This window comes from Nothobranchius furzeri, chromosome 10 (assembly GCF_043380555.1).
Source record: "Nothobranchius furzeri strain GRZ-AD chromosome 10, NfurGRZ-RIMD1, whole genome shotgun sequence".
Taxonomy (NCBI): domain Eukaryota; kingdom Metazoa; phylum Chordata; class Actinopteri; order Cyprinodontiformes; family Nothobranchiidae; genus Nothobranchius; species Nothobranchius furzeri.
The window spans coordinates 15,669,205-15,741,293 of NC_091750.1; positions in this window are offsets into that span (position 1 = coordinate 15,669,205).

Genomic DNA, 72,089 nt, shown 5'->3' on the forward strand with positions numbered 1-72,089 from the left:
GCGCTTATGGTTTTTAAATGGCACCCAGAATTATGTTGCACGAAGCACAATTTCACATCATTCTGGGTTCATTTGTGTGAAAACAAGGTCCAATCAGGCTGAAACGTTACAAGAAGGTAGAAACTATTGAGTTGTAAGTGATCTGAACGTTTCATGATGATCGCACATTCCTAAGGGGGTCAAACCATGTCCCAAACATCACCGGATCTGGTGTCAATTTAAAGAAGTAGTCCAGTTACACATTTGTGGGCTTATAACTTGGCTTCTGAATGTCCTAGAGAGATCAGGTTTGGTTTAATGTACTCCAATCAACAGCCCCTACAACCACAAAAAGGAATGGAGTCATTAGCACTTATGGTTTTTAAATGGCACCCAGAATTATGTTGCACGAAGCACAATTTCACATCATTCTGGGTTCATTTGTGTGAAAACAAGGTCCAATCAGGCTGAAACGTTACAGGAAGGTAGACTCTATTGAGTTGTAAGTGATCTGAACGTTTCATGATGATCGCACATTCCTATAGGTGGTCAAACCATGTCCCAAAGGTCACCGGATCTGGTGTCAATTTAAAGAGGTAGTCCAGTTACACATTTGTGGGCTTATAACTTGGCTTCTGAATGTCCTAGAGACATCAGGTTTGTTTTAGTGTACTCCAATCAACAGCCCCTACAACCACAAAAAGGAATTGAGTAATTAGCACTTATGGTTTTTAAATGGCACCCAGAATTATGTTGCACGAAGCACAATTTCACATCATTCTGGGTTCATTTGTGTGAAAACAAGGTCCAATCAGGCTGAAACGTTACAGGAAGGTAGACTCTATTGAGTTGTAAGTGATCTGAACGTTTCATGATGATCGCACATTCCTATAGGGGGTCAAACCATGTCCCAAAGGTCACCAGGCCTGGTGTCACTTTAAAGAAGTAGTCCATTTACACATTTGTGGGCTTATAACTTGGCTTCTGAATGTCCTAGAGAGATCAGGTTTGTTTTAGTGTACTCCAATCAACAGCCCCTACAACCACAAAAAGGAATGGAGTCATTAGCACTTATGGTTTGTAAATGGCACCCAGAATTATGTTGCACGAAGCACAATTTCACATCATTCTGGGTCCATTTGTGTGAAAACAAGGTCCAATCAGGCTGTACCGTTACAAGAAGGTAGAATCTATTGAGTTGTAAGTGATCTGAACATTTCATGATGATCACACATTCCTATAGGGGGTAAAACCATGTCCCAAAGGTCACCAGGCCTGGTGTCACTTTAAAGAAGTTGTCCAGTTACACATTTGTGGGCTTATACCTTGGCTTCTGAATGTCCTAGAGAAATCAGGTTTGTTTTAGTGTACTCCAATCAACAGTCCCTACAACCACAAAAAGGAATGGAGTCATTAGCACTTATGGTTTGTAAATGGCACCCAGAATTATGTTGCACGAAGCACAATTTCACATCATTCTGGGTCCATTTGTGTGAAAACAAGGTCCAATCAGGCTGAAACGTTACAAGAAGGTAGAATCTATTGAGTTGTAAGTGATCTGAATGTTTCATGATGATAGCACTTAACTAAGCGGGTCAAACCATGTCCCAAAGGTCACCGGATCTGGTGTCAATTTAAAGAAGTAGTCCAGTTACACATTTGTGGGCTTATAACTTGGCTTCTGAATGTCCTAGAGAGATCAGGTTTGTTTTAGTGTACTCCAATCAACAGCCCCTACAACCACAAAAAGGAATGGAGTCATTAGCACTTATGGTTTTTAAATGGCACCCAGAATTATGTTGCACGAAGCACAATTTCACATCATTCTGGGTTCATTTGTGTGAAAACAAGGTCCAATCAGGCTGAAACGTTACAGGAAGGTAGAATCTATTGAGCTGAAAGTGATCTGAACGTTTCATGATGATAGCACTTTCCTAAGGGGGTCAAACCATGTCCCAAAGGTCACCGGATCTGGTGTCAATTTAAAGAAGTAGTCCACTTACACATTTGTGGGATTATAACTTGGCTTCTGAATATCCTAGAGAGGTCAGGTTTGTTTTAGAGTACTCCAATCAACAGCCCCCATTACCCCAAATAGGAATGGAGTCATTAGCACTTATGGTTTTTAAATGGCACCCAGAATTATGTTGCACGAAGCACAATTTCACATCATTCTGGGTTCATTTGTGTGAAAACAAGGTCCAATCAGGCTGAAACGTTACAGGAAGGTAGAATCTATTGAGTTGTAAGTGATCTGAATGTTTCATGATGATAGCACTTTCCTAAGGGGGTCAAACCATGTCCCAAAGGTCACCGGATCTGGTGTCAATTTAAAGTAGTCCAGTTACACATTTGTGGGCTTATAACTTGGCTTCTGAATGTCCTAGAGAGATCAGGTTTGTTTTATTGTACTCCAATCAACAGCCCCTACAACCACAAAAAGGAATGGAGTCATTAGCACTTATGGTTTGTAAATGGCACCCAGAATTATGTTGCACGAAGCACAATTTCACATCATTCTGGGTCCATTTGCGTGAAAACAAGGTCCAATCAGGCTGAAACGTTACAAGAAGGTAGAATCTATTGAGTTGTAAGTCATCTGAATGTTTCATGATGATCGCACATTCCTATAAGGGGTCAAACCATGTCCCAAAGGTCACCGGATCTGGTGTCAATTTAAAGAAGTAGTCCAGTTACACATTTGTGGGCTTATAACTTGGCTTCTGAATGTCCTAGAGAGATCAGGTTTGTTTTAGTGTACTCCAATCAACAGCCCCTACAACCACAAAAAGGAATGGAGTCATTAGCACTTATGGTTTGTAAATGGCACCCAGAGTTATGTTGCACGAAGCACAATTTCACATCATTCTGGGTTCATTTGTGTGAAAACAAGGTCCAATCAGGCAGAAACGTTACAGGAAGGTAGAATCTATTGAGTTGTAAGTGATCTGAACGTTTCATGATGATAGCACTTTCCTAAGGGGGTCAAACCATGTCCCAAAGATTACCGGATCTGGTGTCAATTTAAAGAAGTAGTCCAGTTACACATTTGTGGGCTTATAACCTGGCTTCTGAATTGTCTAGAGAGATCAGGTTTGTTTTAGTGTACTCCAATCAACAGCCCCTACAACCACAAAAAGGAATGAAGTCATTAGCGCTTATGGTTTTTAAATGGCACCCAGAATTATGTTGCACAAAGCACAATTTCACATCATTCTGGGTCCATTTGTGTGAAAACAAGGTCCAATCAGGCTGAAGCATTACAGGAAGGTAGAATCTATTGAGTTGTAAGTGATCTGAACGTTTCATGATGATCGCACATTCCTAAGGGGGTCAAACCATGTCCCAAACATCACCGGATCTGGTGTCAATTTAAAGAAGTATTTGTGGGCTTATAACTTGGCTTCTGAATGTCCTAGAGAGATCAGGTTTGTTTTAATGTACTCCAATCAACAGCCCCTACAACCACAAAAAGGAATGGAGTCATTAGCACTTATGGTTTTTAAATGGCACCCAGAATTATGTTGCACGAAGCACAATTTCACATCATTCTGGGTTCATTTGTGTGAAAACAAGGTCCAATCAGGCTGAAACGTTACAGGAAGGTAGACTCTATTGAGTTGTAAGTGATCTGAACGTTTCATGATGATCGCACATTCCTATAGGGGGTCAAACCATGTCCCAAAGGTCACCAGGCCTGGTGTCACTTTAAAGAAGTAGTCCATTTACACATTTGTGGGCTTATAACTTGGCTTCTGAATGTCCTAGAGAGATCAGGTTTGTTTTAGTGTACTCCAATCAACAGCCCCTACAACCACAAAAAGGAATGGAGTCATTAGCACTTATGGTTTGTAAATGGCACCCAGAATTATGTTGCACGAAGCACAATTTCACATCATTCTGGGTCCATTTGTGTGAAAACAAGGTCCAATCAGGCTGTACCGTTACAAGAAGGTAGAATCTATTGAGTTGTAAGTGATCTGAACATTTCATGATTATCACACATTCCTATAGGGGGTAAAACCATGTCCCAAAGGTCACCAGGCCTGGTGTCACTTTAAAGAAGTTGTCCAGTTACACATTTGTGGGCTTATAACTTGGCTTCTGAATGTCCTAGAGAAATCAGGTTTGTTTTACTGTACTCCAATCAACAGTCCCTACAACCACAAAAAGGAATGGAGTCATTAGCACTTATGGTTTGTAAATGGCACCCAGAATTATGTTGCACGAAGCACAATTTCACATCATTCTGGGTCCATTTGTGTGAAAACAAGGTCCAATCAGGCTGAAACGTTACAAGAAGGTAGAATCTATTGAGTTGTAAGTGATCTGAATGTTTCATGATGATAGCACTTAACTAAGCGGGTCAAACCATGTCCCAAAGGTCACCGGATCTGGTGTCAATTTAAAGAAGTAGTCCAGTTACACATTTGTGGGCTTATAACTTGGCTTCTGAATGTCCTAGAGAGATCAGGTTTGTTTTAGTGTACTCCAATCAACAGCCCCTACAACCACAAAAAGGAATGGAGTCATTAGCACTTATGGTTTTTAAATGGCACCCAGAATTATGTTGCACGAAGCACAATTTCACATCATTCTGGGTTCATTTGTGTGAAAACAAGGTCCAATCAGGCTGAAACGTTACAGGAAGGTAGAATCTATTGAGCTGAAAGTGATCTGAACGTTTCATGATGATAGCACTTTCCTAAGGGGGTCAAACCATGTCCCAAAGGTCACCGGATCTGGTGTCAATTTAAAGAAGTAGTCCACTTACACATTTGTGGGCTTATAACTTGGCTTCTGAATATCCTAGAGAGATCAGGTTTGTTTTAGTGTACTCCAATCAACAGCCCCTACAACCACAAAAAGGAATGGAGTCATTAGCGCTTATGGTTTTTAAATGGCACCCAGAATTATGTTGCACAAAGCACAATTTCACATCATTCTGGGTTCATTTGTGTGAAAACAAGGTCCAATCAGGCTGAAACATTACAAGAAGGTAGAATCTATTGAGTTGTAAGTGATCTGAACGTTTCATGATGATCGCACATTCCTATAGGGGGTCAAACCATGTCCCATAGGTCACCGGGCCTGGTGTCACTTTAAAGAAGTAGTCCAGTTACAACTTTGTGAGCTTATAACTTGGCTTCTGAATATCCTAGAGAGATCAGGTTTGTTTTAATGTACTCCAATCAACAGCCCCTACAACCACAAAAAAGGAATGGAGTCATTAGCACTTATGGTTTTTAAATGGCACCCAGAATTATGTTGCACAAAGCACAATTTCACATCATTCTGGGTTCATTTGTGTGAAAACAAGGTCCAATCAGGCTGAAACGTTACAGGAAGGTAGAATCTATTGAGTTGTAAGTGATCTGAACGTTTCATGATGATCGCACATTCCTATAGGGGGTCAAACAATGTCCCAAAGGTCACCGGGCCTGGTGTCACTTTAAAGAAGTAGTCCAGTTACACATTTGTGGGCTTATAACTTGGCTTCTGAATGTCCTAGAGAGATCAGGTTTGTTTTAGTGTACTACAATCAACAGCCCCTACAACCACAAAAAGGAATGGAGTCATTAGCACTTATGGTTTGTAAATGGCACCCAGAATTATGTTGCACAAAGCACAATTTCACATTATTCTGGGTTCATTTGTGTGAAAACAAGGTCCAATCAGGCTGAAACGTTACAGGAAGGTAGAATCTATTGAGTTGTAAGTGATCTGAACGTTTCATGATGATCGCACATTCCTATAGGGGGTCAAACAATGTCCCAAAGGTCACCGGGCCTGGTGTCACTTTAAAGAAGTAGTCCAGTTACACATTTGTGGGCTTATAACTTGGCTTCTGAATGTCCTAGAGAGATCAGGTTTGTTTTAGTGTACTCCAATCAACAGCCCCTACAACCACAAAAAGGAATGGAGTCATTAGCACTTATGGTTTGTAAATGGCACCCAGAATTATGTTGCACGAAGCACAATTTCACATCATTCTGGGTTCATTTGTGTGAAAACAAGGTCCAATCAGGCTGAAACGTTACAGGAAGGTAGACTCTATTGAGTTGTAAGTGATCTGAACGTTTCATGATGATCGCACATTCCTATAGGGGGTCAAACCATGTCCCAAAGGTCACCAGGCCTGGTGTCACTTTAAAGAAGTAGTCCATTTACACATTTGTGGGCTTATAACTTGGCTTCTGAATGTCCTAGAGAGATCAGGTTTGTTTTAGTGTACTCCAATCAACAGCCCCTACAACCACAAAAAGATATGGAGTCATTAGCACTTATGGTTTGTAAATGGCACCCAGAATTATGTTGCACGAAGCACAATTTCACATCATTCTGGGTCCATTTGTGTGAAAACAAGGTCCAATCAGGCTGTACCGTTACAAGAAGGTAGAATCTATTGAGTTGTAAGTGATCTGAACATTTCATGATGATCACACATTCCTATAGGGGGTAAAACCATGTCCCAAAGGTCACCAGGCCTGGTGTCACTTTAAAGAAGTTGTCCAGTTACACATTTGTGGGCTTATAACTTGGCTTCTGAATGTCCTAGAGAAATCAGGTTTGTTTTACTGTACTCCAATCAACAGTCCCTACAACCACAAAAAGGAATGGAGTCATTAGCACTTATGGTTTGTAAATGGCACCCAGAATTATGTTGCACGAAGCACAATTTCACATCATTCTGGGTCCATTTGTGTGAAAACAAGGTCCAATCAGGCTGAAACGTTACAAGAAGGTAGAATCTATTGAGTTGTAAGTGATCTGAATGTTTCATGATGATAGCACTTAACTAAGCGGGTCAAACCATGTCCCAAAGGTCACCGGATCTGGTGTCAATTTAAAGAAGTAGTCCAGTTACACATTTGTGGGCTTATAACTTGGCTTCTGAATGTCCTAGAGAGATCAGGTTTGTTTTAGTGTACTCCAATCAACAGCCCCTACAACCACAAAAAAGGAATGGAGTCATTAGCACTTATGGTTTTTAAATGGCACCCAGAATTATGTTGCACAAAGCACAATTTCACATCATTCTGGGTTCATTTGTGTGAAAACAAGGTCCAATCAGGCTGAAACGTTACAGGAAGGTAGAATCTATTGAGTTGTAAGTGATCTGAACGTTTCATGATGATCGCACATTCCTATAGGGGGTCAAACAATGTCCCAAAGGTCACCGGGCCTGGTGTCACTTTAAAGAAGTAGTCCAGTTACACATTTGTGGGCTTATAACTTGGCTTCTGAATGTCCTAGAGAGATCAGGTTTGTTTTAGTGTACTCCAATCAACAGCCCCTACAACCACAAAAAGGAATGGAGTCATTAGCACTTATGGTTTGTAAATGGCACCCAGAATTATGTTGCACAAAGCACAATTTCACATTATTCTGGGTTCATTTGTGTGAAAACAAGGTCCAATCAGGCTGAAACGTTACAGGAAGGTAGAATCTATTGAGTTGTAAGTGATCTGAACGTTTCATGATGATCGCACATTCCTATAGGGGGTCAAACAATGTCCCAAAGGTCACCGGGCCTGGTGTCACTTTAAAGAAGTAGTCCAGTTACACATTTGTGGGCTTATAACTTGGCTTCTGAATGTCCTAGAGAGATCAGGTTTGTTTTAGTGTACTCCAATCAACAGCCCCTACAACCACAAAAAGGAATGGAGTCATTAGCACTTATGGTTTGTAAATGGCACCCAGAATTATGTTGCACGAAGCACAATTTCACATCATTCTGGGTTCATTTGTGTGAAAACAAGGTCCAATCAGGCTGAAACGTTACAGGAAGGTAGAATCTATTGAGTTGTAAGTGATCTGAACGTTTCATGATGATAGCACTTTCCTAAGGGGGTCAACCATGTCCCAAAGGTCACCGGATCTGGTGTCAATTTAAAGAAGTAGTCCAGTTACACATTTGTGGGCTTATAACTTGGCTTCTGAATGTCCTAGAGAGATCAGGTTTGTTTTAGTGTACTCCAACCAACAGCCCCTACAACCACAAAAAGGAATGGAGTCATTAGCACTTATGGTTTGTAAATGGCACCCAGAATTATGTTGCACGAAGCACAATTTCACATCATTCTGGGTCCATTTGTGTGAAAACAAGGTCCAATCAGGCTGAAACGTTACAAGAAGGTAGAATCTATTGAGTTGTAAGTGATCTGAATGTTTCAAGATGATCGCACATTCCTATAAGGGGTCAAACCATGTCCCAAAGGTCACCGGATCTGGTGTCAATTTAAAGAGGTAGTCCAGTTACACATTTGTGGGCTTATAACTTGGTTTCTGAATGTCCTAGAGAGATCAGGTTTGTTTTAGTGTACTCCAATCAACAGCCCCTACAACCACAAAAAGGAATGGAGTCAATAGCACTTATGGTTTGTAAATGGCACCCAGAATTATGTTGCACGAAGCACAATTTCACATCATTCTGGGTTCATTTGTGTGAAAACAAGGTCCAATCAGGCTGAAACGTTACAGGAAGGTAGAATCTATTGAGTTGTAAGTGATCTGAACGTTTCATGATGATAGCACTTTCCTAAGGGGGTCAAACCATGTCCCAAAGGTCACCAGATCTGGTGTCAATTTAAAGAAGTAGTCCAGTTACACATTTGTGGGCTTATAACTTGGCTTCTGAATGTCCTAGAGAGATCAGGTTTGTTTTACTGTACTCCAATCAACAGCCCCTACAATCACAAAAAGGAATGGAGTCATTAGCACTTATGGTTTGTAAATGGCACCCAGAATTATGTTGCACGAAGCACAATTTCACATCATTCTGGGTCCATTTGTGTGAAAACAAGGTCCAATCAGGCTGTACCGTTACAAGAAGGTAGAATCTATTGAGTTGTAAGTGATCTGAACGTTTCATGATGATCGCACATTCCTATAGGGGGTCAAACAATGTCCCAAAGGTCACCAGGCATGGTTTCACTTTAAAGAAGTAGTCCAGTTACACATTTGTGGGCTTATAACTTGGCTTCTGAATGTCCTAGAGAGATCAGGTTTGTTTTAGTGTACTCCAATCAACAGCCCCTACAACTACAAAAAGGAATGGAGTCATTAGCACTTATGGTTTGTAAATGGCACCCAGAATTATGTTGCACAAAGCACAATTTCACATTATTCTGGGTTCATTTGTGTGAAAACAAGGTCCAATCAGGCTGAAACGTTACAGGAAGGTAGAATCTATTGAGTTGTAAGTGATCTGAACGTTTCATGATGATCGCACATTCCTATAGGGGGTCAAACAATGTCCCAAAGGTCACCGGGCCTGGTGTCACTTTAAAGAAGTAGTCCAGTTACACATTTGTGGGCTTATAACTTGGCTTCTGAATGTCCTAGAGAGATCAGGTTTGTTTTAGTGTACTCCAATCAACAGCCCCTACAACCACAAAAAGGAATGGAGTCATTAGCACTTATGGTTTGTAAATGGCACCCAGAATTATGTTGCACGAAGCACAATTTCACATCATTCTGGGTTCATTTGTGTGAAAACAAGGTCCAATCAGGCTGAAACGTTACAGGAAGGTAGAATCTATTGAGTTGTAAGTGATCTGAACGTTTCATGATGATAGCACTTTCCTAAGGGGGTCAACCATGTCCCAAAGGTCACCGGATCTGGTGTCAATTTAAAGAAGTAGTCCAGTTACACATTTGTGGGCTTATAACTTGGCTTCTGAATGTCCTAGAGAGATCAGGTTTGTTTTAGTGTACTCCAACCAACAGCCCCTACAACCACAAAAAGGAATGGAGTCATTAGCACTTATGGTTTGTAAATGGCACCCAGAATTATGTTGCACGAAGCACAATTTCACATCATTCTGGGTCCATTTGTGTGAAAACAAGGTCCAATCAGGCTGAAACGTTACAAGAAGGTAGAATCTATTGAGTTGTAAGTGATCTGAATGTTTCAAGATGATCGCACATTCCTATAAGGGGTCAAACCATGTCCCAAAGGTCACCGGATCTGGTGTCAATTTAAAGAGGTAGTCCAGTTACACATTTGTGGGCTTATAACTTGGTTTCTGAATGTCCTAGAGAGATCAGGTTTGTTTTAGTGTACTCCAATCAACAGCCCCTACAACCACAAAAAGGAATGGAGTCATTAGCACTTATGGTTTGTAAATGGCACCCAGAATTATGTTGCACAAAGCACAATTTCACATTATTCTGGGTTCATTTGTGTGAAAACAAGGTCCAATCAGGCTGAAACGTTACAGGAAGGTAGAATCTATTGAGTTGTAAGTGATCTGAACGTTTCATGATGATCGCACATTCCTATAGGGGGTCAAACAATGTCCCAAAGGTCACCGGGCCTGGTGTCACTTTAAAGAAGTAGTCCAGTTACACATTTGTGGGCTTATAACTTGGCTTCTGAATGTCCTAGAGAGATCAGGTTTGTTTTAGTGTACTCCAATCAACAGCCCCTACAACCACAAAAAGGAATGGAGTCATTAGCACTTATGGTTTGTAAATGGCACCCAGAATTATGTTGCACGAAGCACAATTTCACATCATTCTGGGTTCATTTGTGTGAAAACAAGGTCCAATCAGGCTGAAACGTTACAGGAAGGTAGAATCTATTGAGTTGTAAGTGATCTGAACGTTTCATGATGATAGCACTTTCCTAAGGGGGTCAACCATGTCCCAAAGGTCACCGGATCTGGTGTCAATTTAAAGAAGTAGTCCAGTTACACATTTGTGGGCTTATAACTTGGCTTCTGAATGTCCTAGAGAGATCAGGTTTGTTTTAGTGTACTCCAACCAACAGCCCCTACAACCACAAAAAGGAATGGAGTCATTAGCACTTATGGTTTGTAAATGGCACCCAGAATTATGTTGCACGAAGCACAATTTCACATCATTCTGGGTCCATTTGTGTGAAAACAAGGTCCAATCAGGCTGAAACGTTACAAGAAGGTAGAATCTATTGAGTTGTAAGTGATCTGAATGTTTCAAGATGATCGCACATTCCTATAAGGGGTCAAACCATGTCCCAAAGGTCACCGGATCTGGTGTCAATTTAAAGAGGTAGTCCAGTTACACATTTGTGGGCTTATAACTTGGTTTCTGAATGTCCTAGAGAGATCAGGTTTGTTTTAGTGTACTCCAATCAACAGCCCCTACAACCACAAAAAGGAATGGAGTCAATAGCACTTATGGTTTGTAAATGGCACCCAGAATTATGTTGCACGAAGCACAATTTCACATCATTCTGGGTTCATTTGTGTGAAAACAAGGTCCAATCAGGCTGAAACGTTACAGGAAGGTAGAATCTATTGAGTTGTAAGTGATCTGAACGTTTCATGATGATAGCACTTTCCTAAGGGGGTCAAACCATGTCCCAAAGGTCACCAGATCTGGTGTCAATTTAAAGAAGTAGTCCAGTTACACATTTGTGGGCTTATAACTTGGCTTCTGAATGTCCTAGAGAGATCAGGTTTGTTTTACTGTACTCCAATCAACAGCCCCTACAATCACAAAAAGGAATGGAGTCATTAGCACTTATGGTTTGTAAATGGCACCCAGAATTATGTTGCACGAAGCACAATTTCACATCATTCTGGGTCCATTTGTGTGAAAACAAGGTCCAATCAGGCTGTACCGTTACAAGAAGGTAGAATCTATTGAGTTGTAAGTGATCTGAACGTTTCATGATGATCGCACATTCCTATAGGGGGTAAAACCATGTCCCAAAGCTCACCAGGCATGGTTTCACTTTAAAGAAGTTGTCCAGTTACACATTTGTGGGCTTATAACTTGGCTTCTGAATGTCCTAGAGAGATCAGGTTTGTTTTAGTGTACTCCAATCAACAGCCCCTACAACCACAAAAAGGAATGGAGTCATTAGCACTTATGGTTTGTAAATGGCACCCAGAATTATGTTGCACGAAGCACAATTTCACATCATTCTGGGTCCATTTGTGTGAAAACAAGGTCCAATCAGGCTGAAACGTTACAAGAAGGTAGAATATATTGAGTTGTAATTGATCTGAATGTTTCATGATGATCGCACATTCCTATAAGGGGTCAAACCATGTCCCAAAGGTCACCGGATCTGGTGTCAATTTAAAGAAGTAGTCCACTTACACATTTGTGGGCTTATAACTTGGCTTCTGAATATCCTAGAGAGATCAGGTTTGTTTAAGTGTACTTCAACAAACAGCCCCTGCAACCACAAAAAGGAATGGAGTCATTAGCACTTATGGTTTTTAAATGGCACCCAGAATTACGTTGCACGAAGCACAATTTCACATCATTCTGGGTTCATTTGTGTGAAAACAAGGTCCAATCAGGCTGAAACGTTACAGGAAGGTAGAATCTATTGAGTTTTAAGTGATCTGAACGTTTCATGATGATAGCACTTTCCTAAGGGGGTCAAACCATGTCCCAAAGGTCACCGGATCTGCTGTCAATTTAAAGAAGTAGTCCAGTTACACATTTGTGGGCTTATAACTTGGCTTCTGAATATCCTAGAGAGATCAGGTTTGTTTAAGTGTACTTCAACAAACAGCCCCTGCAACCACAAAAAGGAATGGAGTCATTAGCACTTATGGTTTTTAAATGGCACCCAGAATTACGTTGCACGAAGCACAATTTCACATCATTCTGGGTTCATTTGTGTGAAAACAAGGTCCAATCAGGCTGAAACGTTACAAGAAGGTAGAATCTATTGAGTTGTAAGTGATCTGAACGTTTCATGATGATCGCACATTCCTATAGGGGGTCAAACCATGTCCCAAAGGTCACCGGGCCTGGTGTCACTTTAAAGAAGTAGTCCAGTTACACCTTTGTGGGCTTATAACTTGGCTTCTGAATGTCCTAGAGAGATCAGGTTTGTTTTAATGTACTCCAATAAACATCCCCTACATTCACAAAAAGGAATGGAGTCATTAGCACTTATGGTTTGTAAATGGCACCCAGAATTATGTTGCACAAAGCACAATTTCACATCATTCTGGGTCCATTTGTGTGAAAACAAGGTCCAATCAGGCTGAAACGTTACAAGAAGGTAGAATCTATTGAGTTGTAAGTGATCTGAATGTTTCATGATGACTGCACATTCCTATAGGGGTTAAAACCATGTCCCAAAGGTCACCAGGCCTGGTGTCACTTTAAAGAAGTTGTCCAGTTACACATTTGTGGGCTTATAACTTGGCTTCTGAATGTCCTAGAGAGATCAGGTTTGTTTTAGTGTACTCCAATCAACAGCCCCTACAACCACAAAAAGGAATGGAGTCATTAGCACTTATGGTTTGTAAATGGCACCCAGAATTATGTTGCACGAAGCACAATTTCACATCATTCTGGGTTCATTTGTGTGAAAACAAGGTCCAATCAGGCTGAAACGTTACAGGAAGGTAGAATCTATTGAGTTGTAAGTGATCTGAACGTTTCATGATGATAGCACTTTCCTATAAGGGGTCAAACCATGTCCCAAAGGTCACCGGATCTGGTGTCAATTTAAAGAAGTAGTCCAGTTACACATTTGTGGGCTTATAACTTGGCTTCTGAATGTCCTAGAGAGATCAGGTTTGTTTTAATGTACTCCAATCAACAGCCCCTACATTCAGAAAAAGGAATGGAGTCATTAGCACTTATGGTTTGTAAATGGCACCCAGAATTATGTTGCACGAAGCACAATTTCACATCATTCTGGGTCCATTTGTGTGAAAACAAGGTCCAATCAGGCTGAAACGTTACAAGAAGGTAGAATCTATTGAGTTGTAAGTGATCTGAACGTTTCATGATGATCGCACATTCCTATAGGGGGTAAAACCATGTCCCAAAGGTCACCAGGCCTGGTGTCACTTTAAAGAAGTTGTCAAGTTACACATTTGTGGGCTTATAACTTTGCTTCTGAATGTCCTAGAGAGATCAGGTTTGTTTTAGTGTACTCCAATCAACAGCCGCTACAACCACAAAAAGGAATGGAGTCATTAGCACTTATGGTTTTTAAATGGCACCCAGAATTATGTTGCACGAAGCACAATTTCACATCATTCTGGGTCCATTTGTGTGAAAACAAGGTCCAATCAGGCTGAAACGTTACAAGAAGGTAGAATGTATTGAGTTGTAAGTGATCTGAATGTTTCAAGATGATCGCACATTCCTATAAGGGGTCAAACCATTTCCCAAAGGTCACCGGATCTGGTGTCAATTTAAAGAAGTAGTCCAGTTACACATTTGTGGGCTTATAACTAGGCTTCTGAATGTCCTAGAGAGATCAGGTTTTTTTTACTGTACTCCAATCAACAGCCCCTACAACCACAAAAAGGAATGGAGTCATTAGCACTTATGGTTTTTAAATGGCACCCAGAATTATGTTGCACGAAGCACAATTTCACATCATTCTGGGTTCATTTGTGTGAAAACAAGGTCCAATCAGGCTGAAACATTACTGGAAGGTAGAATCTATTGAGCTGTAAGGGATCTGAATGTTTCATGATGATAGCACTTTCCTAAGGGGGTCAAACCATGTCCCAAAGGTCACCGGATCTGGTGTCAATTTAAAGAAGTAGTCCACTTACACATTTGTGGGCTTATAACTTGGCTTCTGAATGTCCTAGAGAGATCAGGTTTGTTTTAGTGTACTCCAATCAACAGCCCCTACAACCACAAAAAGGAATGGAGTCAATAGCACTTACGGTTTGTAAATGGCACCCAGAATTATGTTGCACGAAGCACAATTTCACATCATTCAGGGTTCATTTGTGTGAAAACAAGGTCCAATCAGGCTGAAACGTTACAGAAGGTAGAATCTATTGAGTTGTAAGTGATCTGAACGTTTCATGATGATAGCACTTTCCTAAGGGGGTCAAACCATGTCCCAAAGGTCACCGGATCTGGTGTCAATTTAAAGAAGTAGTCCAGTTACACATTTGTGGGCTTATAACTTGGCTTCTGAATGTCCTAGAGAGATCAGGTTTGTTTTAGTGTACTCGAACCAACAGCCCCTACAACCACAAAATGGAATAGAGTCATTAGCACTTATGGTTTTTAAATGGCACCCAGAATTATGTTGCACGAAGCACAATTTCACATCATTCTGGGTTCATTTGTGTGAAAACAAGGTCCAATCAGGCTGAAACGTTACAAGAAGGTAGAATCTATTGAGTTGTAAGTGATCTGAACGTTTCATGATGATCGCACATTTCTATAGGGGGTCAAACCATGTCCCAAAGGTCACCGGGCCTGGTGTCACTTTAAAGAAGTAGTCCAGTTACACATTTGTGGGCTTATAACTTGGCTTCTGAATGTCCTAGAGAGATCAGGTTTGTTTTACTGTACTCCAATCAACAGCCCCTACAATCACAAAAAGGAATGGAGTCATTAGCACTTATGGTTTGTAAATGGCACCCAGAATTATGTTGCACGAAGCACAATTTCACATCATTCTGGGTCCATTTGTGTGAAAACAAGGTCCAATCAGGCTGTACCGTTACAAGAAGGTAGAATCTATTGAGTTGTAAGTGATCTGAACGTTTCATGATGATCGCACATTCCTATAGGGGGTAAAACCATGTCCCAAAGCTCACCAGGCATGGTTTCACTTTAAAGAAGTAGTCCAGTTACACATTTGTGGGCTTATAACTCTGCTTCTGAATGTCCTAGAGAGATGAGGTTTGTTTTAGTGTACTCCAATCAACAGCCCCTACAACCACAAAAAGGAATGGAGTCATTAGCACTTATGGTTTGTAAATGGCACCCAGAATTATGTTGCACAAAGCACAATTTCACATCATTCTGGGTCCATTTGTGTGAAAACAAGGTCCAATCAGGCTGAAACGTTACAAGAAGGTAGAATATATTGATTTGTAAGTGATCTGAATGTTTCATGATGATCGCACATTCCTATAAGGGGTCAAACCATGTCCCAAAGGTCACCGGATCTGGTGTCAATTTAAAGAAGTAGTCCACTTACACATTTGTGGGCTTATAACTTGGCTTCTGAATATCCTAGAGAGATCAGGTTTGTTTTAGTGTACTCCAATCAACAGCCCCTACAACCACAAAAAGGAATGGAGTCATTAGCGCTTATGGTTTTTAAATGGCACCCAGATTTATGTTGCACGAAGCACAATTTCACATCATTCTGGGTTCATTTGTGTGAAAACAAGGTCCAATCAGGCTGAAACGTTACAGGAAGGTAGAATCTATTGAGTTGTAAGTGATCTGAACGTTTCATGATGATCGCACATTCCTATAGGGGGTCAAACCATGTCCCAAAGGTCACCGGGCCTGGTGTCACTTTAAAGAAGTAGTCCAGTTACACATTTGTGGGCTTATAACTTGGCTTCTGAATGTCCTAGAGAGATCAGGTTTGTTTTAGTGTACTCCAATCAACAGCCCCTACAACCACAAAAAGGAATGGAGTCATTAGCACTTATGGTTTGTAAATGGCACCCAGAATTATTTTGCAAGAAGCACAATTTCACATCATTCTGGGTCCATTTGTGTGAAAACAAGGTCCAATCAGGCTGAAACGTTACAAGAAGGTAGAATCTATTGAGTTGTAAGTGATCTGAACGTTTCATGATGATAGCACTTTCCTAAGGGGGTCAAACCATGTCCCAAAGGTCACCGGATCTGGTGTCAATTTAAAGAAGTAGTCCAGTTCCACATTTGTGGGCTTATAACGTGGCTTCTGAATATCCTAGAGAGATCAGGTTTGTTTTAGTGTACTCCAAACAACAGCCCCTACAACCACAAAAAGGAATGGAGTCATTAGCACTTATGGTTTTTAAATGGCACCCAGAATTACGTTGCACGAAGCACAATTTCACATCATTCTGGGTTCATTTGTGTGAAAACAAGGTCCAATCAGGCTGAAACGTTACAAGAAGGTAGAATCTATTGAGTTGTAAGTGATCTGAACGTTTCATGATGATCGCACATTCCTATAGGGGGTCAAACCATGTCCCAAAGGTCACCGGGCCTGGCGTCACTTTAAAGAAGTAGTCCAGTTACACCTTTGTGGGCTTATAACTTGGCTTCTGAATGTCCTAGAGAGATCAGGTTTGTTTTAATGTACTCCAATAAACATCCCCTACATTCACAAAAAGGAATGGAGTCATTAGCACTTATGGTTTGTTTAATGGCACCCAGAATTATGTTGCACAAAGCACAATTTCACATCATTCTGGGTCCATTTGTGTGAAAACAAGGTCCAATCAGGCTGAAACGTTACAAGAAGGTAGAATCTATTGAGTTGTAAGTGATCTGAATGTTTCATGATGACCGCACATTCCTATAGGGGTTAAAACCATGTCCCAAAGGTCACCAGGCCTGGTGTCACTTTAAAGAAGTTGTCCAGTTACACATTTGTGGGCTTATAACTTGGCTTCTGAATGTCCTAGAGAGATCAGGTTTGTTTTAGTGTACTCCAATCAACAGCCCCTACAACCACAAAAAGGAATGGAGTCATTAGCACTTATGGTTTGTAAATGGCACCCAGAATTATGTTGCACGAAGCACAATTTCACATCATTCTGGGTTCATTTGTGTGAAAACAAGGTCCAATCAGGCTGAAACGTTACAGGAAGGTAGAATCTATTGAGTTGTAAGTGATCTGAACGTTTCATGATGATAGCACTTTCCTATAAGGGGTCAAACCATGTCCCAAAGGTCACCGGATCTGGTGTCAATTTAAAGAAGTAGTCCAGTTACACATTTGTGGGCTTATAACTTGGCTTCTGAATGTCCTAGAGAGATCAGGTTTGTTTTAATGTACTCCAATTAACAGCCCCTACATTCAGAAAAAGGAATGGAGTCATTAGCACTTATGGTTTGTAAATGGCACCCAGAATTATGTTGCACGAAGCACAATTTCACATCATTCTGGGTCCATTTGTGTGAAAACAAGGTCCAATCAGGCTGAAACGTTACAAGAAGGTAGAATCTATTGAGTTGTAAGTGATCTGAACGTTTCATGATGATCGCACATTCCTATAGGGGGTAAAACCATGTCCCAAAGGTCACCAGGCCTGGTGTCACTTTAAAGAAGTTGTCAAGTTACACATTTGTGGGCTTATAACTTTGCTTCTGAATGTCCTAGAGAGATCAGGTTTGTTTTAGTGTACTCCAATCAACAGCCGCTACAACCACAAAAAGGAATGGAGTCATTAGCACTTATGGTTTTTAAATGGCACCCAGAATTATGTTGCACGAAGCACAATTTCACATCATTCTGGGTCCATTTGTGTGAAAACAAGGTCCAATCAGGCTGAAACGTTACAAGAAGGTAGAATGTATTGAGTTGTAAGTGATCTGAATGTTTCAAGATGATCGCACATTCCTATAAGGGGTCAAACCATTTCCCAAAGGTCACCGGATCTGGTGTCAATTTAAAGAAGTAGTCCAGTTACACATTTGTGGGCTTATAACTAGGCTTCTGAATGTCCTAGAGAGATCAGGTTTTTTTTACTGTACTCCAATCAACAGCCCCTACAACCACAAAAAGGAATGGAGTCATTAGCACTTATGGTTTTTAAATGGCACCCAGAATTATGTTGCACGAAGCACAATTTCACATCATTCTGGGTTCATTTGTGTGAAAACAAGGTCCAATCAGGCTGAAACATTACAGGAAGGTAGAATCTATTGAGCTGTAAGGGATCTGAATGTTTCATGATGATAGCACTTTCCTAAGGGGGGCAAACCATGTCCCAAAGGTCACCGGATCTGGTGTCAATTTAAAGAAGTAGTCCACTTACACATTTGTGGGCTTATAACTTGGCTTCTGAATGTCCTAGAGAGATCAGGTTTGTTTTAGTGTACTCCAATCAACAGCCCCTACAACCACAAAAAGGAATGGAGTCAATAGCACTTACGGTTTGTAAATGGCACCCAGAATTATGTTGCACGAAGCACAATTTCACATCATTCTGGGTTCATTTGTGTGAAAACAAGGTCCAATCAGGCTGAAACGTTACAGAAGGTAGAATCTATTGAGTTGTAAGTGATCTGAACGTTTCATGATGATCGCACATTCCTATAGGGGGTCAAACCATGTCCCAAAGGTCACCGGGCCTGGTGTCACTTTAAAGAAGTAGTCCAGTTACACATTTGTGGGCTTATAACTTGGCTTCTGAATGTCCTAGAGAGATCAGGTTTGTTTTACTGTACTCCAATCAACAGCCCCTACAATCACAAAAAGGAATGGAGTCATTAGCACTTATGGTTTGTAAATGGCACCCAGAATTATGTTGCACGAAGCACAATTTCACATCATTCTGGGTCCATTTGTGTGAAAACAAGGTCCAATCAGGCTGTACCGTTACAAGAAGGTAGAATCTATTGAGTTGTAAGTGATCTGAACGTTTCATGATGATCGCACATTCCTATAGGGGGTAAAACCATGTCCCAAAGCTCACCAGGCATGGTTTCACTTTAAAGAAGTAGTCCAGTTACACATTTGTGGGCTTATAACTCTGCTTCTGAATGTCCTATAGAGATGAGGTTTGTTTTAGTGTACTCCAATCAACAGCCCCTACAACCACAAAAAGGAATGGAGTCATTAGCACTTATGGTTTGTAAATGGCACCCAGAATTATGTTGCACAAAGCACAATTTCACATCATTCTGGGTCCATTTGTGTGAAAACAAGGTCCAATCAGGCTGAAACGTTACAAGAAGGTAGAATATATTGATTTGTAAGTGATCTGAATGTTTCATGATGATCGCACATTCCTATAAGGGGTCAAACCATGTCCCAAAGGTCACCGGATCTGGTGTCAATTTAAAGAAGTAGTCCACTTACACATTTGTGGGCTTATAACTTGGCTTCTGAATATCCTAGAGAGATCAGGTTTGTTTTAGTGTACTCCAATCAACAGCCCCTACAACCACAAAAAGGAATGGAGTCATTAGCGCTTATGGTTTTTAAATGGCACCCAGATTTATGTTGCACGAAGCACAATTTCACATCATTCTGGGTTCATTTGTGTGAAAACAAGGTCCAATCAGGCTGAAACGTTACAGGAAGGTAGAATCTATTGAGTTGTAAGTGATCTGAACGTTTCATGATGATCGCACATTCCTATAGGGGGTCAAACCATGTCCCAAAGGTCACCGGGCCTGGTGTCACTTTAAAGAAGTAGTCCAGTTACACATTTGTGGGCTTATAACTTGGCTTCTGAATGTCCTAGAGAGATCAGGTTTGTTTTAGTGTACTCCAATCAACAGCCCCTACAACCACAAAAAGGAATGGAGTCATTAGCACTTATGGTTTGTAAATGGCATCCAGAATTATTTTGCAAGAAGCACAATTTCACATCATTCTGGGTCCATTTGTGTGAAAACAAGGTCCAATCAGGCTGAAACGTTACAAGAAGGTAGAATCTATTGAGTTGTAAGTGATCTGAATGTTTCATGATGATCTCACATTCCTATAAGGGGTCAAACCATGTCCCAAAGGTCACCGGATCTGGTGTCAATTTAAAGAGGTAGTCCAGTTACACATTTGTGGGCTTATAACTTGGCTTCTGAATGTCCTAGAGAGATCAGGTTTGTTTTAGTGTACTCCAATCAACAGCCCCTACAACCACAAAAAGGAATGGAGTCATTAGCACTTATGGTTTGTAAATGGCACCCAGAATTATGTTGCACGAAGCACAATTTCACATAATTCTGGGTTCATTTGTGTGAAAACAAGGTCCAATCAGGCTGAAACGTTACAGGAAGGTAGAATCTATTGAGTTGTAAGTGATCTGAACGTTTCATGATGATAGCACTTTCCTAAGGGGGTCAAACCATGTCCCAAAGGTCACCGGATCTGGTGTCAATTTAAAGAAGTAGTCCAGTTACACATTTGTGGGCTTATAACTTGGCTTCTGAATGTCCTAGAGAGATCAGGTTTGTTTTAGTGTACTCCAACCAACAGCCCCTGCAACCACAAAAAGGAATGGAGTCATTAGCACTTATGGTTTTTAAATGGCACCCAGAATTATGTTGCGCGAAGCACAATTTCACATCATTCTGGGTTTATTTGTGTGAAAACAAGGTCCAATCAGGCTGAAACGTTACAAGAAGGTAGAATCTATTGAGTTGTAAGTGATCTGAATGTTTCATGATGATCGCACATTCCTATAGGGGGTAAAACCATGTCCCAAAGGTCACCGGGCCTGGTGTCACTTTAAAGAAGTAGTCCAGTTACACCTTTGTGGGCTTATAACTTGGCTTCTGAATGTCCTAGAGAGATCAGGTTTGTTTTAATGTACTCCAATCAACAGCCCCTACATTCAGAAAAAGGAATGGAGTCATTAGCACTTATGGTTTGTAAATGGCACCCAGAATTATGTTGCACGAAGCACAATTTCACATCATTCTGGGTCCATTTGTGTGAAAACAAGGTCCAATCAGGCTGAAACGTTACAAGAAGGTAGAATCTATTGAGTTGTAAGTGATCTGAACGTTTCATGATGATCGCACATTCCTATAGGGGGTAAAACCATGTCCCAAAGGTCACCAGGACTGGTGTCACTTTAAAGAAGTTGTCCAGTTACACATTTGTGGGCTTATAACTTGGCTTCTGAATGTCCTAGAGAGATCAGGTTTGTTTTACTGTACTCCAACCAACAGCCCCTACAACCACAAAAAGGAATGGAGTCATTAGCCCTTATGGTTTGTAAATGGCACCCAGAATTATGTTGCACGAAGCACAATTTCACATCATTCTGGGTTCATTTGTGTGAAAACAAGGTCCAATCAGGCTGAAACGTTACAGGAAGGTAGAATCTATTGAGTTGTAAGTGATCTGAACGTTTCATGATGATAGCACTTTCCTAAGGGGGTCAACCATGTCCCAAAGGTCACCGGATCTGGTGTCAATTTAAAGAAGTAGTCCAGTTACACATTTGTGGGCTTATAACTTGGCTTCTGAATGTCCTAGAGAGATCAGGTTTGTTTTAATGTACTCCAATCAACAGCCCCTACATTCAGAAAAAGGAATGGAGTCATTAGCACTTATGGTTTGTAAATGGCACCCAGAATTATGTTGCACGAAGCACAATTTCACATCATTCTGGGTCCATTTGTGTGAAAACAAGGTCCAATCAGGCTGAAACGTTACAAGAAGGTAGAATCTATTGAGTTGTAAGTGATCTGAACGTTTCATGATGATCGCACATTCCTATAGGGGGTAAAACCATGTCCCAAAGGTCACCAGGCCTGGTGTCACTTTAAAGAAGTTGTCAAGTTACACATTTGTGGGCTTATAACTTGGCTTCTGAATGTCCTAGAGAGATCAGGTTTGTTTTAGTGTACTCCAATCAACAGCCGCTACAACCACAAAAAGGAATGGAGTCATTAGCACTTATGGTTTGTAAATGGCACCCAGAATTATGTTGCACGAAGCACAATTTCACATCATTCTGGGTCCATTTGTGTGAAAACAAGGTCCAATCAGGCTGAAACGTTACAAGAAGGTAGAATCTATTGAGTTGTAAGTGATCTGAACGTTTCATGATGATCGCACATTCCTATAGGGGGTCAAACCATGTCCCAAAGGTCACCGGGCCTGGTGTCACTTTAAAGAAGTAGTCCAGTTACACATTTGTGGGCTTATAACTTGGCTTCTGAATGTCCTAGAGAGATCAGGTTTGTTTTACTGTACTCCAATCAACAGCCCCTACAATCACAAAAAGGAATGGAGTCATTAGCACTTATGGTTTGTAAATGGCACCCAGAATTATGTTGCACGAAGCACAATTTCACATCATTCTGGGTCCATTTGTGTGAAAACAAGGTCCAATCAGGCTGTACCGTTACAAGAAGGTAGAATCTATTGAGTTGTAAGTGATCTGAACGTTTCATGATGATCGCACATTCCTATAGGGGGTAAAACCATGTCCCAAAGCTCACCAGGCATGGTTTCACTTTAAAGAAGTAGTCCAGTTACACATTTGTGGGCTTATAACTCTGCTTCTGAATGTCCTAGAGAGATGAGGTTTGTTTTAGTGTACTCCAATCAACAGCCCCTACAACCACAAAAAGGAATGGAGTCATTAGCACTTATGGTTTGTAAATGGCACCCAGAATTATGTTGCACAAAGCACAATTTCACATCATTCTGGGTCCATTTGTGTGAAAACAAGGTCCAATCAGGCTGAAACGTTACAAGAAGGTAGAATATATTGATTTGTAAGTGATCTGAATGTTTCATGATGATCGCACATTCCTATAAGGGGTCAAACCATGTCCCAAAGGTCACCGGATCTGGTGTAAATTTAAAGAAGTAGTCCACTTACACATTTGTGGGCTTATAACTTGGCTTCTGAATATCCTAGAGAGATCAGGTTTGTTTTAGTGTACTCCAATCAACAGCCCCTACAACCACAAAAAGGAATGGAGTCATTAGCGCTTATGGTTTTTAAATGGCACCCAGATTTATGTTGCACGAAGCACAATTTCACATCATTCTGGGTTCATTTGTGTGAAAACAAGGTCCAATCAGGCTGAAACGTTACAGGAAGGTAGAATCTATTGAGTTGTAAGTGATCTGAACGTTTCATGATGATCGCACATTCCTATAGGGGGTCAAACCATGTCCCAAAGGTCACCGGGCCTGGTGTCACTTTAAAGAAGTAGTCCAGTTACACATTTGTGGGCTTATAACTTGGCTTCTGAATGTCCTAGAGAGATCAGGTTTGTTTTAGTGTACTCCAATCAACAGCCCCTACAACCACAAAAAGGAATGGAGTCATTAGCACTTATGGTTTGTAAATGGCACCCAGAATTATTTTGCAAGAAGCACAATTTCACATCATTCTGGGTCCATTTGTGTGAAAACAAGGTCCAATCAGGCTGAAACGTTACAAGAAGGTAGAATCTATTGAGTTGTAAGTGATCTGAATGTTTCATGATGATCGCACATTCCTATAAGGGGTCAAACCATGTCCCAAAGGTCACCGGATCTGGTGTCAATTTAAAGAGGTAGTCCAGTTACACATTTGTGGGCTTATAACTTGGCTTCTGAATGTCCTAGAGAGATCAGGTTTGTTTTAGTGTACTCCAATCAACAGCCCCTACAACCACAAAAAGGAATGGAGTCATTAGCACTTATGGTTTGTAAATGGCACCCAGAATTATGTTGCACGAAGCACAATTTCACATCATTCTGGGTTCATTTGTGTGAAAACAAGGTCCAATCAGGCTGAAACGTTACAGGAAGGTAGAATCTATCGAGTTGTAAGTGATCTGAACGTTTCATGATGATAGCACTTTCCTAAGGGGGTCAAACCATGTCCCAAAGGTCACCGGATCTGGTGTCAATTTAAAGAAGTAGTCCAGTTACACATTTGTGGGCTTATAACTTGGCTTCTGAATGTCCTAGAGAGATCAGGTTTGTTTTAGTGTACTCCAACCAACAGCCCCTGCAACCACAAAAAGGAATGGAGTCATTAGCACTTATGGTTTTTAAATGGCACCCAGAATTATGTTGCACGAAGCACAATTTCACATCATTCTGGGTTTATTTGTGTGAAAACAAGGTCCAATCAGGCTGAAACGTTACAAGAAGGTAGAATCTATTGAGTTGTAAGTGATCTGAATGTTTCATGATGATCGCACATTCCTATAGGGGGTCAAACCATGTCCCAAAGGTCACCGGGCCTGGTGTCACTTTAAAGAAGTAGTCCAGTTACACCTTTGTGGGCTTATAACTTGGCTTCTGAATGTCCTAGAGAGATCAGGTTTGTTTTAAGTACTCCAATCAACAGCCCCTACATTCAGAAAAAGGAATGGAGTCATTAGCACTTATGGTTTGTAAATGGCACCCAGAATTATGTTGCACGAAGCACAATTTCACATCATTCTGGGTCCATTTGTGTGAAAACAAGGTCCAATCAGGCTGAAACGTTACAAGAAGGTAGAATCTATTGAGTTGTAAGTGATCTGAACGTTTCATGATGATCGCACATTCCTATAGGGGGTAAAACCATGTCCCAAAGGTCACCAGGACTGGTGTCACTTTAAAGAAGTTGTCCAGTTACACATTTGTGGGCTTATAACTTGGCTTCTGAATGTCCTAGAGAGATCAGGTTTGTTTTACTGTACTCCAACCAACAGCCCCTACAACCACAAAAAGGAATGGAGTCATTAGCCCTTATGGTTTGTAAATGGCACCCAGAATTATGTTGCACGAAGCACAATTTCACATCATTCTGGGTCCATTTGTGTGAAAACAAGGTCCAATCAGGCTGTACCGTTACAAGAAGGTAGAATCTATTGAGTTGTAAGTGATCTGAACGTTTCATGATGATCGCACATTCCTATAGGGGGTAAAACCATGTCCCAAAGCTCACCAGGCATGGTTTCACTTTAAAGAAGTAGTCCAGTTACACATTTGTGGGCTTATAACTCTGCTTCTGAATGTCCTAGAGAGATGAGGTTTGTTTTAGTGTACTCCAATCAACAGCCCCTACAACCACAAAAAGGAATGGAGTCATTAGCACTTATGGTTTGTAAATGGCACCCAGAATTATGTTGCACAAAGCACAATTTCACATCATTCTGGGTCCATTTGTGTGAAAACAAGGTCCAATCAGGCTGAAACGTTACAAGAAGGTAGAATATATTGATTTGTAAGTGATCTGAATGTTTCATGATGATCGCACATTCCTATAAGGGGTCAAACCATGTCCCAAAGGTCACCGGATCTGGTGTAAATTTAAAGAAGTAGTCCACTTACACATTTGTGGGCTTATAACTTGGCTTCTGAATATCCTAGAGAGATCAGGTTTGTTTTAGTGTACTCCAATCAACAGCCCCTACAACCACAAAAAGGAATGGAGTCATTAGCGCTTATGGTTTTTAAATGGCACCCAGATTTATGTTGCACGAAGCACAATTTCACATCATTCTGGGTTCATTTGTGTGAAAACAAGGTCCAATCAGGCTGAAACGTTACAGGAAGGTAGAATCTATTGAGTTGTAAGTGATCTGAACGTTTCATGATGATCGCACATTCCTATAGGGGGTCAAACCATGTCCCAAAGGTCACCGGGCCTGGTGTCACTTTAAAGAAGTAGTCCAGTTACACATTTGTGGGCTTATAACTTGGCTTCTGAATGTCCTAGAGAGATCAGGTTTGTTTTAGTGTACTCCAATCAACAGCCCCTACAACCACAAAAAGGAATGGAGTCATTAGCACTTATGGTTTGTAAATGGCACCCAGAATTATTTTGCAAGAAGCACAATTTCACATCATTCTGGGTCCATTTGTGTGAAAACAAGGTCCAATCAGGCTGAAACGTTACAAGAAGGTAGAATCTATTGAGTTGTAAGTGATCTGAATGTTTCATGATGATCGCACATTCCTATAAGGGGTCAAACCATGTCCCAAAGGTCACCGGATCTGGTGTCAATTTAAAGAGGTAGTCCAGTTACACATTTGTGGGCTTATAACTTGGCTTCTGAATGTCCTAGAGAGATCAGGTTTGTTTTAGTGTACTCCAATCAACAGCCCCTACAACCACAAAAAGGAATGGAGTCATTAGCACTTATGGTTTGTAAATGGCACCCAGAATTATGTTGCACGAAGCACAATTTCACATCATTCTGGGTTCATTTGTGTGAAAACAAGGTCCAATCAGGCTGAAACGTTACAGGAAGGTAGAATCTATCGAGTTGTAAGTGATCTGAACGTTTCATGATGATAGCACTTTCCTAAGGGGGTCAAACCATGTCCCAAAGGTCACCGGATCTGGTGTCAATTTAAAGAAGTAGTCCAGTTACACATTTGTGGGCTTATAACTTGGCTTCTGAATGTCCTAGAGAGATCAGGTTTGTTTTAGTGTACTCCAACCAACAGCCCCTGCAACCACAAAAAGGAATGGAGTCATTAGCACTTATGGTTTTTAAATGGCACCCAGAATTATGTTGCACGAAGCACAATTTCACATCATTCTGGGTTTATTTGTGTGAAAACAAGGTCCAATCAGGCTGAAACGTTACAAGAAGGTAGAATCTATTGAGTTGTAATTGATCTGAATGTTTCATGATGATCGCACATTCCTATAGGGGGTCAAACCATGTCCCAAAGGTCACCGGGCCTGGTGTCACTTTAAAGAAGTAGTCCAGTTACACCTTTGTGGGCTTATAACTTGGCTTCTGAATGTCCTAGAGAGATCAGGTTTGTTTTAATGTACTCCAATCAACAGCCCCTACATTCAGAAAAAGGAATGGAGTCATTAGCACTTATGGTTTGTAAATGGCACCCAGAATTATGTTGCACGAAGCACAATTTCACATCATTCTGGGTCCATTTGTGTGAAAACAAGGTCCAATCAGGCTGAAACGTTACAAGAAGGTAGAATCTATTGAGTTGTAAGTGATCTGAACGTTTCATGATGATCGCACATTCCTATAGGGGGTAAAACCATGTCCCAAAGGTCACCAGGACTGGTGTCACTTTAAAGAAGTTGTCCAGTTACACATTTGTGGGCTTATAACTTGGCTTCTGAATGTCCTAGAGAGATCAGGTTTGTTTTACTGTACTCCAACCAACAGCCCCTACAACCACAAAAAGGAATGGAGTCATTAGCCCTTATGGTTTGTAAATGGCACCCAGAATTATGTTGCACGAAGCACAATTTCACATCATTCTGGGTTCATTTGTGTGAAAACAAGGTCCAATCAGGCTGAAACGTTACAGGAAGGTAGAATCTATTGAGTTGTAAGTGATCTGAACGTTTCATGATGATAGCACTTTCCTAAGGGGGTCAACCATGTCCCAAAGGTCACCGGATCTGGTGTCAATTTAAAGAAGTAGTCCAGTTACACATTTGTGGGCTTATAACTTGGCTTCTGAATGTCCTAGAGAGATCAGGTTTGTTTTAATGTACTCCAATCAACAGCCCCTACATTCAGAAAAAGGAATGGAGTCATTAGCACTTATGGTTTGTAAATGGCACCCAGAATTATGTTGCACGAAGCACAATTTCACATCATTCTGGGTCCATTTGTGTGAAAACAAGGTCCAATCAGGCTGAAACGTTACAAGAAGGTAGAATCTATTGAGTTGTAAGTGATCTGAACGTTTCATGATGATCGCACATTCCTATAGGGGGTAAAACCATGTCCCAAAGGTCACCAGGCCTGGTGTCACTTTAAAGAAGTTGTCAAGTTACACATTTGTGGGCTTATAACTTGGCTTCTGAATGTCCTAGAGAGATCAGGTTTGTTTTAGTGTACTCCAATCAACAGCCGCTACAACCACAAAAAGGAATGGAGTCATTAGCACTTATGGTTTGTAAATGGCACCCAGAATTATGTTGCACGAAGCACAATTTCACATCATTCTGGGTCCATTTGTGTGAAAACAAGGTCCAATCAGGCTGAAATGTTACAAGAAGGTAGAATCTATTGAGTTCCATACCATACCATACCATTTTATTTATAAAGCGCATTCAACATGGCATTACAACCAGACAAGGCGCTGTACATTAAAAGATTACAGTTAAATTAACACGTTCAGAATGACATTTAAAGCATAGTTTATAAGAAAAAATGAAAACAAGAAAATACTCGAACTAACAGTCGTAAAACACTAAAAACGCAAAGGAATGTGAAACAACAGATAAAAACATATGAAAGAACCACAGTAATACAGATGTTAACTATTGTGCATTCTATTGTAGAAAGAATGCAGATGTCGAAAGTGGTCCATGATTATGTATTATATGCAAGGTTGAAGTAGTGAGTTTTCATGCGAGATTTAAAAATGCTAATTGTTGGTGCTTGCCTCACTAGTAGTGGTAATGCATTCCACAGCTTGGGAGCACAGACAGAGAAAGCCCTTTCTCCACGGCTTTTCAGACGTGCGTTTGGAAGAGCTAGGAGGAGCTTATCCTCAGACCTGAGAGCACGAGGCGGATTGTAGTAATGGACGAGTTGACACAGATATGGAGGAGCTTGACTGTTCAGGGATTTATAAGTGAGCAGCATGATTTTGAAATTGATCCTGAGATGAACGGGCAACCAGTGGAGAGATTTTAGAATTGGTGTAATGTGCTGTCTTCTGTCAACTCCAGTCAGGAACCTAGCTGCTGAATTCTGGACTAGCTGAAGTCTAGATTGAGCTGCTTTACTGATGCCGTATAAGCAGGAGTTGGAGTAATCCAGCCGTGAAGTGATGAAAGTGTGGACTACTGATTTGAGAAGACGGACACTCAGGATGTGCTTAAGTTTAGAGATACGCCTGAGGTGGTAAAAACATGATTTAACTGTGTTATTGACCTGAGCATCCATCTTCAGAGCCTGGTCTATTTTAACTCCAAGGTTGGAAATTACAGTGGAGACATTAGGTGAGAGATAGTTGAGGTCAGGTTGAAGAGTAGCCGGGATGCTGTGAGGATTAAAAACGATTACTTCTGTTTTGGAGTCATTCAGATGGAGGAAGTTATCAGCAAGCCAAAGCTTAACATTATCGATACAATCAGACAGAACTTGCATTGATTGAGTTGGCTTGAATGAAAAGTAGATCTGACAGTCATCAGCGTAAAGATGGTATGAGACAGCGTGCCTTCTGAAAATGGCTCCTAAGGGCAGTATATAGAGGTTAAATAGTAACGGGCCGAGTATTGAACCTTGTGGGACACCCCAACGGAGTGGTTGTGACTCGGATGAACAGCCATCCAACATGACTCTAGCGGACCTGTTATAAAAGTATGACCTGAACCAATCTAGGGCTGAACCAGAAATGCCAGCCCAAGTCTGAAGTCTGGTGATCAAGATGTTATGATCGATCGTGTCAAATGCTGCTGATAGATCCAAAAGTAGCAGAACCACATGGAAACCTGAATCTAAAGCGAGAAAAATGTCATTAAACACCCGAACATGAGCAGTTTCAGTGCTGTGCTGTTTTCTGAAACCAGACTGAAAAATGTCCATTACCTGATTGTCATTTAGATGTGTCAGCATCTGTTCATACACTATTTTCTCAAGGACCTTAGATAAAAACGGTAATTTGGAAATTGGTCGGAGATTAGAGTAATCAGTGGGGTCGAGACCAGGTTTTTTCAAGATTGGCTGAAGAACGGCGTGTTTAAAGGCAGAAGGAACTTCAGCCAATGTCAAGCTACTATTTAAGATGTCTAGCACATTATGGCTAATGAAAGGAAAAACCTCTTTCAGGAGACGTGGTGGGATAACATCTTCTGGGGAGCCAGACGGTTTCATGGCAGCAACAGTTTTTTCTAGACAGGGCAGAGAGATGGGCTGAAAGCTTTGAAGTTGCACATGAGGGGGAATGACTGAATCAGGAACATGGTTGGTTTGGTGAATCTGAGCTCTGATTACACTAATCTTATTTAAGAAAAACTGCAGGATTTGGTTACACAAGTCAGCAGACGCAGAGGAAAATAGTTTTGTAACTGGTGAAAGCACTGCATTCATAGTTTTATATAACACACCTTGATTATTAGAATTAGCCGTTACGATGCTTGCAAAAAATCGATTTCTTGCGCCTCTGACTGCTCTTTGGTACTGAGACCACGCCTCTCTCATGGATTCAAAGGATACAGTAAGCCTGTCTTTTATCCATTTACGTTCCAGTCTTCTGGCATGTTGTCTCATGGAACGAGTTTGCTCGTTCAGCCATGGGTCAGGTCGGGATGTATTTCGCCTTGATTTTAATGGAGCGACAATATCCAAAGCAGCCAGACAGGATGAATCAAGCGCATGAAGTAATCCCTCAACAACAGTAAATTCATCAGTAGATTGAAATGGAGCTGAATTCAAAGCAAGAATAGCAGCAAAATGTGCAGCAGTATTGGGTCTGATTGTTCGAGAGAAGCTGGGACGGAAACACTCAACACGAGAGGCAGAGTCTAAGTTCATATTAAACACAACTGGTGAGTGATCAGAAAAAGTTGCAGGTAGAATGCCAAGATCACTAATTTGCAGCCCATGACAAAAAATCAGGTCTAGTGTGTGTGTATGACCATGAGTGGGTCCATTAACACGTTGGGACATGCTAAATGAGTCAATAAGATCTAAGAAATCCTTTACCAAAGGTTTGTCAGGACAGCAGACATGAATATTAAAATCACCCAGCAAGAGTATTTTTTTATATCTGCAGGAGACGTCTGCCAGGAAGTTTGCAAATTCATTAAGAAAATCCTTGTTATAGGGTGGTGGACGGTAAATGAGTGCACATAACAATGGAGGGGAACGTCCCAATTCAAACAAACTTAATTCAAAAGACAATGGAGTTGATTGATGGGTAATCGGTGTGCAGACAAGATCTGATTTGAATATAGTCAATAGACCTCCGCCCCGGCGCTGTGCTCTTGGAATGTTAATGAAGGAGCATCCAGGAGGTAACATTTCAACAATAGCAGCTGAATCTCCAGGGGTTAACCATGATTCAGTGGCGCATAGAACAGACAAGCTATTGTTCAGGAAGAATTCCTTCAGAATAAAAGTTTTATTTCCAACCGATCTGGCATTGATCAGTGCAAAGCGAGTCGACTGCTTTCCCGATGGAAGAGAAAGTCCGGCTCCATCAAATCTTGCAATATACTGTAGGTTGGCCAGATTTATTCCCCGCTGATTGTGCCGTCCAAAACGAGAGCGGCGAAAACGAGAGCGGGAGGGCAACCCGGTGGAACCCAAAGAAACAACAGGCACCAAGCACCCACCTCGAGCATCAGGGGAACTCCGAAAGCACCGCTCCTTTCCCCATACGCAGTAATCTGATGTGATTAGGCGATCTCCACATCTCCCCCGATTGTGTGCCGCAAGCTGGTCAGCAGCGGTCGGCCGCCGGATCATCCTCGGTTCCGAAGCACGCATACAGCGCTTGGCTCCGTGAGCTCCCAGCTGGAGAATCATCCCCACATCCCACGCACTCGCGCAGCTCTCAGCTCCGTGAGCTCCCAACTGGCCGGTCATCCACACCTCAGACACATCCATGTAACATTCAGCTCCATGTCCTCCCGGTAGCAGCGAGATCAGCTCGACTCGATTGAGATGCCGATGGATCCGGGACATCACAGTCACGGAGCAGCGCTCCGATATGGCTTCGCCACGCCGGATCCTTCGGAGCTGAACAAAGAAGCCGCCTCGTTTCCCCCGCTTCTTTTTCCATGGTCTCCGGGGCAGCGGCAAACCGACGGGCAGCACAAGCCCGGAAGCTGGGCTAACGTCAGTCTCCAGCGGCGGTGGGAAAGCGTGGAGCAACACAGGCTCTGCAGCTGGGTTCGCGTCAGTCTCCAGCGGCGGTGGAAAAAGGTGTCCCGCATTAGAGTTCTGAAAATCATCCATTCTAGAGCGGATCGAGAGCAGGAAGTCCCGATCATACACCAGCAGAGAATCGGCACTGCATATGGAAAAAATACAAGAATACAATAGAAAAACAAAAAAGGTTGGGAGCTGAGCAGACACGCAGCCGGTCATGGGCGCCATCTTGGTCAAAACTTGGTCAGTTGTAAGTGATCTGAATGTTTCAAGATGATCGCACATTCCTATAAGGGGTCAAACCATTTCCCAAAGGTCACCGGATCTGGTGTCAATTTAAAGAAGTAGTCCAGTTACACATTTGTGGGCTTATAACTAGGCTTCTGAATGTCCTAGAGAGATCAGGTTTTTTTTTTACTGTACTCCAATCAACAGCCCCTACAACCACAAAAAGGAATGGAGTCATTAGCACTTATGGTTTTTAAATGGCACCCAGAATTATGTTGCACGAAGCACAATTTCACATCATTCTGGGTTCATTTGTGTGAAAACAAGGTCCAATCAGGCTGAAACGTTACAGAAGGTAGAATCTATTGAGTTGTAAGTGATCTGAACGTTTCATGATGATAGCACTTTCCTAAGGGGGTCAAACCATGACCCAAAGGTCACCGGATCTGGTGTCAATTTAAAGAAGTAGTTCAGTTACACATTTGTGGGCTTATAACTTGGCTTCTGAATGTCCTAGAGAGATCAGGTTTGTTTTAGTGTACTCCAACCAACAGCCCCTACAACCACAAAATGGAATAGAGTCATTAGCACTTATGGTTTTTAAATGGCACCCAGAATTATGTTGCACGAAGAACAATTTCACATCATTCTGGGTTCATTTGTGTGAAAACAAGGTCCAATCAGGCTGAAACGTTACAAGAAGGTAGAATCTATTGAGTTGTAAGTGATCTGAACGTTTCATGATGATCGCACATTCCTATAGGGGGTCAAACCATGTCCCAAAGGTCACCGGGCCTGGTGTCACTTTAAAGAAGTAGTCCAGTTACACATTTGTGGGCTTATAACTTGGCTTCTGAATGTCCTAGAGAGATCAGGTTTGTTTTACTGTACTCCAATCAACAGCCCCTACAATCACAAAAAGGAATGGAGTCATTAGCACTTATGGTTTGTAAATGGCACCCAGAATTATGTTGCACGAAGCACAATTTCACATCATTCTGGGTCCATTTGTGTGAAAACAAGGTCCAATCAGGCTGTACCGTTACAAGAAGGTAGAATCTATTGAGTTGTAAGTGATCTGAACGTTTCATGATGATCGCACATTCCTATAGGGGGTAAAACCATGTCCCAAAGCTCACCAGGCATGGTTTCACTTTAAAGAAGTTGTCCAGTTACACATTTGTGGGCTTATAACTTGGCTTCTGAATGTCCTAGAGAGATCAGGTTTGTTTTAGTGTACTCCAATCAACAGCCCCTACAACCACAAAAAGGAATGGAGTCATTAGCACTTATGGTTTGTAAATGGCACCCAGAATTATGTTGCACAAAGCACAATTTCACATCATTCTGGGTCCATTTGTGTGAAAACAAGGTCCAATCAGGCTGAAACGTTACAAGAAGGTAGAATATATTGTGTTGTAAGTGATCTGAATGTTTCATGATGATCGCACATTCCTATAAGGGGTCAAACCATGTCCCAAAGGTCACCGGATCTGGTGTCAATTTAAAGAAGTAGTCCACTTACACATTTGTGGGCTTATAACTTGGCTTCTGAATATCCTAGAGAGATCAGGTTTGTTTTAGTGTACTCCAATCAACAGCCCCTACAACCACAAAAAGGAATGGAGTCATTAGCGCTTATGGTTTTTAAATGGCACCCAGATTTATGTTGCACGAAGCACAATTTCACATCATTCTGGGTTCATTTGTGTGAAAACAAGGTCCAATCAGGCTGAAACGTTACAGGAAGGTAGAATCTATTGAGTTGTAAGTGATCTGAACGTTTCATGATGATCGCACATTCCTATAGGGGGTCAAACCATGTCCCAAAGGTCACCGGGCCTGGTGTCACTTTAAAGAAGTAGTCCAGTTACACATTTGTGGGCTTATAACTTGGCTTCTGAATGTCCTAGAGAGATCAGGTTTGTTTTAGTGTACTCCAATCAACAGCCCCTACAACCACAAAAATGAATGGAGTCATTAGCACTTATGGTTTGTAAATGGCACCCAGAATTATTTTGCACGAAGCACAATTTCACATCATTCTGGGTCCATTTGTGTGGAAACAAGGTCCAATCAGGCTGAAACGTTACAAGAAGGTAGAATCTATTGAGTTGTAAGTGATCTGAATGTTTCATGATGATCGCACATTCCTATAAGGGGTCAAACCATGTCCCAAAGGTCACCGGATCTGGTGTCAATTTAAAGAGGTAGTCCAGTTACACATTTGTGGGCTTATAACTTGGCTTCTGAATGTCCTAGAGAGATCAGGTTTGTTTTAGTGTACTCCAATCAACAGCCCCTACAACCACAAAAAGGAATGGAGTCATTAGCACTTATGGTTTGTAAATGGCACCCAGAATTATGTTGCACGAAGCACAATTTCACATCATTCTGGGTTCATTTGTGTGAAAACAAGGTCCAATCAGGCTGAAACGTTACAGGAAGGTAGAATCTATTGAGTTGTAAGTGATCTGAACGTTTCATGATGATAGCACTTTCCTAAGGGGGTCAAACCATGTCCCAAAGGTCACCGGATCTGGTGTCAATTTAAAGAAGTAGTCCAGTTACACATTTGTGGGCTTATAACTTGGCTTCTGAATGTCCTAGAGAGATCAGGTTTGTTTTAGTGTACTCCAACCAACAGCCCCTGCAACCACAAAAAGGAATGGAGTCATTAGCACTTATGGTTTTTAAATGGCACCCAGAGTTATGTTGCACGAAGCACAATTTCACATCATTCTGGGTTCATTTGTGTGAAAACAAGGTCCAATCAGGCTGAAACGTTACAAGAAGGTAGAATCTATTGAGTTGTAAGTGATCTGAACGTTTCATGATGATCGCACATTCCTATAGGGGGTAAAACCATGTCCCAAAGGTCACCAGGCCTGGTGTCACTTTAAAGAAGTTGTCCAGTTACACATTTGTGGGCTTATAACTTGGCTTCTGAATGTCCTAGAGAGATCAGGTTTGTTTTAGTGTACTCCAACCAACAGCCCCTACAACCACAAAAAGGAATGGAGTCATTAGCACTTATGGTTTTTAAATGATACCCAGAATTATGTTGCACGAAGCACAATTTCACATCATTCTGAGTTCATTTGTGTGAAAACAAGGTCCAATCAGGCTGAAACGTTACAAGAAGGTAGAATCTATTGAGTTGTAAGTGATCTGAACGTTTCATGATGATCGCACATTCCTATAGGGGGTCAAACCATGTCCCAAAGGTCACCGGGCCTGGTGTCACTTTAAAGAAGTAGTCCAGTTACACCTTTGTGGGCTTATAACTTGGCTTCTGAATGTCCTAGAGAGATCAGGTTTGTTTTAATGTACTCCAATCAACAGCCCCTACATTCACAAGAAGGAATGGAGTCATTAGCACTTATGGTTTGTAAATGGCACCCAGAATTATGTTGCACGAAGCACAATTTCAAATCATTCTGGGTCCATTTGTGTGAAAACAAGGTCCAATCAGGCTGAAACGTTACAAGAAGGTAGAATCTATTGAGTTGTAAGTGATCTGAATGTTTCATGATGATCGCACATTCCTATAAGGGGTCAAACCATGTCCCAAAGGTCACCGGATCTGGTGTCAATTTAAAGAAGTAGTCCAGTTACACATTTGTGGGCTTATAACTTGGCTTCTGAATGTCCTAGAGAGTTCAGGTTTGTTTTACAGTACTCCAATTAACAGCCCCCATTACCACAAAAAGGAATGGAGTCATTATCACTTATGGTTTTTAAATGGCACCCAGAATTATGTTGCACGAAGCACAATTTCACATCATTCTGGGTTCATTTGTGTGAAAACAAGGTCCAATCAGGCTGAAACGTTACAGGAAGGTAGGATCTATTGAGTTGTAAGTGATCTGAACGTTTCATGATGATAGCACTTTTCTAAAGGGGTCAAACCATGTCCCAAAGGTCACCAGATCTGGTGTCAATTTAAAGAAGTAGTCCAGTTACACATTTGTTGGCTTATTACTTGGCTTCTGAATGTCCTAGAGAGATCAGGTTTGTTTTAGTGTACTCCAACCAACAGCCCCTACAACCACAAAAATGAATGGAGTCATTAGCACTTATGGTTTTTAAATGATACCCAGAATTATGTTGCACGAAGCACAATTTCACATCATTCTGAGTTCATTTGTGTGAAAACAAGGTCCAATCAGGCTGAAACGTTACAAGAAGGTAGAATCTATTGAGTTGTAAGTGATCTGAACGTTTCATGATGATCGCACATTCCTATAGGGGGTAAAACCATGTCCCAAAGGTCACCAGGCCTGGTGTCACTTTAAAGAAGTTGTCCAGTTACACATTTGTGGGCTTATAACTTGGCTTCTGAATGTCCTAGAGAGATCAGGTTTGTTTTAGTGTACACCAATCAACAGCCGCTACAACCACAAAAAGGAATGGAGTCATTAGCACTTATGGTTTGTAAATGGCACCCAGAATTATGTTGCACGAAGCACAATTTCACATCATTCTGGGTCCATTTGTGTGAAAACAAGGTCCAATCAGGCTGAAACGTTACAAGAAGGTAGAATCTATTGAGTTGTAAGTGATCTGAATGTTTCATGATGTTCGCACATTCCTATAAGGGGTCAAACCATGTCCCAAAGGTCACCGGATCTGGTGTCAATTTAAAGAAGTAGTCCAGTTACACATTTGTGGGCTTATAACTTGGCTTCTGAATGTCCTAGAGAGATCAGGTTTGTTTTAGTGTACTCCAATCAACAGCCCCTACAACCACAAAAAGGAATGGAGTCATTAGCACTTATGGTTTGTAAATGGCACCCAGAATTATGTTGCACGAAGCACAATTTCACATCATTCTGGGTCCATTTGTGTGAAAACAAGGTCCAATCAGGCTGAAACGTTACAAGAAGGTAGAATATATTGAGTTGTAAGTGATCTGAATGTTTCATGATGATCGCACATTCCTATAAGGGTCAAACCATGTCCCAAAGGTCACCGGATCTGGTGTCAATTTAAAGAAGTAGTCCAGTTACACATTTGTGGGCTTATAACTTGGCTTCTGAATGTCCTAGAGAGATCAGGTTTGTTTTAGTGTACTCCAATCAACAGCCCCTACAACCACAAAAAGGAATGGAGTCATTAGCACTTATGGTTTGTAAATGGCACCCAGAATTATGTTGCACGAAGCACAATTTCACATCATTCTGGGTCCATTTGTGTGAAAACAAGGTCCAATCAGGCTGAAACGTTACAAGAAGGTAGAATATATTGAGTTGTAAGTGATCTGAATGTTTCATGATGATCGCACATTCCTATAAGGGGTCAAACCATGTCCCAAAGGTCACCGGATCTGGTGTCAATTTAAAGAAGTAGTCCACTTACACATTTGTGGGCTCATAACTTGGCTTCTGAATATCCTAGAGAGATCAGGTTTGTTTAAGTGTACTCCAATCAACAGCCCCTACAACCACAAAAAGGAATGGAGTCATTTGCGCTTATGGTTTTTAAATGGCACCCAGATTTATGTTGCACGAAGCACAATTTCAAATCATTCTGGGTTCATTTGTGTGAAAACAAGGTCCAATCAGGCTGAAACGTTACAAGAAGGTAGAATCTATTGAGTTGTAAGTGATCTGAACGTTTCATGATGATCGCACATTCCTATAGGGGGTCAAACAATGTCCCAAAGGTCACGGGGCCTGGTGTCACTTTAAAGAAGTAGTCCAGTTACACATTTGTCGGCTTATAACTTGGCTTCTGAATGTCCTAGAGAAGTCAGGTTTGTTTTAGTGTACTCCAATCAACAGCCCCTACAACCACAAAAAGGAATGGAGTCATTAGCACTTATGGTTTGCAAATGGCACCCAGAAATATTTTGCACGAAGCACAATTTCACATCATTCTGGGTTCATTTGTGTGAAAACAAGGTCCAATCAGGCTGAAACGTTACAGAAGGTAGAATCTATTGAGTTGTAAGTGATCTGAACGTTTCATGATGATAGCACTTTCCTAAGGGGGTCAAACCATGACCCAAAGGTCACCGGATCTGGTGTCAATTTAAAGAAGTAGTTCAGTTACACATTTGTGGGCTTATAACTTGGCTTCTGAATGTCCTAGAGAGATCAGGTTTGTTTTAGTGTACTCCAACCAACAGCCCCTACAACCACAAAATGGAATAGAGTCATTAGCACTTATGGTTTTTAAATGGCACCCAGAATTATGTTGCACGAAGAACAATTTCACATCATTCTGGGTTCATTTGTGTGAAAACAAGGTCCAATCAGGCTGAAACGTTACAAGAAGGTAGAATCTATTGAGTTGTAAGTGATCTGAACGTTTCATGATGATCGCACATTCCTATAGGGGGTCAAACCATGTCCCAAAGGTCACCGGGCCTGGTGTCACTTTAAAGAAGTAGTCCAGTTACACATTTGTGGGCTTATAACTTGGCTTCTGAATGTCCTAGAGAGATCAGGTTTGTTTTACTGTACTCCAATCAACAGCCCCTACAATCACAAAAAGGAATGGAGTCATTAGCACTTATGGTTTGTAAATGGCACCCAGAATTATGTTGCACGAAGCACAATTTCACATCATTCTGGGTCCATTTGTGTGAAAACAAGGTCCAATCAGGCTGTACCGTTACAAGAAGGTAGAATCTATTGAGTTGTAAGTGATCTGAACGTTTCATGATGATCGCACATTCCTATAGGGGGTAAAACCATGTCCCAAAGCTCACCAGGCATGGTTTCACTTTAAAGAAGTTGTCCAGTTACACATTTGTGGGCTTATAACTTGGCTTCTGAATGTCCTAGAGAGATCAGGTTTGTTTTAGTGTACTCCAATCAACAGCCCCTACAACCACAAAAAGGAATGGAGTCATTAGCACTTATGGTTTGTAAATGGCACCCAGAATTATGTTGCACAAAGCACAATTTCACATCATTCTGGGTCCATTTGTGTGAAAACAAGGTCCAATCAGGCTGAAACGTTACAAGAAGGTAGAATATATTGTGTTGTAAGTGATCTGAATGTTTCATGATGATCGCACATTCCTATAAGGGGTCAAACCATGTCCCAAAGGTCACCGGATCTGGTGTCAATTTAAAGAAGTAGTCCACTTACACATTTGTGGGCTTATAACTTGGCTTCTGAATATCCTAGAGAGATCAGGTTTGTTTTAGTGTACTCCAATCAACAGCCCCTACAACCACAAAAAGGAATGGAGTCATTAGCGCTTATGGTTTTTAAATGGCACCCAGATTTATGTTGCACGAAGCACAATTTCACATCATTCTGGGTTCATTTGTGTGAAAACAAGGTCCAATCAGGCTGAAACGTTACAGGAAGGTAGAATCTATTGAGTTGTAAGTGATCTGAACGTTTCATGATGATCGCACATTCCTATAGGGGGTCAAACCATGTCCCAAAGGTCACCGGGCCTGGTGTCACTTTAAAGAAGTAGTCCAGTTACACATTTGTGGGCTTATAACTTGGCTTCTGAATGTCCTAGAGAGATCAGGTTTGTTTTAGTGTACTCCAATCAACAGCCCCTACAACCACAAAAATGAATGGAGTCATTAGCACTTATGGTTTGTAAATGGCACCCAGAATTATTTTGCACGAAGCACAATTTCACATCATTCTGGGTCCATTTGTGTGGAAACAAGGTCCAATCAGGCTGAAACGTTACAAGAAGGTAGAATCTATTGAGTTGTAAGTGATCTGAATGTTTCATGATGATCGCACATTCCTATAAGGGGTCAAACCATGTCCCAAAGGTCACCGGATCTGGTGTCAATTTAAAGAGGTAGTCCAGTTACACATTTGTGGGCTTATAACTTGGCTTCTGAATGTCCTAGAGAGATCAGGTTTGTTTTAGTGTACTCCAATCAACAGCCCCTACAACCACAAAAAGGAATGGAGTCATTAGCACTTATGGTTTGTAAATGGCACCCAGAATTATGTTGCACGAAGCACAATTTCACATCATTCTGGGTTCATTTGTGTGAAAACAAGGTCCAATCAGGCTGAAACGTTACAGGAAGGTAGAATCTATTGAGTTGTAAGTGATCTGAACGTTTCATGATGATAGCACTTTCCTAAGGGGGTCAAACCATGTCCCAAAGGTCACCGGATCTGGTGTCAATTTAAAGAAGTAGTCCAGTTACACATTTGTGGGCTTATAACTTGGCTTCTGAATGTCCTAGAGAGATCAGGTTTGTTTTAGTGTACTCCAACCAACAGCCCCTGCAACCACAAAAAGGAATGGAGTCATTAGCACTTATGGTTTTTAAATGGCACCCAGAGTTATGTTGCACGAAGCACAATTTCACATCATTCTGGGTTCATTTGTGTGAAAACAAGGTCCAATCAGGCTGAAACGTTACAAGAAGGTAGAATCTATTGAGTTGTAAGTGATCTGAACGTTTCATGATGATCGCACATTCCTATAGGGGGTAAAACCATGTCCCAAAGGTCACCAGGCCTGGTGTCACTTTAAAGAAGTTGTCCAGTTACACATTTGTGGGCTTATAACTTGGCTTCTGAATGTCCTAGAGAGATCAGGTTTGTTTTAGTGTACTCCAACCAACAGCCCCTACAACCACAAAAAGGAATGGAGTCATTAGCACTTATGGTTTTTAAATGATACCCAGAATTATGTTGCACGAAGCACAATTTCACATCATTCTGAGTTCATTTGTGTGAAAACAAGGTCCAATCAGGCTGAAACGTTACAAGAAGGTAGAATCTATTGAGTTGTAAGTGATCTGAACGTTTCATGATGATCGCACATTCCTATAGGGGGTCAAACCATGTCCCAAAGGTCACCGGGCCTGGTGTCACTTTAAAGAAGTAGTCCAGTTACACCTTTGTGGGCTTATAACTTGGCTTCTGAATGTCCTAGAGAGATCAGGTTTGTTTTAATGTACTCCAATCAACAGCCCCTACATTCACAAGAAGGAATGGAGTCATTAGCACTTATGGTTTGTAAATGGCACCCAGAATTATGTTGCACGAAGCACAATTTCAAATCATTCTGGGTCCATTTGTGTGAAAACAAGGTCCAATCAGGCTGAAACGTTACAAGAAGGTAGAATCTATTGAGTTGTAAGTGATCTGAATGTTTCATGATGATCGCACATTCCTATAAGGGGTCAAACCATGTCCCAAAGGTCACCGGATCTGGTGTCAATTTAAAGAAGTAGTCCAGTTACACATTTGTGGGCTTATAACTTGGCTTCTGAATGTCCTAGAGAGTTCAGGTTTGTTTTACAGTACTCCAATTAACAGCCCCCATTACCACAAAAAGGAATGGAGTCATTATCACTTATGGTTTTTAAATGGCACCCAGAATTATGTTGCACGAAGCACAATTTCACATCATTCTGGGTTCATTTGTGTGAAAACAAGGTCCAATCAGGCTGAAACGTTACAGGAAGGTAGGATCTATTGAGTTGTAAGTGATCTGAACGTTTCATGATGATAGCACTTTTCTAAAGGGGTCAAACCATGTCCCAAAGGTCACCAGATCTGGTGTCAATTTAAAGAAGTAGTCCAGTTACACATTTGTTGGCTTATTACTTGGCTTCTGAATGTCCTAGAGAGATCAGGTTTGTTTTAGTGTACTCCAACCAACAGCCCCTACAACCACAAAAATGAATGGAGTCATTAGCACTTATGGTTTTTAAATGATACCCAGAATTATGTTGCACGAAGCACAATTTCACATCATTCTGAGTTCATTTGTGTGAAAACAAGGTCCAATCAGGCTGAAACGTTACAAGAAGGTAGAATCTATTGAGTTGTAAGTGATCTGAACGTTTCATGATGATCGCACATTCCTATAGGGGGTAAAACCATGTCCCAAAGGTCACCAGGCCTGGTGTCACTTTAAAGAAGTTGTCCAGTTACACATTTGTGGGCTTATAACTTGGCTTCTGAATGTCCTAGAGAGATCAGGTTTGTTTTAGTGTACACCAATCAACAGCCGCTACAACCACAAAAAGGAATGGAGTCATTAGCACTTATGGTTTGTAAATGGCACCCAGAATTATGTTGCACGAAGCACAATTTCACATCATTCTGGGTCCATTTGTGTGAAAACAAGGTCCAATCAGGCTGAAACGTTACAAGAAGGTAGAATCTATTGAGTTGTAAGTGATCTGAATGTTTCATGATGTTCGCACATTCCTATAAGGGGTCAAACCATGTCCCAAAGGTCACCGGATCTGGTGTCAATTTAAAGAAGTAGTCCAGTTACACATTTGTGGGCTTATAACTTGGCTTCTGAATGTCCTAGAGAGATCAGGTTTGTTTTAGTGTACTCCAATCAACAGCCCCTACAACCACAAAAAGGAATGGAGTCATTAGCACTTATGGTTTGTAAATGGCACCCAGAATTATGTTGCACGAAGCACAATTTCACATCATTCTGGGTCCATTTGTGTGAAAACAAGGTCCAATCAGGCTGAAACGTTACAAGAAGGTAGAATATATTGAGTTGTAAGTGATCTGAATGTTTCATGATGATCGCACATTCCTATAAGGGTCAAACCATGTCCCAAAGGTCACCGGATCTGGTGTCAATTTAAAGAAGTAGTCCAGTTACACATTTGTGGGCTTATAACTTGGCTTCTGAATGTCCTAGAGAGATCAGGTTTGTTTTAGTGTACTCCAATCAACAGCCCCTACAACCACAAAAAGGAATGGAGTCATTAGCACTTATGGTTTGTAAATGGCACCCAGAATTATGTTGCACGAAGCACAATTTCACATCATTCTGGGTCCATTTGTGTGAAAACAAGGTCCAATCAGGCTGAAACGTTACAAGAAGGTAGAATATATTGAGTTGTAAGTGATCTGAATGTTTCATGATGATCGCACATTCCTATAAGGGGTCAAACCATGTCCCAAAGGTCACCGGATCTGGTGTCAATTTAAAGAAGTAGTCCACTTACACATTTGTGGGCTCATAACTTGGCTTCTGAATATCCTAGAGAGATCAGGTTTGTTTAAGTGTACTCCAATCAACAGCCCCTACAACCACAAAAAGGAATGGAGTCATTTGCGCTTATGGTTTTTAAATGGCACCCAGATTTATGTTGCACGAAGCACAATTTCAAATCATTCTGGGTTCATTTGTGTGAAAACAAGGTCCAATCAGGCTGAAACGTTACAAGAAGGTAGAATCTATTGAGTTGTAAGTGATCTGAACGTTTCATGATGATCGCACATTCCTATAGGGGGTCAAACAATGTCCCAAAGGTCACGGGGCCTGGTGTCACTTTAAAGAAGTAGTCCAGTTACATATTTGTCGGCTTATAACTTGGCTTCTGAATGTCCTAGAGAAGTCAGGTTTGTTTTAGTGTACTCCAATCAACAGCCCCTACAACCACAAAAAGGAATGGAGTCATTAGCACTTATGGTTTGCAAATGGCACCCAGAAATATTTTGCACGAAGCACAATTTCACATCATTCTGGGTCCATTTGTGTGAAAACAAGGTCCAATCAGGCTGAAACGTTACAAGAAGGTAGAATCTATTGAGTTGTAAGTGATCTGAATGTTTCATGATGATCGCACATTCCTATAAGGGGTCAAACCATGTCCCAAAGGTCACCGGATCTGGTGTCAATTTAAAGAGGTAGTCCAGTTACACCTTTGTGGGCTTATAACTTGGCTTCTGAATGTCCTAGAGAGATCAGGTTTGTTTTAATGTACTCCAATCAACAGCCCCTACATTCACAAAAAGGAATGGAGTCATTAGCACTTATGGTTTGTAAATGGCACCCAGAATTATGTTGCACGAAGCACAATTTCACATCATTCTGTGTCCATTTGTGTGAAAACAAGGTCCAATCAGGCTGAAACGTTACAAGAAGGTAGAATCTATTGAGTTGTAAGTGATCTGAACGTTTCATGATGATCGCACATTCCTATAGGGGTTAAAACCATGTCCCAAAGGTCACCAGGCCTGGTGTCACTTTAAAGAAGTTGTCCAGTTACACATTTGTGGGCTTATAACTTGGCTTCTGAATGTCCTAGAGAGATCAGGTTTAATTTAGTGTACTCCAATCAACAGCCGCTACAACCACAAAAAGGAATGGAGTCATTAGCACTTATGGTTTGTAAATGGCACCCAGAATTATGTTGCACGAAGCACAATTTCACATCATTCTGGGTCCATTGGTGTGAAAACAAGGTCCAATCAGGCTGAAACGTTACAAGAAGGTAGAATCTATTGAGTTGTAAGTGATCTGAATGTTTCATGATGATCGCACATTCCTATAAGGGGTCAAACCATGTCCCAAAGGTCACTGGATCTGGTGTCAATTTAAAGAAGTAGTCCAGTTACACATTTGTGGGCTTATAACTTGGCTTCTGAATGTCCTAGAGAGATCAGGTTTGTTTTAGTGTACTCCAATCAACAGCCCCTACAACCACAAAAAGGAATGTAGTCATTAGCACTTATGGTTTTTAAATGGCTCCCAGAATTATGTTGCACGAAGCACAATTTCACATCATTCTGGGTTCATTTGTGTGAAAACAAGGTCCAATCAGGCTGAAACGTTACAGGAAGGTAGAATCTATTGAGCTGTAAGTGATCTGAATGTTTCATGATGATAGCACTTTCCTAAGGGGGTCAAACCATGTCCCAAAGGTCACCGGATCTGGTGTCAATTTAAAGAAGTAGTCCACTTACACATTTGTGGGCTTATAACTTGGCTTCTGAATATCTTAGAGAGTTCAGGTTTGTTTTACAGTACTCCAATTAACAGCCCCCATTACCACAAAAAGGAATGGAGTCATTAGCACTTATGGTTTTTAAATGGCACCCAGAATTATGTTGCACGAAGCACAATTTCACATCATTCTGGGTTCATTTGTGTGAAAACAAGGTCCAATCAGGCTGAAACGTTACAGGAAGGTAGGATCTATTGAGTTGTAAGTGATCTGAACGTTTCATGATGATAGCACTTTTCTAAGGGGGTCAAACCATGTCCCAAAGGTCACCAGATCTGGTGTCAATTTAAAGAAGTAGTCCAGTTACACATTTGTGGGCTTATAACTTGGCTTCTGAATGTCCTAGAGAGATCAGGTTTGTTTTAGTGTACTCCAACCAACAGCCCCTACAACCACAAAAAGGAATGGAGTCATTAGCACTTATGGTTTTTAAATGGCACCCAGAATTATGTTGCACGAAGCACAATTTCACATCATTCTGAGTTCATTTGTGTGAAAACAAGGTCCAATCAGGCTGAAACGTTACAAGAAGGTAGAATCTATTGAGTTGTAAGTGATCTGAACGTTTCATGATGATCGCACATTCCTATAGGGGGTCAAACCCTGTCCCAAAGGTCACCGGGCCTGGTGTCACTTTAAAGAAGTAGTCCAGTTACACCTTTGTGGGCTTATAACTTGGCTTCTGAATGGCCTAGAGAGATCAGGTTTGTTTTAATGTACTCTAATCAACAGCCCCTACATTCACAAAAATGAATGGAGTCATTAGCACTTATGGTTTGTAAATGGCACCCAGAATTATGTTGCACGAAGCACAATTTCACATCATTCTGGGTTCATTTGTGTGAAAACAAGGTCCAATCAGGCTGAAACGTTACAGGAAGGTAGAATCTATTGAGTTGTAAGTGATCTGAACGTTTCGTGATGATCGCACATTCCTATAGGGGGTCAAACCATGTCCCATAGGTCACCGGGCCTGGTGTCACTTTAAAGAAGTAGTCCAGTTACACCTTTGTGGGCTTATAACTTGGCTTCTGAATATCCTAGAGAGATCAGGTTTGTTTTAATGTACTCCAATCAACAGCCCCTACAACCACAAAAAGGAATGGAGTCATTAGCACTTATGGTTTTTAAATGGCACCCAGAATTATGTTGCACAAAGCACAATTTCACATAATTCTGGGTTCAGTTGTGTGAAAACAAGGTCCAATCAGGCTGAAACGTTACAGGAAGGTAGAATCTATTGAGTTGTAAGTGATCTGAACGTTTCATGATGATCGCACATTCCTATAGGGGGTCAAACCATGTCCCAAAGGTCACCGGGCCTGGTGTCACTTTAAAGAAGTAGTCCAGTTACACCTTTGTGGGCTTATAACTTGGCTTCTGAATGTCCTAGAGAGATCAGGTTTGTTTTAATGAACTCTAATCAACAGCCCCTACATTCACAAAAAGGAATGGAGTCATTAGCACTTATGGTTTGTAAATGACACCCAGAATTATGTTGCACGAAGCACAATTTCACATCATTCTGGGTTCATTTGTGTGAAAACAAGGTCCAATCAGGCTGAAACGTTACAAGAAGGTAGAATCTATTGAGTTGTAAGTGATCTGAACGTTTCATGATGAACGCACATTCCTATAGGGGGTCAAACCATGTCCCATAGGTCACCGGGCCTGGTGTCACTTTAAAGAAGTAGTCCAGTTACACCTTTGTGGGCTTATAACTTGGCTTCTGAATATCCTAGAGAGATCAGGTTTGTTTTAATGTACTCCAATCAACAGCCCCTACAACCACAAAAAGGAATGGAGTCATTAGCACTTATGGTTTTTAAATGGCACCCAGAATTATGTTGCACAAAGCACAATTTCACATAATTCTGGGTTCAGTTGTGTGAAAACAAGGTCCAATCAGGCTGAAACGTTACAAGAAGGTAGAATCTATTGAGTTGTAAGTGATCTGAATGTTTCATGATGATCGCACATTCCTATAAGGGGTCAAACCATGTCCCAAAGGTCACCGGATCTGGTGTCAATTTAAAGAGGTAGTCCAGTTACACATTTGTGGGCTTATAACTTGGCATCTGAATGTCCTAGAGAGATCAGGTTTGTTTTAGTGTACTCCAATCAACAGCCCCTACAACCACAAAAAGGAATGGAGTCATTAGCACTAATGGTTTGTAAATGGCACCCAGAATTCTGTTGAACGAAGCACAATTTAACATCATTCTGGGTTCATTTGTGTGAAAACAAGGTCCAATCAGGCTGAAATGTTACAGGAAGGTAGAATCTATTGAGTTGTAAGTGAGCTGAACGTTTCATGATGATAGCACTTTCCTAAGGGGGTCAAACCATGTCCCAAAGGTCACCGGATCTGGTGTCAATTTAAAGAAGTAGTCCAGTTACACATTTGTGGGCTTATAACTTGGCTTCTGAATGTCCTAGAGAGATCAGGTTTGTTTTAGTGTACTCCAACCAACAGCCCCTGCAACCACAAAAAGGAATGGAGTCATTAGCACTTATGGTTTTTAAATGGCACCCAGAATTATGTTGCACGAAGCACAATTTCACATCATTCTGGGTCCATTTGTGTGAAAACAAGGTCCAATCAGGCTGAAACGTTACAAGAAGGTAGAATCTATTGAGTTGTAAGTGATCTGAATGTTTCATGATGATCGCACATTCCTATAAGGGGTCAAACCATGTCCCAAAGGTCACTGGATCTGGTGTCAATTTAAAGAAGTAGTCCAGTTACACATTTGTGGGCTTATAACTTGGCTTCTGAATGTCCTAGAGAGATCAGGTTTGTTTTAGTGTACTCCAATCAACAGCCCCTACAACCACAAAAAGGAATGTAGTCATTAGCACTTATGGTTTTTAAATGGCTCCCAGAATTATGTTGCACGAAGCACAATTTCACATCATTCTGGGTTCATTTGTGTGAAAACAAGGTCCAATCAGGCTGAAACGTTACAGGAAGGTAGAATCTATTGAGCTGTAAGTGATCTGAATGTTTCATGATGATAGCACTTTCCTAAGGGGGTCAAACCATGTCCCAAAGGTCACCGGATCTGGTGTCAATTTAAAGAAGTAGTCCACTTACACATTTGTGGGCTTATAACTTGGCTTCTGAATATCTTAGAGAGTTCAGGTTTGTTTTACAGTACTCCAATTAACAGCCCCCATTACCACAAAAAGGAATGGAGTCATTAGCACTTATGGTTTTTAAATGGCACCCAGAATTATGTTGCACGAAGCACAATTTCACATCATTCTGGGTTCATTTGTGTGAAAACAAGGTCCAATCAGGCTGAAACGTTACAGGAAGGTAGGATCTATTGAGTTGTAAGTGATCTGAACGTTTCATGATGATAGCACTTTTCTAAGGGGGTCAAACCATGTCCCAAAGGTCACCAGATCTGGTGTCAATTTAAAGAAGTAGTCCAGTTACACATTTGTGGGCTTATAACTTGGCTTCTGAATGTCCTAGAGAGATCAGGTTTGTTTTAGTGTACTCCAACCAACAGCCCCTACAACCACAAAAAGGAATGGAGTCATTAGCACTTATGGTTTTTAAATGGCACCCAGAATTATGTTGCACGAAGCACAATTTCACATCATTCTGAGTTCATTTGTGTGAAAACAAGGTCCAATCAGGCTGAAACGTTACAAGATGGTAGAATCTATTGAGTTGTAAGTGATCTGAACGTTTCATGATGATCGCACATTCCTATAGGGGGTCAAACCATGTCCCAAAGGTCACCGGGCCTGGTGTCACTTTAAAGAAGTAGTCCAGTTACACCTTTGTGGGCTTATAACTTGGCTTCTGAATGGCCTAGAGAGATCAGGTTTGTTTTAATGTACTCTAATCAACAGCCCCTACATTCACAAAAAGGAATGGAGTCATTAGCACTTATGGTTTGTAAATGGCACCCAGAATTATGTTGCACGAAGCACAATTTCACATCATTCTGGGTTCATTTGTGTGAAAACAAGGTCCAATCAGGCTGAAACGTTACAGGAAGGTAGAATCTATTGAGTTGTAAGTGATCTGAACGTTTCATGATGATCGCACATTCCTATAGGGGGTCAAACCATGTCCCATAGGTCACCGGGCCTGGTGTCACTTTAAAGAAGTTGTCCAGTTACACATTTGTGGGCTTATAACTTGGCTTCTGAATGTCCTAGAGAGATCAGGTTTAATTTAGTGTACTCCAATCAACAGCCGCTACAACCACAAAAAGGAATGGAGTCATTGGCACTTATGGTTTGTAAATGGCACCCAGAAATATGTTGCACGAAGCACAATTTCACATCATTCTGGGTCCATTTGTGTGAAAACAAGGTCCAATCAGGCTGAAACGTTACAAGACGGTAGAAGCTATTGAGTTGTAAGTGATCTGAATGTTTCATGATGATCGCACATTCCTATAAGGGGTCAAACCATGTCCCAAAGGTTACCGGATCTGGTGTCAATTTAAAGAAGTAGTCCAGTTACACATTTGTGGGCTTATAACTTGGCTTCTGAATGTCCTAGAGAGATCAGGTTTGTTTTAGTGTACTCCAATCAACAGCCCCTACAACCACAAAAAGGAATGTAGTCATTAGCACTTATGGTTTTTAAATGGCTCCCAGAATTATGTTGCACGAAGCACAATTTCACATCATTCTGGGTTCATTTGTGTTAAAACAAGGTCCAATCAGGCTGAAACGTTACAGGAAGGTAGGATCTATTGAGTTGTAAGTGATCTGAACGTTTCATGATGATAGCACTTTTCTAAGGGGGTCAAACCATGTCCCAAAGGTCACCAGATCTGGTGTCAATTTAAAGAAGTAGTCCAGTTACACATTTGTGGGCTTATAACTTGGCTTCTGAATGTCCTAGAGAGATCAGGTTTGTTTTAGTGTACTCCAACCAACAGCCCCTACAACCACAAAAAGGAATGGAGTCATTAGCACTTATGGTTTTTAAATGGCACCCAGAATTATGTTGCACGAAGCACAATTTCACATCATTCTGAGTTCATTTGTGTGAAAACAAGGTCCAATCAGGCTGAAACGTTACAAGAAGGTAGAATCTATTGAGTTGTAAGTGATATGAACGTTTCATGATGATCGCACATTCCTATAGGGGGTCAAACCATGTCCCAAAGGTCACCGGGCCTGGTGTCACTTTAAAGAAGTAGTCCAGTTACACCTTTGTGGGCTTATAACTTGGCTTCTGAATGTCCTAGAGAGATCAGGTTTGTTTTAATGTACTCTAATCAACAGCCCCTACATTCACAAAAAGGAATGGAGTCATTAGCACTTATGGTTTGTAAATGGCACCCAGAATTATGTTGCACGAAGCACAATTTCACATCATTCTGGGTTCATTTGTGTGAAAACAAGGTCCAATCAGGCTGAAACGTTACAGGAAGGTAGAATCTATTGAGTTGTAAGTGATCTGAACGTTTCATGATGATCGCACATTCCTATAGGGGGTCAAACCATGTCCCATAGGTCACCGGGCCTGGTGTCACTTTAAAGAAGTAGTCCAGTTACACCTTTGTGGGCTTATAACTTGGCTTCTGAATATCCTAGAGAGATCAGGTTTGTTTTAATGTACTCCAATCAACAGCCCCTACAACCACAAAAAGGAATGGAGTCATTAGCACTTATGGTTTTTAAATGGCACCCAGAATTATGTTGCACAAAGCACAATTTCACATAATTCTGGGTTCAGTTGTGTGAAAACAAGGTCCAATCAGGCTGAAACGTTACAGGAAGGTAGAATCTATTGAGTTGTAAGTGATCTGAACATTTCATGATGATCGCACATTCCTATAGGGGGTCAAACCATGTCCCAAAGGTCACCGGGCCTGGTGTCACTTTAAAGAAGTAGTCCAGTTACACCTTTGTGGGCTTATAACTTGGCTTCTGAATGTCCTAGAGAGATCAGGTTTGTTTTAATGAACTCTAATCAACAGCCCCTACATTCACAAAAAGGAATGGAGTCATTAGCACTTATGGTTTGTAAATGGCATCCAGAATTATGTTGCACGAAGCACAATTTCACATCATTCTGGGTTCATTTGTGTGAAAACAAGGTCCAATCAGGCTGAAACGTTACAAGAAGGTAGAATCTATTGAGTTGTAAGTGATCTGAACGTTTCATGATGATCGCACATTCCTATAGGGGGTCAAACCATGTCCCATAGGTCACCGGGCCTGGTGTCACTTTAAAGAAGTAGTCCAGTTACACGTTTGTGGGCTTATAACTTGGCTTCTGAATATCCTAGAGAGATCAGGTTTATTTTAATGTACTCCAATCAACAGCCCCTACAACCACAAAAAGGAATGGAGTCATTAGCACTTATGGTTTTTAAATGGCACCCAGAATTATGTTGCACAAAGCACAATTTCACATAATTCTGGGTTCAGTTGTGTGAAAACAAGGTTCAATCAGGCTGAAACGTTACAAGAAGGTAGAATCTATTGAGTTGTAAGTGATCTGAATGTTTCATGATGATCGCACATTCCTATAAGGGGTCAAACCATGTCCCAAAGGTCACCGGATCTGGTGTCAATTTAAAGAGGTAGTCCAGTTACACATTTGTGGGCTTATAACTTGGCATCTGAATGTCCTAGAGAGATCAGGTTTGTTTTAGTGTACTCCAATCAACAGCCCCTACAACCACAAAAAGGAATGGAGTCATTAGCACTAATGGTTTGTAAATGGCACCCAGAATTCTGTTGAACGAATCACAATTTAACATCATTCTGGGTTCATTTGTGTGAAAACAAGGTCCAATCAGGCTGAAACGCTACAGCAAGGTAGAATCTATTGAGTTGTAAGTGAGCTGAACGTTTCATGATGATAGCACTTTCCTCAGGGGGTCAAACCATGTCCAAAAGGTCACCGGATCTGGTGTCAATTTAAAGAAGTAGTCCAGTTACACATTTGTGGGCTTATAACTTGGCTTCTGAATGTCCTAGAGAGATCAGGTTTGTTTTAGTGTACTCCAACCAACAGCCCCTGCAACCACAAAAAGGAATGGAGTCATTAGCACTTATGGTTTTTAAATGGCACCCAGAATTATGTTGCACGAAGCACAATTTCACATCATTCTGGGTTCATTTGTGTGAAAACAAGGTCCAATCAGGCTGAAACGTTACAAGAAGGTAGAATCTATTGAGTTGTAAGTGATCTGAATGTTTCATGATGATCGCACATTCCTATAAGGGGTCAAACCATGTCCCAAAGGTCACCGGATCTGGTGTCAATTTGAAGAAGTAGTCCAGTTACACATTTGTGGGGTTATAACTTGGCTTCTGAATGTCCTAGAGAGATCAGGTTTGGTTTAATGTACTCCAATCAACAGCCCCTACATTCACAAAAATGAATGGAGTCATTAGCACTTATGGTTTGTAAATGGCACCCAGAATTATGTTGCACGAAGCACAATTTCACATCATTCTGGGTCCATTTGTGTGAAAACAAGGTCCAATCAGGCTGAAACGTTAAAAGAAGGTAGAATCTATTGAGTTGTAAGTGATCTGAATGTTTCATGATGATCGCACATTCCTATAGGGGTTAAAACCATGTCCCAAAGGTCACCAGGCCTGGTGTCACTTTAAAGAAGTTGTCCAGTTACACATTTGTGGGCTTATAACTTGGCTTCTGAATGTCCTAGAGAGATCAGGTTTAATTTAGTGTACTCCAACCAACAGCCGCTACAACCACAAAAAGGAATGGAGTCATTGGCACTTATGGTTTGTAAATGGCACCCAGAATTATGTTGCACGAAGCACAATTTCACATCATTCTGGGTCCATTTGTGTGAAAACAAGGTCCAAATAGGCTGAAACGTTACAAGACGGTAGAAGCTATTGAGTTGTAAGTGATCTGAATGTTTCATGATGATCGCACATTCCTATAAGGGGTCAAACCATGTCCCAAAGGTCACCGGATCTGGTGTCAATTTAAAGAAGTAGTCTAGTTACACATTTGTGGGCTTATAACTTGGCTTCTGAATGTCCTAGAGAGATCAGGTTTGTTTTAGTGTACTCCAATCAACAGCCCCTACAACCACAAAAAGGAATGTAGTCATTAGCACTTATGGTTTTTAAATGGCTCCCAGAAATATGTTGCACGAAGCACAATTTCACATCATTCTGGGTTCATTTGTGTTAAAACAAGGTCCAATCAGGCTGAAACGTTACAGGAAGGTAGAATCTATTGAGCTGTAAGTGATCTGAATGTTTCATGATGATAGCACTTTCCTAAGGAGGTCAAACCATGTCCCAAAGGTCACCAGATCTGGTGTCAATTTAAAGAAGTAGTCCAGTTACACATTTGTGGGCTTATAACTTGGCTTCTGAATGTCCTAGAGAGATCAGGTTTGTTTTAGTGTACTCCAACCAACAGCCCCTACAACCACAAAAAGGAATGGAGTCATTAGCACTTATGGTTTTTAAATGGCACCCAGAATTATGTTGCACGAAGCACAATTTCACATCATTCTGAGTTCATTTGTGTGAAAACAAGGTCCAATCAGGCTGAAACGTTACAAGAAGGTAGAATCTATTGAGTTGTAAGTGATCTGAACGTTTCATGATGATCGCACATTCCTATAGGGGGTCAAACCATGTCCCAAAGGTCACCGGGCCTGGTGTCACTTTAAAGAAGTAGTCCAGTTACACCTTTGTGGGCTTATAACTTGGCTTCTGAATGTCCTAGAGAGATCAGGTTTGTTTTAATGTACTCTAATCAACAGCCCCTACATTCACAAAAAGGAATGGAGTCATTAGCACTTATGGTTTGTAAATGGCACCCAGAATTATGTTGCACGAAGCACAATTTCACATCATTCTGGGTTCATTTGTGTGAAAACAAGGTCCAATCAGGCTGAAACGTTACAGGAAGGTAGAATCTATTGAGTTGTAAGTGATCTGAACGTTTCATGATGATCGCACATTCCTATAGGGGGTCAAACCATGTCCCATAGGTCACCGGGCCTGGTGTCACTTTAAAGAAGTAGTCCAGTTACACCTTTGTGGGCTTATAACTTGGCTTCTGAATATCCTAGAGAGATCAGGTTTGTTTTAATGTACTCCAATCAACAGCCCCTACAACCACAAAAAGGAATGGAGTCATTAGCACTTATGGTTTTTAAATGGCACCCAGAATTATGTTGCACAAAGCACAATTTCACATAATTCTGGGTTCAGTTGTGTGAAAACAAGGTCCAATCAGGCTGAAACGTTACAGGAAGGTAGAATCTATTGAGTTGTAAGTGATCTGAACATTTCATGATGATCGCACATTCCTATAGGGGGTCAAACCATGTCCCAAAGGTCACCGGGCCTGGTGTCACTTTAAAGAAGTAGTCCAGTTACACCTTTGTGGGCTTATAACTTGGCTTCTGAATGTCCTAGAGAGATCAGGTTTGTTTTAATGAACTCTAATCAACAGCCCCTACATTCACAAAAAGGAATGGAGTCATTAGCACTTATGGTTTGTAAATGGCATCCAGAATTATGTTGCACGAAGCACAATTTCACATCATTCTGGGTTCATTTGTGTGAAAACAAGGTCCAATCAGGCTGAAACGTTACAAGAAGGTAGAATCTATTGAGTTGTAAGTGATCTGAACGTTTCATGATGATCGCACATTCCTATAGGGGGTCAAACCATGTCCCATAGGTCACCGGGCCTGGTGTCACTTTAAAGAAGTAGTCCAGTTACACGTTTGTGGGCTTATAACTTGGCTTCTGAATATCCTAGAGAGATCAGGTTTGTTTTAATGTACTCCAATCAACAGCCCCTACAACCACAAAAAGGAATGGAGTCATTAGCACTTATGGTTTTTAAATGGCACCCAGAATTATGTTGCACAAAGCACAATTTCACATAATTCTGGGTTCAGTTGTGTGAAAACAAGGTTCAATCAGGCTGAAACGTTACAAGAAGGTAGAATCTATTGAGTTGTAAGTGATCTGAATGTTTCATGATGATCGCACATTCCTATAAGGGGTCAAACCATGTCCCAAAGGTCACCGGATCTGGTGTCAATTTAAAGAGGTAGTCCAGTTACACATTTGTGGGCTTATAACTTGGCATCTGAATGTCCTAGAGAGATCAGGTTTGTTTTAGTGTACTCCAATCAACAGCCCCTACAACCACAAAAAGGAATGGAGTCATTAGCACTAATGGTTTGTAAATGGCACCCAGAATTCTGTTGAACGAATCACAATTTAACATCATTCTGGGTTCATTTGTGTGAAAACAAGGTCCAATCAGGCTGAAACGTTACAGGAAGGTAGAATCTATTGAGTTGTAAGTGAGCTGAACGTTTCATGATGATAGCACTTTCCTAAGGGGGTCAAACCATGTCCAAAAGGTCACCGGATCTGGTGTCAATTTAAAGAAGTAGTCCAGTTACACATTTGTGGGCTTATAACTTGGCTTCTGAATGTCCTAGAGAGATCAGGTTTGTTTTAGTGTACTCCAACCAACAGCCCCTGCAACCACAAAAAGGAATGGAGTCATTAGCACTTATGGTTTTTAAATGGCACCCAGAATTATGTTGCACGAAGCACAATTTCACATCATTCTGGGTTCATTTGTGTGAAAACAAGGTCCAATCAGGCTGAAACGTTACAAGAAGGTAGAATCTATTGAGTTGTAAGTGATCTGAATGTTTCATGATGATCGCACATTCCTATAAGGGGTCAAACCATGTCCCAAAGGTCACCGGATCTGGTGTCAATTTGAAGAAGTAGTCCAGTTACACATTTGTGGGCTTATAACTTGGCTTCTGAATGTCCTAGAGAGATCAGGTTTGGTTTAATGTACTCCAATCAACAGCCCCTACATTCACAAAAATGAATGGAGTCATTAGCACTTATGGTTTGTAAATGGCACCCAGAATTATGTTGCACGAAGCACAATTTCACATCATTCTGGGTCCATTTGTGTGAAAACAAGGTCCAATCAGGCTGAAACGTTAAAAGAAGGTAGAATCTATTGAGTTGTAAGTGATCTGAATGTTTCATGATGATCGCACATTCCTATAGGGGTTAAAACCATGTCCCAAAGGTCACCAGGCCTGGTGTCACTTTAAAGAAGTTGTCCAGTTACACATTTGTGGGCTTATAACTTGGCTTCTGAATGTCCTAGAGAGATCAGGTTTAATTTAGTGTACTCCAATCAACAGCCGCTACAACCACAAAAAGGAATGGAGTCATTGGCACTTATGGTTTGTAAATGGCACCCAGAATTATGTTGCACGAAGCACAATTTCACCTCATTCTGGGTCCATTTGTGTGAAAACAAGGTCCAATCAGGCTGAAACGTTACAAGACGGTAGAAGCTATTGAGTTGTAAGTGATCTGAATGTTTCATGATGATCGCACATTCCTATAAGGGGTCAAACCATGTCCCAAAGGTCACCGGATCTGGTGTCAATTTAAAGAAGTAGTCCAGTTACACATTTGTGGGCTTATAACTTGGCTTCTGAATGTCCTAGAGAGATCAGGTTTGTTTTAGTGTACTCCAATCAACAGCCCCTACAACCACAAAAAGGAATGTAGTCATTAGCACTTATGGTTTTTAAATGGCTCCCAGAATTATGTTGCACGAAGCACAATTTCACATCATTCTGGGTTCATTTGTGTTAAAACAAGGTCCAATCAGGCTGAAACGTTACAGGAAGGTAGAATCTATTGAGCTGTAAGTGATCTGAATGTTTCATGATGATAGCACTTTCCTAAGGGGGTCAAACCATGTCCCAAAGGTCACCAGATCTGGTGTCAATTTAAAGAAGTAGTCCAGTTGCACATTTGTGGGCTTATAACTTGGCTTCTGAATGTCCTAGAGAGATCAGGTTTGTTTTAGTGTACTCCAACCAACAGCCCCTACAACCACAAAAAGGAATGGAGTTTTTAGCACTTATGGTTTTTAAATGGCACCCAGAATTATGTTGCACGAAGCACAATTTCACATCATTCTGAGTTCATTTGTGTGAAAACAAGGTCCAATCAGGCTGAAACGTTACAAGAAGGTAGAATCTATTGAGTTGTAAGTGATCTGAACGTTTCATGATGATCGCACATTCCTATAGGGGGTCAAACCATGTCCCAAAGGTCACCGGGCCTTGTGTCACTTTAAAGAAGTAGTCCAGTTACACCTTTGTGGGCTTATAACTTGGCTTCTGAATGTCCTAGAGAGATCAGGTTTGTTTTAATGTACTTCAATCAACGGCCCCTACACCCTCAAAAAGGAATGGAGTCATTAGCACTTATGGTTTTTAAATGGCACCCAGAATTATGTTGCACAAAGCACAATTTCACATCATTCTGGGTTCATTTGTGTGAAAACAAGGTCCAATCAGGCTGAAACTTTACAGGAAGGTAGAATATATTGAGTTGTAAGTGATCTGAACGTTTCATGATGATCGCACATTCCTATAGGGGGTCAAACCATGTCCCAAAGGTCACCGGGCCTGGTGTCACTTTAAAGAAGTAGTCCAGTTACACATTTGTGGGCTTATAACTTGGCTTCTGAATGTCCTAGAGAGATCAGGTTTGTTTTAGTGTACTCCAATCAACAGCCCCTACAACCACAAAAAGGAATGGAGTCATTAGCACTTATGGTTTGTAAATGGCACCCAGAATTATTTTGCACGAAGCACAATTTCACATCATTCTGGGTCCATTTGTGTGAAAACAAGGTCCAATAAGGCTGAAACGTTACAGGAAGGTAGAATCTATTGAGTTGTAAGTGATCTGAACGTTTCATGATGATAGCACTTTCCTAAGGGGGTCAAACCATGTCCCAAAGGTCACCGGATCTGGTGTCAATTTAAAGAAGTAGTCCAGTTACACCTTTGTGGGCTTATAACTTAGCTTCTGGATGTCCTAGAGAGATCAGGTTTGTTTTAGTGTACTCCAATCAACAGCCCCTACAACCACAAAAAGGAATGGAGTCATTAGCACTTATGGTTTGTAAATGGCACCCAGAATTATGTTGCACGAAGCACAATTTCACATCATTCTGGGTCCATTTGTGTGAAAACAAGGTCCAATCAGGCTGAAACGTTACAAGAAGGTAGAATATATTGAGTTGTAAGTGATCTGAATGTTTCATGATGATCGCACATTCCTATAAGGGGTCAAACCATGTCCCAAAGGTCACCGGATCTGATGTCAATTTAAAGAAGTAGTCCACTTACACATTTGTGGGCTTATAACTTGGCTTCTGAATATCCTAGAGAGATCAGGTTTGTTTTAGTGTACTCCAATCAACAGCCCCTACAACCACAAAAAGGAATGGAGTCATTTGCGCTTATGGTTTTTAAATGGCACCCAGATTTATGTTGCACGAAGCACAATTTCACATAATTCTGGGTTCATTTGTGTGAAAACAAGGTCCAATCAGGCTGAAACGTTACAAGAAGGTAGAATCTATTGAGTTGTAAGTGATCTGAACGTTTCATGATGATCGCACATTCCTATAGGGGGTCAAACAATGTCCCAAAGGTCACCGGGCCTGGTGTCACTTTAAAGAAGTAGTCCAGTTACACATTTGTGTGCTTATAACTTGGCTTCTGAATATCCTAGAGAGATCAGGTTTGTTTTAGTGTACTCCAATCAACAGCCCCCACAACCACAAAAAGGAATGGAGTCATTAGCACTTATGGTTTGTAAATGGCAACCAGAATTATTTTGCACGAAGCATAATTTCACATCATTGTGGGTCCATTTGTGTGAAAACAAGGTCCAATCAGGCTGAAACGTTACAAGAAGGTAGAATCTATTGAGTTGTAAGTGATCTGAATGTTTCATGATGATCGCACATTCCTATAAGGGGTCAAACCATGTCCCAAAGGTCACCGGATCTGGTGTCAATTTAAAGAGGTAGTCCAGTTACACATTTGTGGGCTTATAACTTGGCTTCTGAATGTCCTAGAGAGATCAGGTTTGTTTTAGTGTACTCCAATCAACAGCCCCTACAACCACAAAAAGGAATGGAGTCATTAGCACTTATGGTTTGTAAATGGCACCCAGAATTATGTTGCACGAAGCACAATTTCACATCATTCTGGGTTCATTTGTGTGAAAACAAGGTCCAATCAGGCTGAAACGTTACAGGAAGGTAGAATCTATTGAGTTGTAAGTGATCTGAACGTTTCATGATGATAGCACTTTCCTAAGGGGGTCAAACCATGTCCCAAAGGTCACCGGATCTGGTGTCAATTTAAAGAAGTAGTCCAGTTACACATTTGTGGGCTTATAACTTGGCTTCTGAATGTCCTAGAGAGATCAGGTTTGTTTTAGTGTTCTCCAACCAACAGCCCCTGCAACCACAAAAAGGAATGGAGTCATTAGCACTTATGGTTTTTAAATGGCACCCAGAATTATGTTGCACGAAGCACAATTTCACATCATTCTGGGTTCATTTGTGTGAAAACAAGGTCCAATCAGGCTGAAACGTTACAAGAAGGTAGAATCTATTGAGTTGTAAGTGATCTGAACGTTTTATGATGATCGCACATTCCTATAGGGGGTCAAACCATGTCCCAAAGGTCACCGGGCCTGGTGTCACTTTAAAGAAGTAGTCCAGTTACACCTTTGTGGGCTTATAACTTGGCTTCTGAATGTCCTAGAGAGATCAGGTTTGTTTTAATGTACTCCAATCAACAGCCCCTACATTCACAAAAAGGAATGGAGTCAATAGCACTTATGGTTTGTAAATGGCACCCAGAATTATGTTGCACGAAGCACAATTTCACATCATTCTGGGTCCATTTGTGTGAAAACAAGGTCCAATCAGGCTGAAACGTTACAAGAAGGTAGAATCTATTGAGTTGTAAGTGATCTGAACGTTTCATGATGATCACACATTCCTATAGGGGGTCAAACCATGTCCCATAGGTCACCGGGCCTGGTGTCACTTTAAAGAAGTAGTCCAGTTACACCTTTGTGGGCTTATAACTTGGCTTCTGAATATCCTAGAGAGATCAGGTTTGTTTTAATGTACTCCAATCAACAGCCCCTACAACCACAAAAAGGAATGGAGTCATTAGCACTTATGGTTTTTAAATGGCACCCAGAATTATGTTGCACAAAGCACAATTTCACATAATTCTGGGTTCAGTTGTGTGAAAACAAGGTCCAATCAGGCTGAAACGTTACAAGAAGGTAGAATCTATTGAGTTGTAAGTGATCTGAATGTTTCATGATGATCGCACATTCCTATAAGGGGTCAAACCATGTCCCAAAGGTCACCGGATCTGGTGTCAATTTAAAGAGGTAGTCCAGTTACACATTTGTGGGCTTATAACTTGGCATCTGAATGTCCTAGAGAGATCAGGTTTGTTTTAGTGTACTCCAATCAACAGCCCCTACAACCACAAAAAGGAATTGAGTCATTAGCACTAATGGTTTGTAAATGGCACCCAGAATTCTGTTGAACGAAGCACAATTTAACATCATTCTGGGTTCATTTGTGTGAAAACAAGGTCCAATCAGGCTGAAACGTTACAGGAAGGTAGAATCTATTGAGTTGTAAGTGAGCTGAACGTTTCATGATGATAGCACTTTCCTAAGGGGGTCAAACCATGTCCCAGAGGTCACCGGATCTGGTGTCAATTTAAAGAAGTAGTCCAGTTACACATTTGTGGGCTTATAACTTGGCTTCTGAATGTCCTAGAGAGATCAGGTTTGTTTTAGTGTACTCCAACCAACAGCCCCTGCAACCACAAAAAGGAATGGAGTCATTAGCACTTATGGTTTTTAAATGGCACCCAGAATTATGTTGCACGAAGCACAATTTCACATCATTCTGGGTTCATTTGTGTGAAAACAAGGTCCAATCAGGCTGAAACGTTACAAGAAGGTAGAATCTATTGAGTTGTAAGTGATCTGAATGTTTCATGATGATCGCACATTCCTATAAGGGGTCAAACCATGTCCCAAAGGTCACCGGATCTGGTGTCAATTTGAAGAAGTAGTCCAGTTACACATTTGTGGGCTTATAACTTGGCTTCTGAATGTCCTAGAGAGATCAGGTTTGGTTTAATGTACTCCAATCAACAGCCCCTACATTCACAAAAATGAATGGAGTCATTAGCACTTATGGTTTGTAAATGGCACCCAGAATTATGTTGCACGAAGCACAATTTCACATCATTCTGGGTCCATTTGTGTGAAAACAAGGTCCAATCAGGCTGAAACGTTAAAAGAAGGTAGAATCTATTGAGTTGTAAGTGATCTGAATGTTTCATGATGATCGCACATTCCTATAGGGGTTAAAACCATGTCCCAAAGGTCACCAGGCCTGGTGTCACTTTAAAGAAGTTGTCCAGTTACACATTTGTGGGCTTATAACTTGGCTTCTGAATGTCCTAGAGAGATCAGGTTTAATTTAGTGTACTCCATTCAACAGCCGCTACAACCACAAAAAGGAATGGAGTCATTAGCACTTATGGTTTGTAAATGGCACCCAGAATTATGTTGCACGAAGCACAATTTCACATCATTCTGGGTCCATTTGTGTGAAAACAAGGTCCAATCAGGCTGAAACGTTACAAGAAGGTAGAATCTATTGAGTTGTAAGTGATCTGAATGTTTCATGATGATCGCACATTCCTATAAGGGGTCAAACCATGTCCCAAAGGTCACCGGATCTGGTGTCAATTTAAAGAAGTAGTCCAGTTACACATTTGTGGGCTTATAACTTGGCTTCTGAATGTCCTAGAGAGATCAGGTTTGTTTTAGTGTACTCCAATCAACAGCCCCTACAACCACAAAAAGGAATGGAGTCATTAGCACTTATGGTTTTTAAATGGCACCCAGAATTATGTTGCACGAAGCACAATTTCACATCATTCTGGGTTCATTTGTGTGAAAACAAGGTCCAATCAGGCAGAAACGTTACAGGAAGGTAGAATCTATTGAGTTGTAAGTGATCTGAACGTTTCATGATGATAGCACTTTTCTAAGGGGGTCAAACCATGTCCCAAAGGTCACCAGATCTGGTGTCAATTTAAAGAAGTAGTCCAGTTACACATTTGTGGGCTTATAACTTGGCTTCTGAATGTCCTAGAGAGATCAGGTTTGTTTTAGTGTTCTCCAACCAACAGCCCCTGCAACCACAAAAAGGAATGGAGTCATTAGCACTTATGGTTTTTAAATGGCACCCAGAATTATGTTGCACGAAGCACAATTTCACATCATTCTGGGTTCATTTGTGTAAAAACAAGGTCCAATCAGGCTGAAACGTTACAAGAAGGTAGAATCTATTGAGTTGTAAGTGATCTGAACGTTTTATGATGATCGCACATTCCTATAGGGGGTCAAACCATGTCCCAAAGGTCACCGGGCCTGGTGTCACTTTAAAGAAGTAGTCCAGTTACACCTTTGTGGGCTTATAACTTGGCTTCTGATTGTCCTAGAGAGATCAGGTTTGTTTTAATGTACTCCAATCAACAGCCCCTACATTCACAAAAAGGAATGGAGTCATTAGCACTTATGGTTTGTAAATGGCACCCAGAATTATGTTGCACGAAGCACAATTTCACATCATTCTGGGTCCATTTGTGTGAAAACAAGGTCCAATCAGGCTGAAACGTTACAAGAAGGTAGAATCTATTGAGTTGTAAGTGATCTGAACGTTTCATGATGATCGCACATTCCTATAGGGGTTAAAACCATGTCCCAAAGGTCACCAGGCCTGGTGTCACTTTAAAGAAGTTGTCCAGTTACACATTTGTGGGCTTATAACTTGGCTTCTGAGTGTCCTAGAGAGATCAGGTTTAATTTAGTGTACTCCAATCAACAGCCGCTACAACAACAAAAAGGAATGGAGTCATTAGCACTTATGGTTTGTAAATGGCACCCAGAATTATGTTGCACGAAGCACAATTTCACATCATTCTGGGTCCATTTGTGTGAAAACAAGGTCCAATCAGGCTGAAACGTTACAAGAAGGTAGAATCTATTGAGTTGTAAGTGATCTGAATGTTTCATGATGATCGCACATTCCTATAAGGGGTCAAACCATGTCCCAAAGGTCACCGGATCTGGTGTCAATTTAAAGAAGTAGTCCAGTTACACATTTGTGGGCTTATAACTTGGCTTCTGAATGTCCTAGAGAGATCAGGTTTGTCTTAGTGTACTCCAATCAACAGCCCCTACAACCACAAAAAGGAATGTAGTCATTAGCACTTATGGTTTGTAAATGGCACCCAGAATTATGTTGCACGAAGCACAATTTCACATCATTCTGGGTTCATTTGTGTGAAAACAAGGTCCAATCAGGCTGAAACGTTACAAGAAGGTAGAATCTATTGAGTTGTAAGTGATCTGAACGTTTCATGATGATCGCACATTCCAATAGGGGGTCAAACCATGTCCCATAGGTCACCGGGCCTGGTGTCACTTTAAAGAAGTAGTCCAGTTACACCTTTGTGGGCTTATAACTTGGCTTCTGAATATCCTAGAGAGATCAGGTTTGTTTTAATGTACTCCAATCAACAGCCCCTACAACCACAAAAAGGAATGGAGTCATTAGCACTTATGGTTTTTAAATGGCACCCAGAATTATGTTGCACAAAGCACAATTTCACATAATTCTGGGTTCAGTTGTGTGAAAACAAGGTCCAATCAGGCTGAAACGTTACAGGAAGGTAGAATCTATTGAGTTGTAAGTGATCTGAACGTTTCATGATGATCGCACATTCCTATAGGGGGTCAAACCATGTCCCAAAGGTCACCGGGCCTGGTGTCACTTTAAAGAAGTAGTCCAGTTACACCTTTGTGGGCTTATAACTTGGCTTCTGAATGTCCTAGAGAGATCAGGTTTGTTTTAATGTACTCTAATCAACAGCCCCTACATTCACAAAAAGGAATGGAGTCATTAGCACTTATGGTTTGTAAATGGCACCCAGAATTATGTTGCACAAAGCACAATTTCACATCATTCTGGGTTCATTTGTGTGAAAACAAGGTCCAATCAGGCTGAAACGTTACAAGAAGGTAGAATCTATTGAGTTGTAAGTGATCTGAACGTTTCATGATGAACGCACATTCCTATAGGGGGTCAAACCATGTCCCATAGGTCACCGGGCCTGGTGTCACTTTAAAGAAGTAGTCCAGTTACACCTTTGTGGGCTTATAACTTGGCTTCTGAATATCCTAGAGAGATCAGGTTTGTTTTAATGTACTCCAATCAACAGCCCCTACAACCACAAAAAGGAATGGAGTCATTAGCACTTATGGTTTTCAAATGGCACCCAGAATTATGTTGCACAAAGCACAATTTCACATAATTCTGGGTTCAGTTGTGTGAAAACAAGGTCCAATCAGGCTGAAACGTTACAGGAAGGTAGAATCTATTGAGTTGTAAGTGATCTGAACGTTTCATGATGATCGCACATTCCTATAGGGGGTCAAACCATGTCCCAAAGGTCACCGGGCCTGGTGTCACTTTAAAGAAGTAGTCCAGTTACACATTTGTGGGCTTATAACTTGGCTTCTGAATGTCCTAGAGAGATCAGGTTTGTTTTAGTGTACTCCAATCAACAGCCCCTACAACCACAAAAAGGAATGGAGTCATTAGCACTTATGGTTTGTAAATGGCACCCAGAATTATTTTGCACGAAGCACAATTTCACATCATTCTGGGTCCATTTGTGTGATAACAAGGTCCAATCAGGCTGAAACGTTACAAGAAGGTAGAATCTATTGAGTTGTAAGTGATCTGAATGTTTCATGATGATCGCACATTCCTATAAGGGGTCAAACCATGTCCCAAAGGTCACCGGATCTGGTGTCAATTTAAAGAGGTAGTCCAGTTACACATTTGTGGGCTTATAACTTGGCATCTGAATGTCCTAGAGAGATCAGGTTTGTTTTAGTGTACTCCAATCAACAGCCCCTACAACCACAAAAAGGAATGGAGTCATTAGCACTAATGGTTTGTAAATGGCACCCAGAATTATGTTGAACGAAGCACAATTTAACATCATTCTGGGTTCATTTGTTTGAAAACAAGGTCCAATCAGGCTGAAACGTTACAGGAAGGTAGAATCTATTGAGTTGTAAGTGAGCTGAACGTTTCATGATGATAGCACTTTCCTAAGGGGGTCAAACCATGTCCCAAAGGTCACCGGATCTAGTGTCAATTTAAAGAAGTAGTCCAGTTACACATTTGTGGGCTTATAACTTGGCTTCTGAATGTCCTAGAGAGATCAGGTTTGTTTTAGTGTACTCCAACCAACAGCCCCTGCAACCACAAATAGGAATGGAGTCATTAGCACTTATGGTTTTTAAATGGCACCCAGAATTATGTTGCACGAAGCACAATTTCACATCATTCTGGGTTCATTTGTGTGAAAACAAGGTCCAATCAGGCTGAAACGTTACAAGAAGGTAGAATCTATTGAGTTGTAAGTGATCTGAATGTTTCATGATGATAGCACATTCCAATAGGGGGTCAAACCATGTCCCATAGGTCACCCGGCCTGGTGTCACTTTAAAGAAGTAGTCCAGTTACACCTTTGTGGGCTTATAACTTGGCTTCTGAATATCCTAGAGAGATCAGGTTTGTTTTAATGTACTCCAATCAACAGCCCCTACAACCACAAAAAGGAATGGAGTCATTAGCACTTATGGTTTTTAAATGGCACCCAGAATTATGTTGCACAAAGCACAATTTCACATAATTCTGGGTTCAGTTGTGTGAAAACAAGGTCCAATCAGGCTGAAACGTTACAGGAAGGTAGAACCTATTGAGTTGTAAGTGATCTGAACGTTTCATGATGATCGCACATTCCTATAGGGGGTCAAACCATGTCCCAAAGGTCACCGGGCCTGGTGTCACTTTAAAGAAGTAGTCCAGTTACACCTTTGTGGGCTTATAACTTGGCTTCTGAATGTCCTAGAGAGATCAGGTTTGTTTTAATGTACTCTAATCAACAGCCCCTACATTCACAAAAAGGAATGGAGTCATTAGCACTTATGGTTTGTAAATGGCACCCAGAATTATGTTGCACAAAGCACAATTTCACATCATTCTGGGTTCATTTGTGTGAAAACAAGGTCCAATCAGGCTGAAACGTTACAAGAAGGTAGAATCTATTGAGTTGTAAGTGATCTGAACGTTTCATGATGAACGCACATTCCTATAGGGGGTCAAACCATGTCCCATAGGTCACCGGGCCTGGTGTCACTTTAAAGAAGTAGTCCAGTTACACCTTTGTGGGCTTATAACTTGGCTTCTGAATATCCTAGAGAGATCAGGTTTGTTTTAATGTACTCCAATCAACAGCCCCTACAACCACAAAAAGGAATGGAGTCATTAGCACTTATGGTTTTCAAATGGCACCCAGAATTATGTTGCACAAAGCACAATTTCACATAATTCTGGGTTCAGTTGTGTGAAAACAAGGTCCAATCAGGCTGAAACGTTACAGGAAGGTAGAATCTATTGAGTTGTAAGTGATCTGAACGTTTCATGATGATCGCACATTCCTATAGGGGGTCAAACCATGTCCCAAAGGTCACCGGGCCTGGTGTCACTTTAAAGAAGTAGTCCAGTTACACATTTGTGGGCTTATAACTTGGCTTCTGAATGTCCTAGAGAGATCAGGTTTGTTTTAGTGTACTCCAATCAACAGCCCCTACAACCACAAAAAGGAATGGAGTCATTAGCACTAATGGTTTGTAAATGGCACCCAGAATTATTTTGCACGAAGCACAATTTCACATCATTCTGGGTCCATTTGTGTGAAAACAAGGTCCAATCAGGCTGAAACGTTACAAGAAGGTAGAATCTATTGAGTTGTAAGTGATCTGAACGTTTCATGATGATCGCACATTCCTATAAGGGGTCAAACCATGTCCCAAAGGTCACCGGATCTGGTGTCAATTTAAAGAGGTAGTCCAGTTACACATTTGTGGGCTTATAACTTGGCATCTGAATGTCCTAGAGAGATCAGGTTTGTTTTAGTGTACTCCAATCAACAGCCCCTACAACCACAAAAAGGAATGGAGTCATTAGCACTAATGGTTTGTAAATGGCACCCAGAATTATGTTGAACGAAGCACAATTTAACATCATTCTGGGTTCATTTGTTTGAAAACAAGGTCCAATCAGGCTGAAACGTTACAGGAAGGTAGAATCTATTGAGTTGTAAGTGAGCTGAACGTTTCATGATGATAGCACTTTCCTAAGGGGGTCAAACCATGTCCCAAAGGTCACCGGATCTAGTGTCAATTTAAAGAAGTAGTCCAGTTACACATTTGTGGGCTTATAACTTGGCTTCTGAATGTCCTAGAGAGATCAGGTTTGTTTTAGTGTACTCCAACCAACAGCCCCTGCAACCACAAATAGGAATGGAGTCATTAGCACTTATGGTTTTTAAATGGCACCCAGAATTATGTTGCACGAAGCACAATTTCACATCATTCTGGGTTCATTTGTGTGAAAACAAGGTCCAATCAGGCTGAAACGTTACAAGAAGGTAGAATCTATTGAGTTGTAAGTGATCTGAATGTTTCATGATGATCACACATTCCTATAAGGGGTCAAACCATGTCCCAAAGGTCACCGGATCTGGTGTCAATTTAAAGAAGTAGTCCAGTTACACATTTGTGGGCTTATAACTTGGCTTCTGAATGTCCTAGAGAGATCAGGTTTGTTTTAATGTACTCCAATCAACAGCCCCTACATTCACAAAAATGAATGGAGTCATTAGCACTTATGGTTTGTAAATGGCACCCAGAATTATGTTGCACGAAGCACAATTTCACATCATTCTGGGTCCATTTGTGTGAAAACAAGGTCCAATCAGGCTGAAACGTTACAAGAAGGTAGAATCTATTGAGTTGTAAGTGATCTGAACGTTTCATGATGAACGCACATTCCTATAGGGGGTCAAACCATGTCCCATAGGTCACCGGGCCTGGTGTCACTTTAAAGAAGTAGTCCAGTTACACCTTTGTGGGCTTATAACTTGGCTTCTGAATATCCTAGAGAGATCAGGTTTGTTTTAATGTACTCCAATCAACAGCCCCTACAACCACAAAAAGGAATGGAGTCATTAGCACTTATGGTTTGTAAATGGCACCCAGAATTATGTTGCACGAAGCACAATTTCACATCATTCTGGGTCCATTTGTGTGAAAACAAGGTCCAATCAGGCTGAAACGTTACAAGAAGGTAGAATCTATTGAGTTGTAAGTGATCTGAACGTTTCATGATGATCGCACATTCCTATAGGGGTTAAAACCATGTCCCAAAGGTCACCAGGCCTGGTGTCACTTTAAAGAAGTTGTCCAGTTACACATTTGTGGGCTTATAACTTGGCTTCTGAGTGTCCTAGAGAGATCAGGTTTAATTTAGTGTACTCCAATCAACAGCCGCTACAACAACAAAAAGGAATGGAGTCATTAGCACTTATGGTTTTTAAATGGCTCCCAGAATTATGTTGCACGAAGCACAATTTCACATCATTCTGGGTTCATTTGTGTGAAAACAAGGTGCAATCAGGCTGAAACGTTACAGGAAGGTAGAATCTATTGAGCTGTAAGTGATCTGAATGTTTCATGATGATAGCACTTTCCTAAGGGGGTCAAACCATGTCCCAAAGGTCACCGGATCTGGTGTCAATTTAAAGAAGTAGTCCACTTACACATTTGTGGGCTTATAACTTGGCTTCTGAATATCTTAGAGAGTTCAGGTTTGTTTTACAGTACTCCAATTAACAGCCCCCATTACCACAAAAAGGAATGGAGTCATTAGCACTTATGGTTTTTAAATGGCACCCAGAATTATGTTGCACGAAGCACAATTTCACATCATTCTGGGTTCATTTGTGTGAAAACAAGGTCCAATCAGGCTGAAACGTTACAGGAAGGTAGGATCTATTGAGTTGTAAGTGATCTGAACGTTTCATGATGATAGCACTTTTCTAAGGGGGTCAAACCATGTCCCAAAGGTCACCAGATCTGGTGTCAATTTAAAGAAGTAGTCCAGTTACACATTTGTGGGCTTATAACTTGGCTTCTGAATGTCCTAGAGAGATCAGGTTTGTTTTAGTGTACTCCAAACAACAGCCCCTACAACCACAAAAAGGAATGGAGTCATTAGCACTTATGGTTTTTAAATGGCACCCAGAATTATGTTGCACGAAGCACAATTTCACATCATTCTGAGTTCATTTGTGTGAAAACAAGGTCCAATCAGGCTGAAACGTTACAAGAAGGTAGAATCTATTGAGTTGTAAGTGATCTGAACGTTTCATGATGATCGCACATTCCTATAGGGGGTCAAACCATGTCCCAAAGGTCACCGGGCCTGGTGTCACTTTAAAGAAGTAGTCCAGTTACACCTTTGTGGGCTTATAACTTGGCTTCTGAATGTCCTAGAGAGATCGGGTTTGTTTTAATGTACTCTAATCAACAGCCCCTACATTCACAAAAAGGAATGGAGTCATTAGCACTTATGGTTTGTAAATGGCACCCAGAATTATGTTGCACGAAGCACAATTTCACATCATTCTGGGTTCATTTGTGTGAAAACAAGGTCCAATCAGGCTGAAACGTTACAAGAAGGTAGAATCTATTGAGTTGTAAGTGATCTGAACGTTTCATGATGATCGCACATTCCAATAGGGGGTCAAACCATGTCCCATAGGTCACCGGGCCTGGTGTCACTTTAAAGAAGTAGTCCAGTTACACCTTTGTGGGCTTATAACTTGGCTTCTGAATATCCTAGAGAGATCAGGTTTGTTTTAATGTACTCCAATCAACAGCCCCTACAACCACAAAAAGGAATGGAGTCATTAGCACTTATGGTTTTTAAATGGCACCCAGAATTATGTTGCACAAAGCACAATTTCACATAATTCTGGGTTCAGTTGTGTGAAAACAAGGTCCAATCAGGCTGAAACGTTACAGGAAGGTAGAATCTATTGAGTTGTAAGTGATCTGAACGTTTCATGATGATCGCACATTCCTATAGGGGGTCAAACCATGTCCCAAAGGTCACCGGGCCTGGTGTCACTTTAAAGAAGTAGTCCAGTTACACCTTTGTGGGCTTATAACTTGGCTTCTGAATGTCCTAGAGAGATCAGGTTTGTTTTAATGTACTCTAATCAACAGCCCCTACATTCACAAAAAGGAATGGAGTCATTAGCACTTATGGTTTGTAAATGGCACCCAGAATTATGTTGCACAAAGCACAATTTCACATCATTCTGGGTTCATTTGTGTGAAAACAAGGTCCAATCAGGCTGAAACGTTACAAGAAGGTAGAATCTATTGAGTTGTAAGTGATCTGAACGTTTCATGATGAACGCACATTCCTATAGGGGGTCAAACCATGTCCCATAGGTCACCGGGCCTGGTGTCACTTTAAAGCAGTAGTCCAGTTACACCTTTGTGGGCTTATAACTTGGCTTCTGAATATCCTAGAGAGATCAGGTTTGTTTTAATGTACTCCAATCAACAGCCCCCATTACCACAAAAAGGAATGGAGTCATTAGCACTTATGGTTTTCAAATGGCACCCAGAATTATGTTGCACAAAGCACAATTTCACATAATTCTGGGTTCAGTTGTGTGAAAACAAGGTCCAATCAGGCTGAAACGTTACAGGAAGGTAGAATCTATGGAGTTGTAAGTGATCTGAACGTTTCATGATGATCGCACATTCCTATAGGGGGTCAAACCATGTCCCAAAGGTCACCGGGCCTGGTGTCACTTTAAAGAAGTAGTCCAGTTACACATTTGTGGGCTTATAACTTGGCTTCTGAATGTCCTAGAGAGATCAGGTTTGTTTTAGTGTACTCCAATCAACAGCCCCTACAACCACAAAAAGGAATGGAGTCATTAGCACTTATGGTTTGTAAATGGCACCCAGAATTATTTTGCACGAAGCACAATTTCACATCATTCTGGGTCCATTTGTGTGAAAACAAGGTCCAATCAGGCTGAAACGTTACAAGAAGGTAGAATCTATTGAGTTGTAAGTGATCTGAATGTTTCATGATGATCGCACATTCCTATAAGGGGTCAAACCATGTCCCAAAGGTCACCGGATCTGGTGTCAATTTAAAGAGGTAGTCCAGTTACACATTTGTGGGCTTATAACTTGGCATCTGAATGTCCTAGAGAGATCAGGTTTGTTTTAGTGTACTCCAATCAACAGCCCCTACAACCACAAAAAGGAATGGAGTCATTAGCACTAATGGTTTGTAAATGGCACCCAGAATTATGTTGAACGAAGCACAATTTAACATCATTCTGGGTTCATTTGTTTGAAAACAAGGTCCAATCAGGCTGAAACGTTACAGGAAGGTAGAATCTATTGAGTTGTAAGTGAGCTGAACGTTTCATGATGATAGCACTTTCCTAAGGGGGTCAAACCATGTCCCAAAGGTCACCGGATCTAGTGTCAATTTAAAGAAGTAGTCCAGTTACACATTTGTGGGCTTATAACTTGGCTTCTGAATGTCCTAGAGAGATCAGGTTTGTTTTAGTGTACTCCAACCAACAGCCCCTGCAACCACAAATAGGAATGGAGTCATTAGCACTTATGGTTTTTAAATGGCACCCAGAATTATGTTGCACGAAGCACAATTTCACATCATTCTGGGTTCATTTGTGTGAAAACAAGGTCCAATCAGGCTGAAACGTTACAAGAAGGTAGAATCTATTGAGTTGTAAGTGATCTGAATGTTTCATGATGATCACACATTCCTATAAGGGGTCAAACCATGTCCCAAAGGTCACCGGATCTGGTGTCAATTTAAAGAAGTAGTCCAGTTACACATTTGTGGGCTTATAACTTGGCTTCTGAATGTCCTAGAGAGATCAGGTTTGTTTTAATGTACTCCAATCAACAGCCCCTACATTCACAAAAATGAATGGAGTCATTAGCACTTATGGTTTGTAAATGGCACCCAGAATTATGTTGCACGAAGCA